General features: G+C 56.6%; 5 protein-coding genes across 6 annotated transcripts in view; 2 read left to right on the top strand and 3 right to left on the bottom strand.

Moving 5' to 3' along the window:
• The window catches only part of OAZ1 (ornithine decarboxylase antizyme 1), a 7702-nt gene extending 7504 nt beyond the window's left edge, over nt 1-198 (bottom strand). Inside the window, 1 exon segment of the mRNA XM_071577917.1 lies at nt 14-198. Coding sequence (XP_071434018.1) covers nt 14-129 — 116 coding nt within the window. The 5' untranslated portion in view covers nt 130-198.
• A 26499-nt stretch (nt 199-26697) lies between these two features.
• Nucleotides 26698-29720, top strand: JSRP1 (junctional sarcoplasmic reticulum protein 1). The gene is made up of 6 exons (XM_071577825.1): nt 26698-26794; nt 28344-28496; nt 28579-28644; nt 28791-28927; nt 29025-29186; nt 29310-29720. The coding sequence occupies exons 1-6, from the start codon at nt 26698-26700 to the stop codon at nt 29718-29720; spliced, it is 1026 nt and encodes a 341-aa protein (XP_071433926.1).
• Nucleotides 29721-33600: 3880 nt separating this feature from the next.
• On the bottom strand, nt 33601-38411 carry AMH (anti-Mullerian hormone). The gene is made up of 5 exons (XM_071578047.1): nt 37868-38411; nt 36162-36334; nt 34972-35092; nt 34652-34844; nt 33601-34531 (listed from the first exon to the last, which is right to left on the bottom strand). The coding sequence occupies exons 1-5, from the start codon at nt 38409-38411 to the stop codon at nt 33601-33603; spliced, it is 1962 nt and encodes a 653-aa protein (XP_071434148.1).
• Nucleotides 38412-40408: 1997 nt separating this feature from the next.
• SF3A2 (splicing factor 3a subunit 2) lies at nt 40409-56828 on the bottom strand. 2 transcript variants are annotated; one of them, XM_071578049.1, is made up of 9 exons: nt 56446-56828; nt 52778-52931; nt 51693-51764; nt 51345-51391; nt 48305-48414; nt 45290-45339; nt 44361-44501; nt 42025-42093; nt 40409-40872 (listed from the first exon to the last, which is right to left on the bottom strand). In XM_071578049.1, the coding sequence occupies exons 2-9, from the start codon at nt 52901-52903 to the stop codon at nt 40540-40542; spliced, it is 948 nt and encodes a 315-aa protein (XP_071434150.1). In that variant the 5' UTR covers nt 52904-52931; nt 56446-56828; the 3' UTR covers nt 40409-40539. The 2 variants fall into 2 exon arrangements, with proteins under 2 accessions (XP_071434150.1, XP_071434149.1); XM_071578048.1 differs by having other exon boundaries at nt 52778-52948; nt 56446-56826.
• Nucleotides 56521-66902, top strand: PLEKHJ1 (pleckstrin homology domain containing J1). The gene is made up of 6 exons (XM_071578051.1): nt 56521-57165; nt 58554-58621; nt 59655-59721; nt 62161-62251; nt 62426-62489; nt 63574-66902. The coding sequence occupies exons 1-6, from the start codon at nt 57072-57074 to the stop codon at nt 63637-63639; spliced, it is 450 nt and encodes a 149-aa protein (XP_071434152.1). The 5' UTR covers nt 56521-57071; the 3' UTR covers nt 63640-66902.
• The last annotated feature ends 956 nt before the right edge of the window (nt 66903-67858 follow it).

Below are 67858 nucleotides of genomic sequence, written 5' to 3'. Positions count from 1 at the left end.
CGCGGCCCCTCACCTGCTCTGTCCGGTAGTGAGGCTCAGCACAGCGGGCATGATGGTGCTTTTATTCCCCTCTTTCTCTCTAGCGAAGCAGTGGCTGTTGAGTATCCGTTGCAGGGAGGATTTCACCATCCGGCCGCTGTGGTCCGAACCCCGAAACCCTCCGCCGCCTCCGCCGCCGCTCCCCAGGCGCCGCTACACAAAATGGCACCCCGGACTCGGCGGGGCCTTATATACCCTCCCTCGCCACGCCCCCCCGCCTAGACCACGCCCCCTCATTGCCAACCACGCCCCCAACGAAAACCGGCTCGCATTGAGCGGTGTGAGTGTCAATCAGAGAAATACCGCTTTCTATTGGTTGATAGGAGAGAGGGGGCGGGACATTGAGCGGGTGCTGCAAGGGTTGGGAGCGAGGGCGGGGCAGCGGTGCGCTGTGATTGGCTGAGCGCGCGGCGGGTGGGCGGGGCCTCGCGGGGCTGGGGCGGTGGGAGCTTCGCAGCGCTCAGTGCGCTCCGAGCCGCCGGTTCGAGTCCCGGCCGCGCCCGCCCCGCTCAGGTAACAACGCGTGGACGGCGTGAGGGAGAGTGGAAAGACATGGAAAGACATGGAGGGATGCGGAGGGATGCGGTGGCTTCGTGTGGTGCGGCCCCGGGGCTGGAGGCAGCGAGGGAGCAGCAGCGGGACCCCTCTGAGGGGACATCACCTCCCTCCCTGCCTGGCACAGGGCTCGGTGCTGAGGGAAACTTTAATTGAAAAATAACGATGAAGTGGCCCAGCTGGTGGGAAAGGTGACGAAAATGACGGGTTGGGGTTGTTGGGGTCTGGGTTTTGGGGGGTGTTGGTGCTGTGGCCGTGCCCCGACCTCGCCTGAATCCCACCATGGGGATGGTGAGGTGGGTCATGGAGTTAGAGGGGAATAGGGATGGGGAATGGTTGGGTTGTGGATTTATAAAGGAATAGGGATAGGGAATGGTTGGGTTATGGATTTATAATGGAATAGGGATGGGGAATGGTTGGGTTATGGATCAATAGTGGAATAGGGATGGGGAATGGTTGGGTTGTGGATTTAAAATGGAATAGGGATGGGGAATGGTTGGGTTGTGGATTTATAAAGGAATAGGGATGGGGAATGGTTGGGTTGTGGATTTATAATGGAATAGGGATGAAGAATAGGTAGGTTATGGATTTATAGTGGAATAGGGATGGGGAATGGTTGGGTTATGGACTTATAATGGAATAGGAATGGGGAATGGTTGGGTTATGGATCAATAGTGGAATAGGGATGGGGAATGGTTGGGTTATGGATTTAGAATGGAATAGGAATGGGGAATGGTTGGGTTATGGATTAAGAATGGAGTAGGGATGGGGAATGGTTGGGTTATGGATTTAAAGGGGAATAAGGATGAGGAATAACTGGTTTATGAATTAATAGTGGAATAGGGATGGGGAATGGTTGATTTATGGATTTATAGTGGAATAGGGATGGAGAATGGTTGATTTATGGATTAATAGGGGAATAGGGATGGGCAATGGTTGGTTTATGGTTTTATGGGGGAATAGGGATGAGGAATATGTGGTTTATGGATTAATAGTGGAATTGGGATGGGGAATGGTTGGGTTATGGATTTATAAAGGAATAGGGATGGGGAATGGTTGGGTTATGGATTTATAGGGGAATAAGGATGAGAAATAACTGGTTTATGAATTAATAGTGGAATAAGGATGAGGAATAGTTAGTTTATGGATTAATAGTAGAACAGGGATGGGGAATGGTTGGGTTATGGAGTTATAGTGGAACAAGGATGAGGTTTATGGATTAATAGTGGAATAGGGATGTGGAATAGCTGGTTTCTGGATTTACAGAGGAACAGAGATGGGAAATGGTTGGTAGTGATGATCTTTTAAGCCAAAAAGGCTTTTTTTGCTGTGCCTTCATGAGGAAGGGGTAAATCCTGGTTATTTACACAGCAGAAATTGGGCTCTCCCCCTGCCCTCTGCTCCCCATCTCCTGCCAGGAGCTTGGAAATCCAAGGGCTGGGAATGTGGTTGGGTCTTTCTGCAGCCCCAGGGTAAGAACAGTCCCAGGAAAAAAATGGGCAGTGGGAAATGGGAAATTTTGGGGAATTCTGTGGATGGGATTGATGGAAATGCAGCTTTCCCCCTTTGGGGTGAGGCTCAGACTCCAATCCTCACCTTGGAGCAGCAAATGGTAAATGGGTGATAATTCCCATGGCTTTGGGAATCAGCTCTTTGACTGAGCAGTTTCTGAGCATTTCAGCCTGAAATGCAAGTCAGAAGCACAGCAGGGGGCACATCCCAAGCAGTGGATTTATCCTGTGTGGAAAAAGGAAGCTCAAAATAGTGGTTTAAGTGATGCTGAGTGGAGTCTGCAGGCAGGTGTGGCTTGTAAATTTAGTGGGGAAAGATGTTTGTGGGTCTAAATACAACATTGTAATGATTATCACAATTGTGGTTTTCTATTAAAATTGTAGATGGTTTGTATTTCTTTTTTTTTCTTCATTCAGGTCAAGCTACAACACACCTGATTTATTGACTCCAGCTGCCATAGCTGCATTTTTAGGGGATTTTTTACTATCTTAATTATTTTTATTTGCTTTAAATTATTCCCACCCAGGAGCTTTAAGCACATGGATAATCCATTGGTTGGTTCCACTAAATCCCCACTCACATTTTGTGTCCCTAAAAGGCTTTGATTGCCCAGGATGGAACAAAGTGTGTTGAAAAAAATAACTGTGTGTTCTCCTGCAGCTTTGAGAAGTCTGGGAATGGTCTGGGAGTCGTGGAAAGGGAGAGGTACAGGAGGAAAGTCCTTTTCCTGCTGCAGGAATCATCCTTTGGCTGCCAGAACACAACACAAGTGAGGTGGCAGAGCTTTGAGATTTGGGTGTTGATTTAGGGGGGGGAAACTCTTCTGTTTAATGCATTACCCAGAGACCAGATTGAAACAATGGGATTGCTGCAATTCCAGAATTTCCAAACCAAACAAAGGACATGGAAGCAGATTTAGAAACTCATGTTTTTGTGTTGTATTAGGAGTGTTTTCCTGGTGGGGGTGGATGTGTTGGAGGGAGGAAGGGCTGCATTAGCCCGTGGTGATGGACTCCATTCTGCCAGTAATTCCATTTATTATTCATGTGCTGATCCCACTGAGATTCCTCAGAACTGCTCCGTGTTAGAGGAACCATCCTGGCAGCTGTTTGTCCCTCTCCCTCCCTGTGCCACTGGGAGCAGCTTTGCCCTTGGAATGCCAATCCCCTCCATGGACCAGCACTCCAGGTCACAGCTGAGTGTCTGGATAAGGCTGCAAAAACCCAACCAGCCTGTGCTGGGTTTGTGTTCACTGTCCCAAGGGATTGGTCCCAGTTGTGCTGAGGTGGCCCTGCCTTCCCATTCAGCAGTGACAGTGACAGGGACCTGGACAGACATGAGAGATGGGCTGATCCCAATGGGATGAAGTTCAGCAAGGCCAAGTGCAGGTCCTGCCCTTTGGCCACCCCAAGCCCTGCAGTGCTCCAGGCTGGGCACAGAGTGGCTGGAGAGCAGCCAGGCAGAGGGACCTGGGGGGACTGAGGGACAGGAAGCTCAACAGGAGCCACCAGTGTGCCCAGGTGGCCAAGAAGGCCAAGGGGATCCTGGCCTGGATCCAAACTAGCGTGGCCAGCAGGCCCAGGGCAGTGACCCTTCCCCTGGACTCTGCCTTGGGGAGGCCACACCTTGAGTGTTGTGTTCAGTTCTGGGCCCCTCAGTTGAGGCAAGAGATTGAGGGGCTGGAGCGGGGCCAGAGAAGAGCAACGAGGCTGGAGAAGGGACTGGAGGTGGCACTGAGTGTCCTCTGAAACACCTCCAGGGACAGAGAATCCACCAGGTCTTGATCCAACCCCACTGGGATCAGCAGCCCAGGGCACGGAGTGCCAGAGTGATCCCAGTGGGGTTGGATCAAGGCTTGGACTTGATGAGCTCAGAGGTCTCTTCCAAGCCAAGTGAGAAGAGAAGAGCAACGAGGCTGGAGAAGGGACTGGAGCACAAGTGCTGTGGGGAGAGGCTGAGGGAGCTGGGGGTGTTCAGCCTGGAGAAGAGGAGGCTCAGAGGTGACCTCAGCACTGTCTGGAACTGCCTGAAGGGAAGTTCTGGCCAGCTGGGGGTTGGTCTCTTCTCCCAGGCACTCAGCAATAGGACAAGGGGGGCTCAAGCTCTGCCAGCGGAAATTGAAGTTGGAGATCAGGTAGAAATTCTTTGCAGAGAGAGTGCTCAGGGATTGGAATGGGCTGCCCAGAGAGGGGGTGGATTCCCCATCCCTGGAGGTTTTTCAGCTGAGCTCGGCCGTGGCACTGAGTGCCATGATCTGGTAAAGGGACTGGAGTTGGACCAAGGGTTGGACTTGATGATCTGGACTTGGTGATCCCAGTGGGGTTGGATCAAGACCTGGTGGATTCTCTGTCCCTGGAGGTGTTTCAGAGGACACTCAGTGCCACCTCCAGTCCCTTCTCCAGCCTCGTTGCTCTTCTCTGGCCCCGCTCCAGCCCCTCAATCTCTTGCCTCAACTGAGGGGCCCAGAACTGAACATTCTTCATTTATTACATGACAATCACACATTGCAAATAGAGACTCTTGTCCACCGAAGTCCTGAGGCTCAAGTTCACCCCAAATCCAACACAGGTGTCCCCAAACACACCATCAAAGTCCCCTCCCAGCTCCCACAGCCTTCCCGCCTCCAAGAACTGCATTCCCAGCAGGGTCCCTGAAGCAGGAGGTGGGGACAGCAGCTCCTGGGGAGCAGCAGCAGGTCCCACTTGCTCTGAGCTCTTCCACAACCAGGTCACAGCAACTGGGCTGAGAGAAACCACCTGGGAAAGTGTCCTGTGCAGTCTGAGTTACTCAATAACCAGAGCAGCTGGTGCAGAAAGCACAGAAGGAGCAACACAAGTGAACTCCATGTCCGGGATCTCAGCTGGAATTGCCTCAGCTTGAGGAAAACAAGGAGTTTATTACCCTGGAGTTCTCCTCTTTCCCTTGTTCCCTCATGGTTTTCATCCTCTTTTCACAAAAGAAGTCTCAAAACATTAGTCAAAATCACCAGTTAATGATTCTTGGTCAAGATTTTAAGGGGTTTAGTTTCTCAAACAGATTGGAAGAAGAGTTTGTGGCAGCACAGGAAGAGGTTGAAGTCGAGTTGAAAACTGGTAGTTGGTGTAAACATATTAAAGAAAGAAATAAGTGTGAGATAAGTTACTGTCTTTCCTCTTGGGCCCCTCAAGAAAATGGGTTTTATTCCTTCTCCATAAAATCATAATGGCCTTTACTAATTATTAATCAGACCTATACTTTGTATTTTATATTAATTTTTTATTTCAGCTTGTACCTTCATCTGTCAGTTCTCTTAACCAGGCAGAGCTTTAGACAAGGAGGAATTTAACCCTGTAAGAAGAACTGTAAGAAATAAACCAAAAACCTTGTTCAGATTAGAGGCTGAGCTGTGAGAAATAAATCAGAAAACCTGTCCAGGTTGAGGCTTGAGGCTGTAACATGTTGAGTTCCAAGGAAATACAGGACTGCAGAGATAAGAGCAGAAAAGTCACCCAAAATATCCTGCTTGACTTTGGGGAGGAGCTCTCAGTTGTGACTGAGCATATAAACCTGGAAACACAAAATAAAAGGAAGGATTTTGTTCTATTCCATTGGATTGGATTGTTTCTTAATTCAACCTTGGTTGTCTTTTCAGGTTTGCAAGTTCAGGGGACAGAGATTGGTGTTTAGAAAGATGCTCAGGAGTTGAAACACTCCCAAAGGACCTGTTGGTTCTGAAATGCTGCTCTTTGAAAGCCCACTTGGATCTCACCTCTTATTTCCAGAAGGGAAGAGAAACCCTTCTGGTTTTTTTTCAGGTGGTTAAAGCAGAATTAAACAACCCAGCTGCAAATATTGATTTCCTGGTCAACAAGAGAAAAACAGGAGCTCTCTTTTAAATCATCTGCAGTCCAGGAATGGCATTGGACATTCAGAACTCACCCCCAAAAATGGTAATAAAAAATAGAAATTAATTTCTTTGAAATCAAATAATTCTGATTGCCTTTCCTATTCCCTCTGCAGGAAGACTCTGCTTGTTCTCACAGGTTTAAGAGGTGTCTAGAGCTGCCTCCAAGCACTAAAACAGGACCCAGATGTCCATCAGGACATGATTCCACAGAAATCATTGTCTGTGGTGAGTTCACCCTACAATTTAACTGATTTTAGTCATGGAATAATTGAAATATTCACCTTGGACAGCTCTGTGTGGAGATGAAGGACCAGCAGGATCTTGTGAGGCTTTATCAAAACACCAGATTATTTCTAAACTTGTTCTCACAGGTTTAAGAGGTATCTAGAGGTGCCTCCAAGCACTAAAACAGGACAGAGATGTCCATCAGGACATGATTCCACAGAAATCATTGTCTGTGGTGAGTTCACCCTACAATTTAACTGATTTTAGCCATGGAATAATTGGAATATTCACCTTGGACAGCTCTGTGTGGAGATGAAGGACCAGCAGGATCTTGTGAGGCTTTATCAAAACACCAGATTGTTATTTCTAAACTTGTTCTCACAGTTTTAGGAGGTATCTAGAGGTGCCTCCAAGCACTAAAAGAGGACCCAGATGTCCATCAGGACATGATTCCACAGAAATCATTGTCTGTGGTGAGTTCACCCTACAATTTAACTGATTTTAGTCATGGAATAATTGAAATATTCACCTTGGACAGCTCTGTGTGGAGATGAAGGACCAGCAGAAGTTTGTGAGGGTTGTTATTGTTATTTCTAAACTTCATAAGACCCACATTTTATAAATCTGGGGGGGAAAAAAAAGGCTTTAGATCAACCCATCTCCTGGTTCTTCTCCTTCCAGGTAACAGTTAACCACCAGTTATCTAATTTTAAATACTCCCCCACTAAGTCACTATTTAGTGTGTCAGAATCTATTCTGATCTTAGTGGGACAAGTAATTAGAACATCTTTTCTCACTGCAAAACTCTCCTCATTGTCTTTGCCATCCGTGGGAGAGTGATTTGCTTTGAAGGTCAGACCCACTTGAGCTGGAGGGAGACTCAGCCACTGCCAAAAAAAACCCCCAGAATTTTAGGAAAAATTTCTTGCCCAAGATCTTGGTCAATTAGCAGAAAACACTCATTACTTCAGGCCAACAAAATCTGTGTTTCTTTCCCCCCCAAAAAAAACCTCTTTGGATCTCTGTTTTTCCACTTAAAACCAGCTGGGTGTGAAGAGGAATTGAGTGTAGATGAGGGAACAGGTGTTTAAAATGCTTTAAAAATCTGATTTAGGGGTGGAATTCAAGGTCACTTGGGAGGGGCTGAGTTGTTTTCTTGGAGTTTGCAGGACCTGCAGTTCATATAAAAAATCATGTGAAGGTGAGAGGGGAAAGGTTGAAGTGAGCCCAGGAAATGGATTCAGCTGGAAAAGGGCTGGCCAAGAGCAGGAGACACTCCAGGAATGGCACCTCAGGAGTTCTGGGAAGGAAATGTCCATGGGCACTTTGTTGTTCTGGCTCTGTAATTTAAGATTAATGATTCCACCAGCTTGATCTGTGTATTGATTTTCCTCTGGCTGTTGCTGCCAGTCAGGAACGAGTGGCCGGTGAGGAACCTCAGAGGTGGTTACAAAACAACCAAGTGAAAGACGCTGCAACACCTTCCCTTCCCCACCCCGTTCTCTGTTTCCTCTCCATCCCCCCGCTGGAATTCGGCAGGGATGGAGCTCTGGGAATGTTCTCAGAACAAACAGATGCCAGCAGGGGCTGTGCAGACTCAGGACCCGGCTCAGAGCAGCTTTGCCTGCTCGAACATTTGCCCAGCAGCTCATTAAAATGCAGATGTTCAAAGACTTCCCCCCATCAGATCGTTCCTGTGATAAGACCATTAATCAGCTGATTTTCCCATTAATGACACCAAGGAGCCTGGAGGGCAAGGAAGGTCATTTTGCCTGGAATAGGTTCTATCCCACAGGCCATTTTCCCTGGAACAGGTTCTATCCCAGAGGTTATTTTCCCTGGAACAGGTTCTATCCCAGAGGTTATTTTCCCTGGAATAGGTTCCATCCCTGGAATAGGTTCCATCCCTGGAATAGGTTCTATCCCACAGGTTATCTTGTCTGGAATAGGTTGTATCCCACAGGCCTTTTTCCCTGGAATAGGTTGTATCCCACAGGTCTTTTTCCCTGGAACAGGTTCTATCCCAGAGGTTATTTTCCCTGCAATAGGTTCCATCCCTGGAATAGGTTCTATCCCACAGTCCCTTTTCCCTGGAATAGGTTCTATCCCACAGGTTATTTTCCCTGGAATAGGTTATATCCCTGGAATAAGTTATACCCCACAGGTTATTTTCCCTGGAATAGGTTCTATCCCACAGGCCTTTTTCCCTGGAATAGGTTCTATCCCACAGGTCATTTTTCCTGGAGCTGGTTCTATCCCACAGGTTATTTTCCCTGGAATAGGTTCTATCCCACATACCTTTTTCCCTGGAATAGGTTCTATCCCACAGGTTATAGCCCTGCAATAAGTTCTATCCCACAGTCCCTTTTCCCTGGAATGAGTTCTATCCGACTGTCCGTTTTCCCTGGAATAGGTTCCATCCCTGGAACAGGTTCTATCCCACAGGTGATTTTTCCTGGAGTTGGTTCTATCCCACAGGTAATTTTCCATGGAACAGGTTCTATCCCAGAGGTTATTTTCCCTGGAACAGGTTCCATCCCACAGGCCCTTTTCCATGGAATAGGTTCTATCCCACAGGTTATTTTCCCTGGAATAGGTTCTATCCCACAGTCCCTTTTCCCTGGAATGAGTTCTATCCCACAGTCCCTTTTCCCTGGAATGAGTTCTATCCCACAGTCCCTTTTCCCTGGAATAGGTTCTATCCCACAGGTTATCTTGTCTGGAATACATTCTATCCCACAGTCCCTTTTCCCTGGAATAGGTTCTATCCCACAGGTTGTTTTCCCTGGAATAGGTTCTATCCCACAGGTCATTTTTCCTGGAGTTGGTTCTATCCCACAGGTTGTTTTCCCTGGAATAGGTTCCATCCCTGGAATAGGTTCTATCCCACAGTCCCTTTTCCCTGGAATAGGTTCTATCCCACAGTCCCTTTTCCCTGAAATGAGTTCTATCCCACAGTCCCTTTTCCCTGGAATAGGTTCTATCCCACAGGCCCTTTTCCCTGGAATAGGTTCCATCCCTGGAATAGGTTCTATCCCAGAGGTTATTTTCCCTGGAATAGGTTCTATCCCACAGGTCATATCCCTGCAATAAGTTCTATCCCACAGGTTGTTTTCCCTGGAATAGGTTCTATCCCACAGTCCCTTTTCCCTGGAATAGGTTCTATCCCACAGGCCCTTTTCCCTGGAATAGGTTCTATCCCACAGTCCCTTTTCCCTGGAATAGGTTCTATCCCACAGTCCCTTTTCCCTGGAATAGGTTCTATCCCACAGTCCCTTTTCCCTGGAACAGGTTCTATCCCACAGTCCCTTTTCCCTGGAACAGGTTCTATCCCACAGTCCCTTTTCCCTGGAATAGGTTCTATCCCACAGGCCATTTTCCCTGGAATAGGTTCTATCCCACAATCCCCTTTCCCTGGAATAGGTTCTATCCCACAGTCCCTTTTCCCTGGAATAGGTTCTATCCCACAATCCCCTTTCCCTGGAATAGGGTCTATCCCACAGGCCCTTTTCCCTGGAACAGGTTCTATCCCACAGTCCCTTTTCCCTGGAATGAGTTCTATCCCACAGTCCCTTTTCTCTGGAATAGGTTCTATCCCACAGTCCCTTTTCCCTGGAATAGGTTCTATCCCACAATCCCCTTTCCCTGAAATGAGTTCTGTCCCACAGTCCCCTTTCCCTGGAATAGGTTCTATCCCACAGTCCCTTTTCCCTGGAATAGGTTCTATCCCACAGTCCCTTTTCCCTGGAATAGGTTCTATCCCACAGGCCCTTTTCCCTGGAATAGGTTCTATCCCACGTTCCCCTTAGGGGGCTGTGCCCAAGGCCCCAGTTCAGCCCTGGCTGTGGCTGAGAATGAACCAGAGGCCAGCCCTGACCAGGAGGGGTTTCTCCCATCCCTTGGTGCCCCACACTGCTTTATTCTGGGCACAATCCCGGTGTGCCCAAGGGCAGGGCAGCCCTGGGGGTGCTGCAGGAGGGGCAGAGTTTGCTCCAGCCCTGGCAGAGCTGCTGTGCCAGGCTGTTGGTTGCAGCAGCCTCGTGCCCCGTGCCCACGAGCCACCCGTGTCTGAACCAATATTTGCTCTGTGCTCTGTGCTAGTCAGCAATCCCTGCAGTGAGGGCAGAGCTGCAAACAGCCACCAGGGCAGGTTGGCAGCTTGGCTTGTTTATTTTTATTCTTTTTTTTTAATATTCTTGAATTTCAGGCTGGGGAAAGGTGGCAGCTTGGCAGCTCCTCTGAGCCTTTACCCACACACAGGGTACCAGCTTTCCCTGCAACAACCTGCCCAGAAAATCCCTCTGGGCAGCAAAACCCCAACCTGTGCAGGCCTTGGCATCTCCCAGAGGGGCAAACCTGCTGTGACAACCCCCAGGCCAAGGAACAGGTGCCATCAGGATGTCCCCAAGGGAGTGACAGCAAAGTGCCACCAAAGGAGGCACCGAGCTGCCAACCCAGTGAGGAGGGGAGGGTTCAACCAGGAGGCAGGTCTGTGTCAGCACTAGAATTTTCCAGTTTTCCTGAAGGTTTTTATTTATGAAGCTGTTCCAGCTTACAAATTAACTCACCTGCCTCCTGTTGGTTGTTGGCTGTGAGACTGGAAGGGTTCATTGCCTGTGGAAAGGTGGGAGCTGGTGTTTTACCCTGGGGTTTCCAAAGAAACCAGACTTTGGGGAGCTGTTTATTCCCATTGTCCTGCTGTGTGCAAGCCCAAAATCCCACACAGATATCCTGACTCCAGGGGCAGGGGCAGGACAGGCCAAGCTTTGGGGAGGGCAGAATCACAGAATAATAGAATGGATTGGGTTGGAAAAGCCCTCTGAGATCATCAAGTCCAACCCTTGGTCCAACTCCAGTCCCTTTACCAGATCATGGCACTCAGTGCCACGGCCAAGCTCAGCTGAAAAACCTCCAGGGATGGGGAATCCACCCCCTCTCTGGGCAGCCCATTCCAAGCCCTGAGCACTCTCTCTGCAAAGGATTTTTTCTGCTCTACAACTTCAATTTCCCCTGGCAGAGCTTGAGCCCCCCTTGTCCTATTGCTGAGTGCCTGGGAGAAGAGACCAACCCCCAGCTGGCCAGAACTTCCCTTCAGGCAGTTCCAGACAGTGCTGAGGTCACCTCTGAGCCTCCTCTTCTCCAGGCTCAACACCCCCAGCTCCCTCAGCCTCTCCCCACAGCACTTGTGCTCCAGTCCCTTCTCCAGCCTCGTTGCTCTTCTCTTCTCACTTGGCTTGGAAGAGACCTCTGAGCTCATCAAGTCCAACCCTTGATCCAACCCCACTGGGATCACTCTGGCACTCCGTGCCCTGGGCTGCTGATCCCAGTGGGGTTGGATCAAGACCTGGTGGATTCTCTGTCCCTGGAGGTGTTTCAGAGGACACTCAGTGCCACCTCCAGTCCCTTCTCCAGCCTCGTTGCTCTTCTCTGGCCCCGCTCCAGCCCCTCAATCTCTTGCCTCAACTGAGGGGCCCAGAACTGAACACAACACTCAAGGTGTGGCCTCCCCAAGGCAGAGTCCAGGGGAAGGGTCACTGCCCTGGGCCTGCTGGCCACGCTAGTTTGGATCCAGGCCAGGATCCCCTTGGCCTTCTTGGCCACCTGGGCACACTGGTGGCTCCTGTTGAGCTTCCTGTCCCTCAGTCCCCCCAGGTCCCTCTGCCTGGCTGCTCTCCAGCCACTCTGTGCCCAGCCTGGAGCGCTGCAGGGCTTGGGGTGGCCAAAGGGCAGGACCTGCACTTGGCCTTGCTGAACTTCAGCCCATTGGGATCAGCCCAACCCTCAAGTCTATCCAGGTCCCTCTGCAGAGCCCTCCTGCCCTCCAGCCTGTCCAGATCCTTCTCCAGATCCCTCCAGCCTGTCCAGGTCCTTCTCCAGATCCCTCCAGCCTGTCCAGGTCCTTCTCCAGATCCCTCCAGCCTGTCCAGGTCCTTCTCCAGATCCCTCCAGCCTGTCCAGGTCCTTCTCCAGATCCCTCCAGCCTGTCCAGGTCCTTCTCCAGATCCCTCCAGCCTGTCCAGGTCCTTCTCCAGTTCCCTCCAGCCTGTCCAGGTCCTTCTCCAGATCCCTCCAGCCTGTCCAGGTCCTTCTCCAGTTCCCTCCAGCCTGTCCAGGTCCTTCTCCAGTTCCTTCCAGCCTGTACAGATCCTTCTCCAGATCCCTCCAGCTTGTCCAGATCCTTCTCCAGATTCCTCCAGACTATCCAGAACCCTCAGCAGAGCCCTCCTGCCCTCCAGCCTGTCCAGGTCCTTCTCCAGATCCCTCCAGCCTGTCCAGATCCTTTTCCAGATCCCTCCAGCCTGTCCAGGTCCTTCTCCAGATCCCTCTCCAGGTCCCTCCATCCTTCCAGCAGGCCGACACTCCCTCCCAACTTGGTGCCATCAGCCAGTTTGTTGCTGATGAACTCAATTCCCTCATCTAAATCATCACTAAAGATGTTAAACAGGACTGGCCCCAACACTGACCCACAGAAGCTCAGCATGCAGAGCTGAGCATGTGCTCAGAGCTCTTAATGAGACCAACAGATGTCCTGAGGTGCTGGAGGGCACACAAGTGGCACAGGGAAGGCAAAAATCCTTGAAATTGCTGCTCAGGTTTGCAGCCATGACCTAGTTAGTTTGATTTCCTGCTCACAGTGACTTTTACCAAGTAGTTCAGGTGATGAGCTGAAAATCTGCCTCTGAGATGTACAAAAATGCAGGGAGTGGCTGAAAATAAACTGGGCAGGAGTCAGGAATTAGTTCTGAATTCTGTTTTCTGGGCTATTTCAGCTGCTGAAGGGATTACTCTTTTCCTCTGGACATCTGTCTGATCCCCAGATAAATGTTTGTCCATCCTTGGGTCAGTCCTTTCCCATTGCAATGATGCTCTGCCCTCCTGGTGCTCCCCTGGACTTTTGTCCTGCAGCACAATCACATCCCAGCTCACAATTCCTTATTCCCAGTGACCTTTCCATGTTTGTTTGGCTTCCACATCCCGGATCTCTGACTGTGGCAGCAGCAGGAGCCCTGCAGGGATCATGGACATTCCAAGTGGGAAGTCTCAGCCCATCTTCAGGCTCTTTGGGGTCGTTAGGGAGGGCAGTGTCACCAACTGTCCTTCAGGGAGCAGGGTGGGATGGGCAGCAGAGAGCCAGGACAGTGGGCACAGCCCTGGAGTTCTGCCAAGCCGAGTCTCAGGCTCAGTGGCCACCTTAAACCCCTGGTGGTGGATCCCACACCATCCCTGGGACTGTGTTTATTCCTCAGACAGGGAAAACAGGAGCTGTGGGTCGTGTGAAGGACCCCTCAGTCCTTCCAAACCCTTTGGAGCTGGAAGTCCCTGCCCTGGTCCCTGTGGATTGGGAAGCTGGGCTGGAAGAAGGGGCTGCCCAGAGGAAGGTGGGAGCTGATCTCGCTCCTCTGCTCCCTTCAGGTGCCTCCTCTGCTCTGGAATCCTGTGGAAAATGCACTGGAGGGGGGGTTAGGTCACTCCTAAAAGCTCCTCAACATCCTTGGAAATAAGCAGAGTGTTCTCCTGGACCTGAATTCTCTGTCCTTATCCCACCTCCACTGATTTTTTTTTAATCTCTCTGTTTCCTTTAAAGATATTTATGGGAGATTATTCTTTGGCAGTGCTAATCATGCTAAAATCTCTTTTCTATTATCCCAGGCTTTTCTTTCCATGGTTTCCTGGTGTCTTGCTGCTTGGCATTGTTGTGTCTCTGCATTGTGCTTTCAGACTTTAACTCTGTGCAGGGACATTCCTGCTGGTGGTAACTGGATGATTTTCCCTTTGAATCACAGAAGTGGCTGCAAAATATCAAGGTATAAAAACTGTATTTCTTGTATTTTATCCTTCTCAGGGTGATGTTGATGGACGTGACCCACCCCCTGGGGCTCTGCAGGCTCTGACCACCCTCCCTGCCACTCCTGTCATTGTCACCCACCACCAGCACTGAAATTCTGCTTATTTGTATCACTCAGACTCTTTTCTTTCATCCAAAATGCTTCTTGCAGGGAGAGCTTTTATTCCATGATCTTTTTCCCCTCCAGGTACAACAGCATTTCTTTGGAAGAAACTGTGGGATTGGGGAAAACAACCTGTCCTTCATTTTCCCTGTTGTTGCAGCTCTCCCAGATCCATGAGAACACTTGGAAAACTTCCTGTTCTCAAGGTATGAGAAATCCAAGGGAAATCAGCTCCAGGATCTTTTCATCTGGGAAGGTTTCAGGAGCTCTTGGTGCAGCTTTTTGGGGACATTGAGCTCTGGGACTGCAGGTTGAGCTTCCCAGTTTGAGACCAACATGTGGGATGTCGTTCCTGGTGGAGTGACAGAGCTGGGAGGGACCTTCTGACCCCAATCCAGACCTGCTGTCCATGTGTGGTCCAAGGATCCTGCTCAGAAAGGCACAGAGGTCCCCCCTCAGCCTCCAGTGTGGCCCCTCCACAAGCTGAGCCCTCTAAAAGTTACAAAGCTCCTTTTTCATTTAAATTACATTTCCTTGTAGCCAATTTTCCCCCAATTTCCATGCCAACATTGTCCTCATGCCCCAAGAGGCATCTCAGCTCTCTCTGGGGTGTTTTCATGTGTAACAATCCCACCCTTTGTTTGGGCAGGCAAAGCCAACTGAGATTGTCTTTGAAAATCTTCCTTTCTCCTTTTCCTGCTTCTTGTCAAGGAAGGTTCTCAACCACCCCAAATCATTCCCACACAGGTTCTACCTGGAAAGCAGCTCCCTGTGGCCACCCAAGTGCCTTCACCTCTAAAGATTTCTAAATTCCTTTGCTGGATGTTGGAAAAGGAGCTAAAAGGGAAGGAGCTAAAAAAGAAGGAGCTAAAAAAGAAGGAGCTAAAAAAGAAGGAGCTGAAAAAAGCACAAACTTTGGAGGAGAAGGAGGGAAAATTTTGGCACAACTACCTGGGATGAATGAGGATCATGGAATTATGGAATGGTTTGGGTTGGAAAGGACCTTCAAGTTCATCTCATCCCACTCCCTGCCATGGGCAGGGACACCTCCCACCAGCCCAGGTTGCTCCTTTGATCCAACCTGGCCTTGGACACTCCAAGGGATGGAGCAGCCACAGCTGCTCTGCCCAACCTGTGCCAGGGCCTGCCAGGAATTTCTCCCCAATATCCAAACATTGAGCTCCACCAAAGGGCTGTTGGAGCCTCAGTGCTGGATCCTGTGATTCATTTGGGTCTCTCTTTGATGTTCTGTTGGGATCTGCCCTCAGTGCTCTGGCAGAGGGATCCGAGCTGTGGCTGCCCCCCTGGAGGATGGAGGTGGGAAGGAATTTGGCACAACCTTCCTCTCTGCACCTCAAAAATGTGGCTTAGAGATCTCCCAGTGGGGCCTGGGCCTGAGTCTGTTCAGCTCCTCTGATAAGGAACCAAGGGAAGAAGGTTTGGTGGGAAATCTGGTTGCTTTTCATCTTCCTCCACACCCAGAGCCAAAGCTCCTCCTGATGTGGTTCCCATGAGACCGGTGGTGTTGCTCCCAGGATGGTGGGCTTGGTGGGCTTGGTGGGCACTGCCCAGGCAAGAGGTGCCAAAAGGCCTCCAAAGTGCTGCTGTGACTTGATGTGCAAGAGCAGAGAAGCTGCTGGACAAAAACTTGCCCCCCCTGTTGTCCTGCAGGTCCCAGAGATGGACATTTAGAAGGTCTTTTAGTTGTAAAAGCCTGGAGCTCTTCTTTGGGGGTCAGTTGTGTTTTTCCCAGGGCTGGGCAGGTTTGGCAGCTGGGCAGGGATGTCTGAGGGCTCAGACCCCACTCCCTCTTCCTCCTGAGTGGGCTGTGGGTGATCTTTGGAGCCAGGGAATTGAGGCTGACTGGGATGACTCTCAACTCCCTGTTTCAATTGCTTGGGCAAAGCCTGCCCTCCCTCACCACTCTGCATTGCAGGGGGGCATTTCTGGCTGTGGGGTGGGGTGGGGTGGGGTGGGGTGGGCTGTGGGATCAAGGATCATTCCTGGATGTGGGATATGGTGGACAGGGGATTGAGGATCATTCCTGACTGTGGGATCTGATGAGCAGGGGATTGAGGAGCATTCCTGGATGTGGGATTTGATGAGCAGGAGGGGATTGAGGATCATTCCTGGATGTGGGATTTGATGAGCAGGGGATTGAGGATCATTCCTGGTTATGGGATTTGATGAGCAGGGGACTGAGGATCGTTCCTGGATGTGGGATACGGTGAGCAGGGGATTGAGGATCGTTCCTGGATGTGGGATTTGGTGGGCAGAGGATTGAGGATCATTCCTGGATGTGGGATTTGATGAGCAGGGGATTGAGGATCATTCCTGACTGTGGGATATGGTGGGCAGGGGATTGAGGATCATTCCTGGATGTGGGATATGGTGAGCAGGAGACTGAGGATCATTCCTGACTGTGGGATTTGGTGAGCAGGGGATTGAGGATCATTCCTGGATGTGGGATATGGTGGGCAGGGGATTGAGGATCATTCCTGGTTGTGGGATATGGTGAGCAGGAGGGGATCGAGGATCATTCCTGGATGTGGGATATGGTGGGCAGAGGACTGAGGATCATTCCTGGATGTGGGATATGGTGAGCAGGGGATTGAGGATCATTCCTGAATGTGGGATTTGATGAGCAGGGGACTGAGGATCATTCCTGGATGGGGGATTTGATGAGCAGGGGACTGAGGATCATTCCTGGATGTGGGATATGGTGGGCAGGGGATTGAGGATCATTCCTGGATGTGGGATTTGATGAGCAGGGGATTGAGGAGCATTTCTGTCTGTGGGATTTGATGAACAGGAGGGGACTGAGGATGATTTTGGGTTGTGGGATCTGATTAGCAGAGGACTGAGGATCATTCCTGACTGTGGGATACAGTGAGCAGGAGATTGAGGATCATTCCTGGATGTGGGATATGGTGAGCAGGAGGGGATCGAGGATCATTCCTGGATGTGGGATTTGGTGAGCAGGGGACTGAGGATCATTCCTGGATGTGGGATTTGATGAGCAGGGGATTGAGGATCATTCCTGGATGTGGGATTTGATGAACAGAGGACTGAGGATCATTCCTGGATGTGGGATATGGTGGGCAGAGGACTGAGGATCATTCCTGGATGTGGGATATGGTGAGCAGGAGGGCATGAGGATCATTCCTGGATGTGGGATCTGATGAGCAGGGGATTGAGGATCATTCCTGGATGTGGGATTTGATGAACAGAGGACTGAGGATCATTCCTGACTGTGGGATATGGTGGGCAGGGGATTGAGGATCATTCCTGGATGTGGGATATGGTGGGCAGGAGACTGAGGATCATTCCTGGTTGTGGGATTTGGTGAGCAGGGGATTGAGGATCATTCCTGAATGTGGGATATGGTGGGCAGGGGATTGAGGATCATTCCTGGATGTGGGATATGGTGGGCAGAGGACTGAGGATCATTCCTGGATGGGGGATATGGTGGGCAGAGGACTGAGGATCATTCCTGGATGTGGGATATGGTGGGCAGAGGACTGAGGATCATTCCTGGATGTGGGATATGTTGGACAGAGGACTGAGGATCATTCCTGGATGTGGGATACGGTGAGCAGGAGGGGATGAGGATCATTCCTGGATGGGGGATTTGATGAGCAGGGTCTTGAGGATCATTCCTGGATGTGGGATTTGATGAGCAGGGGATTGAGGAGCATTCCTGGATGTGGGATTTGATGAGCAGAGGACTGAGGATCATTCCTGGATGTGGGATATGGTGGACAGGGGATTGAGGATCATTCCTGGATGTGGGATCTGATGAGCAGGAGGGGATTGAGGATCATTCCTGGTTGTGGGATATGGTGAGCAGGAGATCAAGGATCATTCCTGGTTGTGGGATATGGTGGGCAGGAGACTGAGGATCATTACTGGATGTGGGATTTGGTGAGCAGGGGATTGAGGATCATTCCTGGTTATGGGATTTGATGAGCAGGAGGGGATTGAGGATCATTCCTGGATGTGGGATATGGTGGGCAGGGGATTGAGGATCATTCCTGGATGTGGGATTTGATGAGCAGAGGACTGAGGATCATTCCTGGATGTGGGATTTGGTGAGCAGGGGACTGAGGATCATTCCTGGTTATGGGATTTAATGAACAGGAGACTGAGGATCATTCCTGGTTGTGGGATATGGTGGGCAGGGGATTGAGGATCATTCCTGGATGTGGGATATGGTGGGCAGAGGACTGAGGATCATTCCTGGATGGGGGATACGGTGAGCAGGAGGGGATGAGGATCATTCCTGGATGTGGGATTTGATGAGCAGGGTCTTGAGGATCATTCCTGGATGTGGGATATGGTGAGCAGGAGACTGAGGATCATTCCTGGTTGTGGGATTTGGTGAGCAGGGGATTGAGGATCATTCCTGAATGTGGGATTTGGTGGGCAGGGGATTGAGGATCATTCCTGGATGTGGGATATGGTGAGCAGGAGGGGATTGAGGATCATTCCTGAATGTGGGATTTGGTGGGCAGGGGATTGAGGATCATTCCTGGTTATGGGATTTGATGAACAGGAGGGGATTGAGGATCATTCCTGGTTGTGGGATTTGATGAGCAGGAGACTGAGGATGATTCCTGGTTGTGGGATATGGTGAGCAGGGGATTGAGGATCATTCCTGGATGTGGGATTTGATGAAAAGAGGACTGAGGATCATTCCTGGATGTGGGATTTGATGAGCAGGGGACTGAGGATGATTCCTGGTTGTGGGATTTGATGAGCAGGAGACTGAGGATGATTCCTGGTTGTGGGATATGGTGAGCAGGGGATTGAGGATCATTCCTGGATGTGGGATTTGATGAAAAGAGGACTGAGGATCATTCCTGGATGTGGGATATGGTGAGCAGGGGACTGAGGATCATTTCTGTCTGCAGGATGTAGGATCTGGGATTGTGTCTCTGGTCAGGAAAAAAACCTTGTTGGGATGGTGGAAGGTGAAGTGACCAAAGCTGTGGAAGATCCTGCTGTGGAGCTGGGTGGATTTAGGGTTGAACCCTACAACAAAAATGCCAAGTGCTCCAGTAAACTCCTCTGGGACCTTCTTTCAGACCTGTTAGTCCCATGTGACAGACTCTTCATTCATCAGGAGTCTCACAGAATCCCAGACTGTTCTGAGCTGGAAAGGACCCACAAGGACCATCGAGTCCAACCCTTGAGTCAATGGCCCACACAGGGGATTGAACCCACGACCTTGGCATTGTTACAGCCAAGTTTTAACCAGCTGAGCTGATCTCAGGGTCTGCAACCCATCCCAGGGGATTTCTCTGCCCCTCAGTGCTGTGGGGTGCACAGCAAATGTTCTTCCCTCTGTGCCACTGTGGGGGGTGGCATTGCCCCTGCCAGAGCCCACTGCAGTCCAGAGATGGTGCCCAGCCCGAGGCTGTGCCCCAGCCCCTCCTGCTTGGCTTCCTCCAGCTGTGCCATCAGCCCCATCCTGCCTCTGGAATGCCAGGGGCTGCCCGGGCAGGCTGCTCCTCTCTCCTGGTGCTTATCCTCAAACACTCCCCTGGCATTGCTGCTCCTGGCACCTCCAATGCTTTTTGCACCCAAGAGGCTTGGCATGGGCTCTTTTGCCTGTGTTTTTGCCTTCTCAGTTTGTTTTCTTCTGCTTTGAACTCCCTCTTGTGCCTGTGGTGTCTCTGAAAGCCTCTTCCCAAGGGGGTGGAACGTGTTTTTGCCTTCTCAGTTTGTTTTCTTCTGCTTTGAACTCCCTCTTGTGCCTGTGGTATCTATGAAAGCCTCTTCCCAAGGGGGTGGAACATCCCAGCTCCTTAACTGGGGCTGCCTGTGGGGTGTGCCAGGAGCCACCAACCTGCCTTTGCAATTTCCTTCACTCTCCAGTGCTCAAGTTCAGGTTTGTAGCAAATCCTGACTCCTACAGCAAAGGAATGAAGAGCCACAGAATGTCCTGAGCTGGAAGGGACCCACAAGGCTCACTGAGGGGGTTGGAGGCATCTCCTTGGACACTCAGGGAGCTCCTGACATTCCTCTTTATTTGTTCTCTTTATTCCCCAAGACTTTGAGCTTTCAGCTCCCTCTGCACTGCCCAGACCTGCCCAGGACAGCAGGGAGTGACATTCCAAGTGTTTCATTTAAAGCTCTTCAAAGCAGTTGTGAAAGTGCCCCTGAAGTGCAGCAGCTCTGCAGGGACCTCCCCTCCCTCCCTCCCTGTCTTTGGATTCCTCACTTCCCTCCTTTCCATGGAAATGCCCTGTTTGAAACTGCTGAACTCCCCATCAAAGGTGCCTTCCTGTGGATCTTGAGGTCCCAATTCCCTGGTTTTCTCGGGAATGCTGGTGTGGGAATGCAGGGATGGAGGCAGGTGTGGCTCCCAAACTGGTCTCTGCTGCTCCCCACAAACCCAGCAGCCTCTCCCTTCCCAGGTTTGGAAATGATTCCACTCAGAAATCCAGAATCATGGAATTGAGCTCAGGAGCCCTGTGAGTTCCATGACTGAGGTGATCCCACAGTGTGGATAACACCGAGAATCCCTTTTGTTGGGCACACCTGGCACCCCACCATGGGCACAGTGGCACCCACAGGGCAGGGAAGGCAGAGCCTCAGGGAAACCTGAGAAAGGTGGGGTGGAACTCCAGCAAAGCTGGTAGAATTATGTGGGATTTGTAGCAGTTCCACCCCACTTCTCTCCAGTTTCTCTGAGGCTCTGCTGTCCCTGCCCTGTGGGTGCCTCTGGGTGTCACTGTGCCCACGGTGGGGTGCCAGGTGTGCCCCCAAAAAAGGGATTCTTGGTGTTATCCACAATGTGGGATCACCTCAGTCATGGAACTCACAGGGCCCCTGACCTCAATTTCATGATTCTGGATTTCTGAGTGGAATCATTTCCAAACCTGGGAAGGCAGAGGCCGCTGGGTTTGTGGGGAGCAGCAGAGACCAGTTTGGGAGCCACACCTGCCTCCATCCCTGCATTCCCACACCAGCATTCCCGAGAAAACCAGGGAATTGGGACCCCAAGAGCCACAGGAAGACACCTTTGATGGGGGAATGCAGGGATGGAGGCAGGTGTGGCTCCCAAACTGGTCTCTGCTGCTCCCCACAAACCCAGCGGCCTCTCCCTTCCCAGGTTTGGAAATGATTCCACTCAGAAATCCAGAATCATGGAATTGAGGTCACGAGCCCTGTGAGTTCCATGACTGAGGTGATCCCACGGTGTGGATAACACCGAGAATCCCTTTTGTTGGGCACACCTGGCACCCCACCATGGGCACAGTGATACCCAGAGGCACCCACAGTGCAGGGAAGGCAGAGCCTCAGGGAAACCTGAGAAAGGTGGGGTGGAACTGCTACAAATCCCACATAATTCTACCAGCTTTGCTGGAGTTACCCTGGCATCCCTCATCCCTCCACCCACAGCTGCCTCCCAGAGGGGCAAACCCCGCTCCAGGTGCCCTGGAGAGCCGCATCCCCCCGCAGCCCTGTGCCCCCCGTGCCCGGGGTGAGGGACAGAGCTGCCCTCGGGGCGCCGCAGCCATTGGGTGCTATTTTACTCCGGCCCTTTGGGCAGCTGTCGCTGCTCATTAACCCGGGACCGCCGGGGCCAGCCCGGGCTGCGGGCGAGGAGGAGGAGGAGGAGGAGGAGGAGGAGGAGGCAGCGCCGGGAGGTCCCAGGTACGGCTCTGCGGGGCTTTAAACCCTTCCAGCCGCCCGTGGGCACAGCCCGTGGGCACAGCCCGTGGGCACAGCCCCCCGTGGGCCGTGGGCAATCGGGGGCCGCGGGGCAGGTCCCGGCGCTGCCGCGGGTGAGCGCAGGGGCAGCGGGCACGGCCGGGCGCTATTTTGGGAAGTCTCTTTGATGTGAGTCAGCGGTGAGAGGCACCCGCAGGAGCCCGGGCAGGAACAGCCCCTGTGGCACCAGAGCAGAGCTGGGCGGTTGGTGAGTTGGCTGCGATTTTGGGCGGATCTGTGTGAGGAGAGTGGAGGGAGAGAGGGATGGAGGGTCGGGCAGGTGTGTGGGAGGGTCCCTGAGCCGAGGGCTGAGCTGGACTGGGGGCTGTGGGGGAGCAGCAGAATGTCCCTGGCATTGGTGGCAACCCCTGGCATAGGTGGCCATCGCTGGCATTGGTGGCCATCCCTGGCACTGGTGGCCATCTCTGGCATTGGTGGCCATCCCTGTACTGGTGGCCGTCCCTGGCATTGGTGGCTGTCCCTGGCATTGGTGGCCATCTCTGGCATTGCTTGACACACCTGGCATTAGTGGCCATCCCTGGCATTGGTGGCTGTCTCTGGCATTGGTGGCTGTCCCTGGCACTGGTGGCTGTCCCTGGCATTGGTGGCCATTTCTGGCATTGGTGGCCATCTCTGGCATTGGTGGCCATCCCTGTACTAGGGGCCGTCCCTGGCATTGGTGGCTGTCCCTGGCATTGGTGGCCACCTCTGGCATTGGTGACCATCCCTGGCATTGGTGGCTGTCCCTGGCATTGGTGGCCATCCCTGTCATTGGTGGCTGTCCCTGTCATTGGTGGCCATCCCTGGCATTGGTGGCTGTCCCTGCACTGGTGGCCATCCCTGTACTGGTGGCCGTCCCTGGCATTGGTGGCCATCCCTGTCATTGGTGGCTGTCCCTGTCATTGGTGGCCATCCCTGGCATTGGTGGCTGTCCCTGCACTGGTGGCCATCCCTGTACTGGTGGCCGTCCCTGGCATTGGTGGCCACCTCTGTCATTGGTGACCATCCCTGGCATTGGTGGCTGTCCCTGGCATTGGTGGCCATCCCTGTCATTGGTGGCTGTCCCTGTCATTGGTGGCCATCCCTGGCATTGGTGGCTGTCCCTGCACTGGTGGCCATCCCTGTACTGGTGGCCGTCCCTGGCACTGGTGGCCATCCCTGGCATTGGTGGCCATCCCTGGCATTGGTGGCCGTCCCTGGCACTGGTGGCCACCCCTGGCATTGGTGGCCATCCCTGGCACTGGTGGCTGTCCCTGGCATTGCTTGACACACCTGGCATTGGTGGTCATCCCTGTACTGGTGACCGTCCCTGGCATTGGTGGCCATCCCTGGCATTGGTGGCCATCCCTGCATTGGTGGCCACCCCAGCATTGGTGGCCATCTGTAGCATTGGTGGCCATCCCTGGCATTGGTGGCCATCCCTGTACTAGTGGCCATCCCTGGCATTGGTGGCCTTCTCTGGCATTGGTGGCTGTCCCTGGCATTGGTGGCCATCCCTGTACTAGTGGCCGTCCCTGGCATTCATGGCCACCTCTGGCATTGGTGGCCACCCCTGGCATTGTTGGCCACCCCTGGCACTGGTGGTCACCCCTGGCATTGTTGGCCATCCCTGTACTGGTGCCCATCCCTGGCATTCATGGCCACCTCTGGCATTGGTGGCCATCTCTGGCATTGGTGGCCGTCCCTGGCATTGGTGGCTACTCCTGGCATTAGTGGCCATCCCTGGCATTGGTGGCCATCCCTGGCATTGGTGGCCACCCCTGTCACTGGTGGTCACCCCTGGCATTGGTGGCCATCCCTGCCCTGTGCCACCCGGACTGTGACTGTGTGGTTGGATCATCAGCCCCAGGAAGGCTGTTCCTGCAGGTGGCACCACCCTTGGTTGGTGACCAGGATCCTGCAGGGGCTGTAGAGCCCCCAAAAGCACCCACCTCCTGCCAGGGCAAGGAGGGGACACACCCAGACATGGATCTGGTCAGTTGGGACCCAGTTAATGCCAATGGGGCACGTGGCACCAGGAGGAGCAGTGCCTGCCCCCAGCCCTGGAGGCTGTTTGGGCTCCTCCATCCAGAGGAAACCCAAGGATGGAGATGTGGGAACAGCCTGGCACCCTGTGACAGGGCACTGGGCTCAGACAAAGGCTGGGCAGCCCAGCAGGGATGTGGTGGGACGGGCACTGCCACCTGCCTGGCGTTTGATCCCTTTGGGGTTTGTGAGAGTCCCTCCATGTGTCATGGCAGCAGGTCCTGGGGTGGTGTTGGAGGAACATCTGGGATGCCCTGAGGGCACCAACGAGCTGTCTGGATGGGCAGGGAGTGCTCAGAGGCAGCCAAGGAAGGGCAGAAGTGGTGCCTTGTCCTCCCATGGCTGTGCCAGCACTGCTGCCAAGGGGTGTGAGGCTCTGCAGGAGAGGGCCCAGCCTGGCACAGATGGCTCTTTGTGGTGGTCTGAAACCACAGGGTGAACCTCGGGCATCAAGAGGTACCCGTGTGGCACCAGCTCCATGGGAACATCAGCCATGGCCAGGGAGAAGAGGAGCCAAAGCTCGTGCCCTCCTCAGTCTCCCTCTCACCCATCCATGGTCTAAACCAGTGGCAGTGGCTGTGGAGCTCAGAAATATGATGGCAAACACTCTTGGAGGAGAAGTTCTGCATCCTGGAGCTTTCCCTGGGGCTGGGAAGCTCCTGTAGCCACCAGGGGAGTGCTGAGGAAGCTCCTTCCCTCCCCAGCAGTGAGAAGACCAGACCCACCATCACTTAAACAAACCCAAAGACTTTTTATTTCCTTTTGGAAGGTCTTTCAGACCACAGACCCTTGGACAAGTTTCCTCTTATTTACCTGATTTGCTTCCAGTGTTGAGTCTCAGTTTCATCCTGAGAACTGGTACTTTTTCTCAGTGTTCCACAAGGGGAAAATCAACTAAATCCAGCCCAAAGGGGGCAAAAAATTCTTCCTTCTGGTGAGGGCTTGGCAGGATGTGGCACCAGATCCCAGCAGAGCGAAGGTTGGACCTGGAGATGCCAAGAAGGCTGAGGCCACGGGGTGATGGGACCTTGTTGGTGCCTCCTGTCCCCTCAGGGCAGAGAACCCCCCAAACCCTGAGGAGCCCAACTGGCTCCTGAGCCCTTCTGTGTGTCCAAGCCCTGGAGACCCTCCAGTTTTTTGTCCCACTCCACAGCTGGGAAAAGACCCACAAGTCATCCCTGAGCTCTTGGGTGGCTTGAGGTCTTCCTTAAGTTCTCTTTGCACAAGGGTGCTTGGAACTTCTCCTGGTCTCCACCCTCCAGACATGTTTTCAGCCTCTCCATGGGCTGCTCATCCCCCTGTGTGCCTTGGCAGGGGGGGCACTGCCCCCTTGGCTGCAGCTCCTCTGGGATACCCAGGATTTGGTGCTCACAGTGCCAGTCCCGACTGGTGCTGCAGTTGCACCCAAACCTCACCAGCTGCTGCCTCGATGGGTGGGAGGCCTTTTTGGGAGGCTTTTTCTTGAGTTGTGCCTCCTCTCTCTCTCCACAGGTCACCTGGCAGCACTAACAGGGCAAACATGGCCATGGTGTGCCCTCTCTGCTGGCCAGGGGGTGGCACCGAGGGCTCCACACCCCCCCCCCAGCCCCTGGGCATTCCCACCTCCCCCAATTTATTCCTTTGTGCTTGTCTTCACCAGGTGCCAACGCTCCGGAGAGCAGCGACAGCGAGAGCAGTGGAGCCCATGTGAGTGCTCAGCACCGGGGGTGAGGGTGCCAGGGGGCACCCCCGTGCCAGGGCAGGGCGGGAGGCCGGGCAGGGGCTGTCCCATGGCAGCATTCCAGCCGGGAATGCTCTGCGGGGTGTGCAGCACGTCCCTCCCGGGGGAGCCGAAGCTCCGTCAGCTGTTGCTGTCACTGATCTGTGCCGGGGGCAGCTCTGGGTACCCCTGGCACCACCCGGGACCCAGCGCGGCCACCAAACCAGCCCTTAATGTGGCTCCATCCCCTCCCAGACACCGACCCTGCCCATGCGTGTGCCCAGGATCCTGGATTCTGGATCCCGGATCCCACCCGGGGGATACCACAGCCCAAACTCAGCCCCGGGGGCCTCTCCGGGGTGGGGATCCCTCAGGCACAGCCCGGGGGGGCACAGGCAGGAGCCCACCCGTGTGTGCCAGGGCTCTGAATCCCCTCAGCAGACACAGCGCAACCCAGTTTGGGTGTCAGCGCTGCTGAGGGGGCACACACAGGGCCTGGTGACAGCGGGGTCGGTGCCACGCGGGGCTGGGGCACCATCAGCTCAGCCCCGGGGCACGGAGAGGGTTGGCAGGGTGGGCAGGGGGAGGGTGGGCAGGGTGGGCAGGGGGAGCACGGGAAAGGTGGGCAGAGGGAGCAGAGGAGGCAGGAGGAGGGGGGGCAGGGTGGGCAGGGGGAGGGGGGGCAGGAAGGGCAGGGGGGCACGGGGTCTCTCCACGGCTGCTCTGAGCCCCCCGACCCGCCCCGAGCCCCCCCAGCCCACCCGAGCCCCCGACCCGCAGGGACTAAGGAGGCGAGTCCGGTGTGGTGTGCGAGCAGGACCTGGACGAGCCGAGCTGAGCCGAGCAGAGCTGAGCCGAGCCGAGCCGAGCTGAGTCAAGCCAAGCCAAGCCGAGCCGAGCTGAACTAAGCCGAGCCGAGCCGAGCTGAGTTAAACCGAGCCGAGCCAAGCCGAGCTGAACTAAGGCGAGCCGAGCCCAGCCCAGCCCAGCCCAGCCCAGCCCAGCCCAGCCCAGCTGAGCTGAACTAAGCCGAGCCGAGCCGAGCCGAGCTGAGCTGAACTAAGCCGAGCCGAGCCGAGCCGAGCATGCCAGAGCCAGCGGCGCTCGGCGGGGACAGGAAAGCGGCGGAGAGGAAGCGCGTGGAGAAGGTGGGAGCCAAGGGCAGCACCGCTGGGCCTCCAGGTAGGTGTGGGGGGCGCCCCTCGTGCCCCAGGGTGGTCACAGGGGCACAACCCCGAGGCCCCAACCAGAGCTCAGTCCGGGAGGGCACAGAGAGGTGACAGGAGGAGCTCTGCTCTCCACAGTGCCCTGGGAGCTCAGTGATGGGGAGATGGGGCTTCTCAGCCACCCACCAAACCCTCCACTCCTCCTGCTCCTCCTGCTCCTCCTGCTCCTCTCCACCCTGCCCAGATTTGCTGCTGGAGGGGGAACCACAGACAGAGATTTTCCCAGCTTGACCCCCGCGATTTTCTAATGCCATCGTGGGCCAAACCCCTCGGACTCAACCCCTTGTGACACTTTTCCCAACTCCTGCAGTGCCAACACCTGGCAGTAACAGGGCAGGCAGCTCTTGTCCCTGTCCCTCTCTCTGTCCCTGTCCCTGCCCCTTCCCCTGTCCCTGCCCCTCTCCCTGTACCTCCCCCTGTCTCTGTCCCTGTCCCTACCCCTCTCCCTGTCCCTGTCCCTGCCCCTGCCCCTCTCCAGGATGGGCAGTGCAGGAGGATGTTTCAGAGCCCTTTCCCTCCCCCAGCTCGGAGCCCTTTGCCCCTTCCCAGCTGCCCCAGCGACCCTGTTTCCCTCGGGGGTCGCCAATGATCCTGTTTCCTTTGGGGGTCCCCAGTGACTGACTCTGTTTCTCTCGAGGGTTCCCAGTGACTGTTTCCCTCGGGGGTCCCCAATGATCCTGTTTCCTTTGGGGGTCCCCAGTGACTGACTCTGTTTCTCTCGAGGGTTCCCAGTGACTGTTTCCCTCGGGGGTCCCCAGTGATCCTGTTTCCTTTAGGGGTCCCCAGTGACCCTGTTTCCCTTGGGGGTCCCTTGGGAGTTCCCTCAGAGGTCCCCAGTGACTCTGATTCCCTTGGGGGTCCCTTGGGGGTTCCCTAGAGTGTCCCCAGTGACTGACTGTTTCCCTCGGGGGTCCCCAGTGACTGTTTCCCTTGGGGGTTCCCTCGGGGGTCCCCAGTGACCCTGTTTCCCTTGGGGGTCCCTCGGGGGTTCCCTCGGGGGTCCCCAGTGACTGACTTTGATTCCCTCGGGGGTCGCCAGTGACTGTTTCCCTTGGGAGTCCCTGGGGGTTCCCTCGGGGGTCCCCAGTGACTCTGATTCCCTTGGGGGTCCCTTGGGGGTTCCCTCGGGGGTCCCCAGTGACTGACTCTCTTTCCCTCGGGGGTCCCCAGTGACTGTTTCCCTTGGGGGTCCCTGGGGGTTTCCTCGGGGGTCCCCAGTGACTGACTGTTTCCCTCGGGGGTCCCCAGTGACCCTGTTTCCTTTGGGGGTCCCTTGGGGGTTCCCTCGGGGGTCCCCAGTGACTCTGTTTCTCTCAGGGGTCCCCAGTGACTGTTTCCCCTGGGAGTCCCTGGGGGTTCCCTCGGGGGTCCCCAGTGACTCTGTTTCTCTCAGGGGTCCCCAGTGACTGTTTCCCTCGGGGGTCCCTGGGGTTTCCCTCGGGGGTCCCTGGGGGTTCCCTCGGGGGTCCCCAGTGACTGACTCTCTTTCCCTCGGGGGTCCCCAGTGCCCCGGAGCCTCCCAGTGCAGAGCAAGGCCGACCCCCCCAGCCTGGACCCCTCGGAGGAGCCGCTGCTCTGGGAGGGGCTCACCCTCAACAAGTGCATCGTGGTGGCCTCGCTGGTGGCCCTGCTCAGTGTCACCTTCCAGGTGCTCCAAGGTGAGCTGGGAGCTGGGGGGAGGGGACAGGGTGGCCAGGCCCTGCTGCCACCCCCTCCCTGCTCTGCCCTCCTCTCTTCCAGCTCCGTGTTCCAAGGAGGGCATCGCCCGTGCCCGGCAGGACCCTCCACCTCCACCTCCCCTGCCCGGTGGGTTCAGAGCTCCGTGTTGTCCCAACCCCTGGACCCATCCTGAGATGGGACCACCCCCAGGGTGGGGTGGCCCTGGGGCCCCATGGTGGGACGTGCCACCCAAACAGCCTGTGCTGAGCGTGGCCTGTCCCTGTCCCCCCCAGAGGTGCTCAGCCCCAAGGAGCAGGAGGTCCCCGAGGTGGTGACTGCCCCTCCTGCCCCACCGGAGAGCAGCTCCTTGGGGGGTGATGAAGATGAGGATGATGAAGATGACGATGACAGCGAAGCTGACAACAACCTGGTACGGGCCCAGGGTGGCATCTCCCAGAGGGGGGAAGAATCTTGTCCCAGCCCCCTTGGCTGTGTCACCAGGCCCTGTCCCCTCTGTCCCCACACAGGCAGAGCCCTGGATCTTCAAGAAGTGGTTTGGCCGCGCAATGCCAGAGGATGAGGACAAGGATGAGGATGTGGACAAGGATGAAGAACCCACAGATGTCCCTGAGGTGCCACCAGCTGTGCCAGAGGTGAAGAAGAGCCAGGAGAAGAAGGTGGAAAAGAAGGTGGAGAAGGAGGAAGATGAGGAAAAGGAGGAGAAGGAGGAAGAGGAGGAAGATAAGGAGGAGGAGGAAGAAAAGGAGGAGGAGGAAGAAAAGGAGGAGGAGGAGGAAGAGGAAGAGGAGCAGGAGGAAGAGGAGGAGAAGGAGGAGAAGAAGGAGAAGAAGAAAAAGGAGAAGAAGGAGGAGAAGAAGGTCCGGGAAGGCCGTGCCACCCAAGCAGGGCGGAGCAGCCAGAGGGAGGCACGAGCCAAGGACAGGACACCTGGGGACAAGCCTGGCAGAGGCCCCAGGACTGCCAGGGACATAGAGCAGCAGCCCCAGAAGAAGCAGGAGAGGGAGAGGAGGGAGAGGAAGGAGAGGAAGGAGAGGAAGGAGAACCGGCGGGAGCAGGATGGGCCCAGGAAGGGCCGTCCCGGCAGGGCCGATGGTGGCCACGAGAGCCCCAGGAGGGACTGGAAGCAGCAGAAGGGCAGGAAACCCTGGGAAGCAGCTCCAGGCAGGGACAGCAGGTCCAGGGAGGGCAAGAGGCGTGACTGAGGCTGGGCAGGCCCAGGGGCTCTGTGATGCCAGATCCAGGGGCATCCAGGGGGGTCCAGGGGCATCCAGGGGGTCCAGGGGCATCCAACCCTGCCACTGCCCCCAGCAAGGGCACCCCCAGCTCCTGCCTGTTCTCCAGAGACATCCCTGGGCCAACAGCATGGGCAGCACCCCAGGATCCCTGAGCAGCAGCACAGCAGCCTGGCATGAGCCTCCCCACGGACTTTGGGCCCCCCTGGATCAAATGGCCAAAGGCGACCTGAAAGGACCCAGGGAAGGAGCTTCTCCTTGGGCTTCGTGTTACTCCTCCCTCCATCCTCACCCGAGTCTCCCTGCAGGGCATTCCCACCCCCTCGGGGCAGCACAGGGGCCTCCCACTGACCCCAGTGACCACACTCTGCCTCCACACTGTGCAGCTCTTCAGTTAATGGTTCTATTCAAAGCAAAGCAAGAGGGAAGAATGTTCTGGGTTACAGAACCAGAGGGACGTCGGGCACAGACCCCCCCGACCTCACTCAGTGCCATCGCTGAGGGTGGCACAAAACGTGCAGGTGACAGAACCAGGTTGGAGCCCCTCACTGGGGATCCCTTCAGGCCTCTTTCAGGAAGGAAACACAAGTGCAATGTCCCACAGCACTGGAGCCAGTGCAGGAGACATTCACAGCCCCGACCCACGGAGGGTTTCGGTGTTTGCAGAATCAATAGAGGTTGAAATAAACTATTTTCATTTTTAAAAAGGTGTTCGACTGGATGTTTGAAAACAAAAGAAAGAAAAAAAGAAAAAATAAGAGAAGCCCTTGGCCCTGGCTGTGTGTGTGTGTTTTCTGTGCCCCCAGAGCCTTTGTCCCTTGTTGTGTTTTCTGTGCCCCCAGAGCCCTCATCCCTGGTTGTGTTTGTTTTCTGTGCCCCCCAGAGCCTTTGTCCCTTGTTGTGTTTTCTGTGCCCCCCAGAACCCTCATCCCTGGTTGTGTGTGTTTTCTGTGCCCCCCAGAGCCCTCATCCCTTGTTGTGTGTGTTTTCTGTGCCCCCCAGAACCCTCATCCCTGGCTGTGTGTGTGTTGTCTGTGCCCCCCAGAGCCCTTGTCTTGGTTGTGTTTGTTTTCTGTGCCCCCCAGAGCCTTTGTCCCTTGTTGTGTGTGTTTTCTGTGCCCCCCAGAACCCTCATCCCTTGTTGTGTGTGTTTTCTGTGCCCCCCAGAGCCCTCATCCCTGGCTGTGTGTGTGTTTTCTGTGCCCCCCAGAGCCCTTCCCTTGTTGTGTGTGTTTTCTGTGCCCCCCAGAGCCCTTGTCCCTTGGTGTGTGTGTTTTCTGTGCCCCCCAGAGCCCTTGTCCCTTGGTGTGTGTGTTTTCTGTGCCCCCCAGAGCCCTTGTCCCTTGTTGTGTGTGTTTTCTGTGCCCCCCAGAGCCCTCATCCCTGGCTCTGTGTGTGTTTTCTGTGCCCCCCAGAGCCCTTGTCTTGGTTGTGTGTGTGTTTTCTGTGCCCCCCAGACCTGAGGGGCTCAGGGCTAACCCAGATCCCTGCGGGGCTGCCAGTGGGTACCAACCTCTGGCCGTGGCTCCACCAGCCCCGTGGGGACACTGCAAAGCCCAAGGGCTGTTCCCAGCCAGGACAAGCCCAGGAGCTGCTGCTTCCCCAGGGCTGGGCTCGGCTGGAAAGCTGATCCGGTGCCTGACGCAGGTGCTCTGGCAGCGTTTGCTGCCGCTCCCATTAATGGTGAGAGCAGCCCCGGGGGTGTAACGGGATCGCTCCTTGCCCTCCCTCGGGCGCGGGGTCAGGGCACGGTGACACGGGCGTGACCTGCCTGGCAGCTCCAAGCCGCGGCCAGCGGGTCCCCACACCCCACAGGGATGTCCCCAGAAGGGATATCCCCACAGCCCCGCAGGGATGTCCCCACAGGGATGTCCCCACAGCCCCGCAGGGATGTCCCCACAGCCCCACAGGGATGTCCCCACAGCCCCGCAGGGATGGCCCCACAGGGATGTCCCCACAGCCCCACGGGGATGTCCCCACAGGGATGTTCCCACAGACCCGCAGGGATGTTCCCGCAGGGATGTCCCCACAGCCCCGCAGGGATGTCCCCACAGCCCCACGGGGATGTCCCCACAGGGATGTCCCCACAGCCCCACGGGGATGTTCCCACAGCCCCGCAGGGATGTCCCCACAGGGATGTCCCCACAGCCCCACAGGGATGTCCCCGCAGGGATGTCCCCACAGGGATGTCCCCACAGTCCCACAGGGATGTCCCCGCAGCCCCACGGGGATGTCCCCACAGGGATGTCCCCACAGCCCCACGGGGATGTTCCCACAGCCCCGCAGGGATGTCCCCACAGGGATGTCCCCACAGCCCCACAGGGATGTCCCCGCAGGGATGTCCCCACAGGGATGTCCCCACAGTCCCACAGGGATGTCCCCACAGCCCCACAGGGATGTTCCCGCAGGGATGTCCCGACAGTCCCGCAGGGATGTTCCCACAGCCCCGCAGGGATGTCCCCACAGCTCCACGGGGATGTCCCCACAGGGATGTCCCCACAGCCCCGCAGGGATGTCCCCACAGCCCCACGGGGATGTTCCCACAGACCCGCAGGGACGTCCCCACAGGGATGTCCCCACAGCCCCGCAGGGATGTCCCCACAGCCCCACAGGGATGTCCCCACAGCCCCGCAGGGATGTCCCCACGGGGATGTCCCCACAGCCCCGCAGGGATGTCCCCACAGCCCCACGGGGATGTTTCCACAGCTCCACGGGGATGTCCCCACAGGGATGTCCCCACAGCCCCGCAGGGATGTCCCCACAGCCCCACGGGGATGTCCCCACAGCCCCGCAGGGATGTCCCCACAGCCCCACAGGGATGTCCCCACAGCCCCGCAGGGATGTCCCCACAGCCCCACGGGGATGTTCCCACAGACCCGCAGGGATGTCCCCACGGGGATGTCCCCACAGCCCCGCAGGGATGTTACCGCAGGGATGTTCCCGCAGGGATATCCCCGCAGGGATGTCCCCAGGGAAAGGTCTCCGCGAGGGGGTTTGGCCTCTTGCTCTGCTGTCACAGCTGGAGTCGCGTGGCCAGCAGGGGACTAATGTCGCTGCAGGCGACAATAACGGGTACTTCACACATCAGTGTGATGATCAAGAAGTCCGTTTATTATGTGCTCTTACATTGTTTATATACAGAGATATCTTTTTTGACGTGCCCCTTAATTATCGGTGACAAGCATCAAGCACCGCGCCTAAAGCTGCAACATGATTGGTTAAAACTCATTTAACGTCGTTCTCCTTATCAAGCTCTTCAACCTGTCTTAATGACCACCAGATTTTTAATCAGTTGTCCTTGATAACAACTATAATTAAAGTCCACATCCTTCCTTCCTTGAGCACAGCCTTGACCCCAGCTGTGTTCTCTCTGCTTCTGTCTACTTTGTACTTTAATAAGCCCATCTATGGCTACAGAGCTGTGTCTTGTCTACTTCTGTCTGCTTTGTACCTTGATAAGCTCGTCTATAGCAGCTTCCAGCCAAAATGCGTCTACAGACTAATGACGGGCAGGGAAACGGCCAGAGGATGCTGCGAGGCTCGGAGGAAGCTACACCTGCCCTTCCCAGCCGCTACAGGGGCAGAAAGTGAGGGATAAATAAGCACAGTCCTGGCTGGATCTGCCAAGCTTTGCCCTCCCACCACGGCCCCGCAGCCCAAACCCCTCCTCGGGCACCTCGGGCATTTCCAGAGTCAGGAGTGCGGAGCAGCCCCCAGGGACGGGCAGGGACCGAACCCAGAACCAGAGCGATGCAAACCGCGGGGAAAGGTCCCGCCTCGAGCAGAACCAGCTCCAGCTGCGAGGCCGAACCGGGAGCGGGGGCTGGACGGGGGCGAGCCGGGAGGACCCTCACCGGCACCCACACTCCTTTGCCACCATGTTGGGGAAATTGCGGATCTCCATCCCGTCGGCCGTGAGGCTGATGATGAGCTGGTCGGAGTAGCTGACGGGCACGCAGCAGGGAGGGCGCTGGAGGGGCGAGCCCCGCTCCTGCACGCCCAGCAGCATCACCGTGTGCGCGTAGTAGCTGGACACGCGGGTGGACAGCGGCAGCTTGCAGGGCCCCTCGCAGTTGTTGGCCGCGTACTCGGCGGGCATGACGATGAACTCGCGGTCGCGCAGGTCGATGGTGAGCTCCTGGAGGCGGCAGTAGGGCCGGGGCCGAGCGCTGCGGTGCTGCCGCTGCACCTTCCTGCGCTCCTGCCAGCGCGCCCGCACCGACTGCAGCGCCTTCAGCAGCAGCAGCGTGTGCAGCTTCCTGGAGCCCCCGGCGCCCTCCCCGGGCTCCCCCTCCCCGGCCTCGCCCTCCGCCTCGCCCCGCGGGTAGTAGCAGAAGCTCAGGAGCTGCTGGAAAAGCGCCGTGTTGGCTTGGAAATCCGGGATGTCCCGCAGCTCCTGGATGAGCCCCCGCAGCTTGGCCGTGAGCAGCTCCAGCACGGGGCCCTCCGGCTGCCAGTGGCCCAGGTGCTGCTCCAGCACGGCCCCGCTGTCCTGCCGGAACAGCAGCAGCGACGGCTCCTCCGACTGCACCAGCCGCTCCAGCGTTGCCTCCTCCGACAGGTTGAGCACCTGGTGAGGGAGGGTCTCCATGGCCCGGAAGTCCAGCCGGTGGTGGGAGCCGGGCTGGGGGGGCGGCTCGCTGGAGTTGCTCAGGACCTGCCGGATGAACCGGGTCAGGATTCCCAGGAAGTGGCTGCTGCTCCCGGGCGCTGGGGATGAAGTGTTGGCCTGGCCCGGGGCCGTGGGGGTCGGCAACTGCTCGGTCCCGGCCTGGGCTGGGCTGCAAGGAGAACACAGGGAGGGTCACAGCGGCCTCCCGACCCCCGTGTCGTGCCCCACATCCCCCTCGGCCCACCCTGTCTCCAAATCCCTGAGTTCTCCCATTCCTATGGCCACGGACCTGAGCGGCGGGTACGGAGCCGTGTCCACCATCCCAAGAGCAGAGAGGTAGGAGGAAGGAGCCAGAGCCTCCTCCTCCTCCTCCTCCTGCCATGCCTTGGCCAGCAGTAGCAGCACCGGGGTCATCCTGGTGAAACACTTGTCATCGGAGCCGAAAAGGAGCTTCTGGACCTCCGTGGAGGGCAGGGGGGCACCTGGTGGGAAGAAGAGTGGTGGGAACGGTGGTCTGGGATCTCCTGCATGTCCCCATTACCCCTCGTGGGCTTCAGAGGACCCCAAACGCCCAGGCGGGGACGCGAGGGCGGGTCCCCCCGGCCGTACCTCCCTCGCCGCCGCCGATGGTCAGCGATGCCGAGAACCGGAGCTGCTCCGGGCCGCGGGTGACGGAGCCCGCGGCGACTCCCAGGACCAGGTACTGGGTGTCCTCCGACAGGCAGAGCCTCTGCGAGGGGGCAGAAGACACAGCAGAGCCGGGGCGTGGGGGACACATCACGGGGACACGCTCGCATGAGCCCCCGCGCAGGGTCACCCAGCCCACGGCGGCCCGGGGAGTCGCGACACGGGACACGGGGACACCGGGAGTTTGTCCCCGAACCCAGAGCTGCTCCGGGAGGTGAGGGGTGTGCGGAGCCCGCGGGACCCCCGGGGCGGGCAAAGAGAACCGGGGCATGGGGGGACCGCGACCCCCAGACGGCGCTGAGCACCCCGGGCAGCCCCTCCGGCCCCGCGGGAGGTGGGAACGGGGTAAGAGCTTCATCTGCAGGCACGGCCCGGCTGGGGGGAGGGAGAGACCGGGCGGGAATGCTGGGAGGGGATGGTGAACGCACTGGGAAGGGACGGCGAAGGGACTGGGAGGGGACGGTGAACGCATTGAGGGGACGTGGCAAAGGGACTGGGAGGGGGATGGCAAAGGAACCGCGAGATGATGCCAAAGGTGCTGGGAGAGAACGGCAAAGGGACTGTGAGGAGCAAAGGAGCTGCAGAGGGTGGCAAAGAGGCTGGGAGGGGATCAGGAAGGGACTGGGAGAGGATGGCAAAAGAACTGTAAAGGAGTAAAGGAGCTGGAGGGGATGGCAAAGGAGCTGGAGGGGATGGCAAAGGAGCTGGAGGGGATGGTGAATGGCCTGGTAGAGGATCACGATGGGACTGGGAAGGGATGGTGAGTGGACTGGGAGAGGATGGCAAAGGGACTGGGAGAGGATGGCAAAGGGACTGGGAGGAGATGGCAACTGGACTGGGAGGAGTGGAAAAGGGACTGGGAGGAGCAAAGGAGCTGCAGGGGGTGGCAAAGGGGCTGTGAGGAGATGGTGAACGGATCGGAGGGGATGGTGAAGGGGTTGTTGAGAGGGTGTCAAAGGGACTGGGAGAGAATGTAAAAGATACTGGGAGAGAATGGCAAAGTGACTGGAAGGGGGTGGCAAAGGAACTGGAAGGGGGTGGCAAAGGTGCTGGGCAGCAGAGCCGGGACATTCCCTCCCCAATCCCACCCAGGCCCGCACCCCCAGACCCACCTGGTCCTGCACCAGCCCCGGACCGGTGACCAGCAGCTCCTGCGGGCGCCCGGAGCCCTCGGGCCGGCCCAGGTAGAAGAGCATCACGGCCACCTGCGGCTCGCCCAGCGCCCGGCCCAGCTCCGCCTGGAAAACCAGCTGGAACCGCAGCTCCACCTGCGCCTCCCACTGCACTGGAACGGGGGATATGCGGGGTCAGTCCCCCCAGCCCCGAGGGGCTCCCGGGCGGGTGGGGGGCGAGGAGGGGGCTTGGAGGCTGAGCCCCGTCCCCACGGGGGCCTGAGCACCCGGGACAGGAGCCCACAGGGAGGAGGGACACGCAAATCCCTGTCCCTGGACCCAGGGGGTGGCAGGGGGCAAACCCCTCATCAGGAGAGCAGGGGGCAAACCCCACACCGGGGCAAACCCGCACCGGGAGGGCAGGGGGCAAACCCCACACTGGGGCAAATCCCGCATCCGGGGGACAGAGGGCAAACCCGCACCCGGAGGGCAGGGGGCAAACCCCGCACGGGGGCAAACCCCACACCCGGAGGGGAGGGGGCAAACCCCACGCCGGGGCAAACCCCACACCCGGAGGGCAGGGGGCAAATCCCGCACCCGGAGGGCAGAAGGCAAATCCCACACCGGGGCAAACCCCACACCCGGAGGGCAGGGGGCAAACCCGCACCCGGAGGGCAGAGGCCAAACCCCACACCAGGGCAAACCCGCACCGGGAGGGCAGGGGGCAAACCCCACACTGGGGCAAACCCGCACCGGGAGGGCAGGGGGCAAACCCCACACTGGGGCAAATCTCGCACCCGGGGGACAGAGGGCAAACCCCACACTGGGGCAAATCTCGCACCCGGGGGACAGAGGGCAAACCCCACACCGGGGCAAACCCCGCACCCGGCGAGCAGGGGGCAAACCCCACACCCGGAGGGCAGGGGGCAAATCCCGCACTGGGAGGGCAGGGGGCAAACCCCACACCGGGGCAAACCCCACACCCGGCGAGCAGGGGCCGCCTCCCCCCAGAGCTGCTCTGCCACATCCTCGCGAGGATTTCCCCCGTGGAAATCTGGCCAGTGGCTCGGGGACATTGTGGCCACTGCCCTGGGAACAGCCACTCCCTCACGGACACACTGCGGGGTTCGGCTGAAAATCCAAAAGGCGGGAGGGCAGGAAGAGATTTCAGGCAGAGAGAAACACCCCCGGGTCTTGCTACGGGTTCAAACAGCAGGTTGTGCTCCTGTTCCAGGGCCGGGCCGGGCCCGGGGAATGCGCCGCTGGTTTTCCCGTCAGGCCGAGGCAGCAGGAGCAGCCCAGGAGCCCGGAGTTGGAGATCAGCACAGAGGCAACAGCCGGGTCCGACCCGCCCCTCTTCTCAGAGTTGGGTTGAGATCAAACCCACATCATTTTAAGGCAGAAAGTGAGAGCAGAGCAGAAACCACCGGGAATGTGACACCTGAGCTTTGCTCACAGGTGCCCTGTTGAGCACACCCACCATCCCTGCTGAAGCTCCTCAAAAATGTACCCAGAAAGATGAAGTGCCAATTTCTGAGCCATTTTTAAGAAGTTTTGGCAGTGACATGTTTGTGCTTTATTATAAAAAGAACCCAATCACCCAAATGAATTAATCTGCCTTTAAATCTCTGATTTAGGGCCACCAAACGGCATCCCCACGCCGAGCTCTGCGTCCTCCCCCTCTCCACTCGGGATGTCCCACCAACCTTCTTCCAGATGCAGGACGAGGAATCGCTGCGGGCCGGGCTCCAGCACGTGGCGGTGGATGCGCTGCAGGGGATGGGCAGCAGCGCCCGCCTCTCCGGCCGGGCACAGCCCGAAGGTGCGCAGGGAACGGCCGTGCCAGCCGCGGTGCCGCCGCAGCGCTTTGATGAAGCCGCTCTCGTAGTGGGTGAGCACACCCACCACCTCCAGCTGCCGCGGGCTCAGCCCGTCCTGCTCCATCCTCACCCTGTACACGGGCCCTTCCAGCCCGCCCAGTGGCCAGGGGTGAGGGCTGGAGAGGGCCCACCCATCCTCAGGCAGGCAGCGGGCCCCGGGCTCGGGCTCGGGGAGGAGGCGAGTCGCCCTCCTGGGTCTGCCCGTCCTCGCCGTTCCCTGTGAACTCGCGTTTTCCCTCCTCGTGCCCTCCGCTCCCGGCTCCTCGGGCAGGCTCAGGGAATGGCGCTGCCCCTTCCTCGGCAGCGCTGCCGAGCGGAGCAGCAGCAGCAGCAGCAGCACCAGGCACAGCACCCCCAGAACAGCTCTCATGGTGCCACCGCAGCTATCCCAGCCCCGGGAGCTGCTCTGCATCCCCAGCGCTCTGCAGGGAGGGAGGACTCGTCCTTTTAACCACGGGTGGCCTTGAGTGGCCGAGGCACAACACACCTCCCCTGAGCAGCCCTGGGGCTGTCGCGCTCCAGGGAGGATGCACAGGAGGTTTTTTTGTTCTATTTTTGGGTTTGCAGCTCGTTTTGGAAACGTGCAAAAATGAAAAGCTGTTTCTCCCGCTCGTGGGGATGCACGGCCTTGACTTGGGATGTTTTCTAAAGGAGGATGGATGTCTGGACTGGGATGGGATCCTCGTGGGGACTGGCACGTACTATCCCACCAGCACCAGGAGAGGGGAATGGGCCAGACTGGGAGGAGGGGGACAGAGACAGATAATGGACAGAAACTTAAGTAAATGCATGGAAAGCATTCCCTGTCCTGGCTGGAAAACCTCCCCCTCGGCTGGTACCTCACTCCCTGCAGCTCAAAGAGGCCAGGCTTCAGCCTGGGAAGGGGAATTAGGAGGGACAGCAGCAGCCTGAGGGCTTGGAACACTTAATAATTCCCTTAGAAAGTGTCACACACACATTATTTTCCCTCCATGAGATGCCAGTACTCACTGTGACAGTTGGAATTGCCAGAGCCACCTGCCCAATCCACCCTGCAAACCTGTCCCTCACCTAAGGAATCTTCTTGGGCAAGGGGGAATGTCCCCACAAAAAAGTTCCAGACCCTTCTCTGGGTTTCCAGCACTCAGTGTGGATTTCAGGATCCAGATCCAGCCCATCAGAAAGGGATGGTGCATCCAGACTGAGGGGCACAGACACCACGGAGCTGGAGGGCTGAGATCCCTCAGGAGCTCACTAAGGACATGGAGATGCTCCAGGGCTGGAGTCCCCTCTGCTCTGGGACAGGCTGGGAGAGCTGGGGGGGATCACCTGGAGGAGAGAAGGATCCAGGGAGACCTGAGAGCCCCTTCCAGGGCCTAAAGGGGCTCCAGGAGAGCTGGAGAGGGACTTGGGACAAGGGATGGAGGGACAGGACACAGGGAATGGCTTCAAATGGACAGAGAGGAGCTTCAGATGGAATATTAGGAAGAAATTCTTCCCTGGGAGGGTGGGCAGGCCCTGGCACAGGTGGCCAGAGAAGCTGTGGCTGCCCCATCCCTGGAAGTGTCCCAGGCCAGGTTGGACAGGGCTTGGAGCAACCTGGAGAGTGGGAGGTGTCCCTGCCCATGGCATGGGTGGGACTGGATGGGATTTAAGGTCCCTCTCAACCCAAACCAGTCTGGGATTCCATGACTGAGTGGGACCATCTCAGCCCAGCAGCAGATGAAGACACTGATTCCTCCCTCAAGGAGCTGCAGGGCCCTCATGGCCCCTCACATAACCCAGGCACTGGTCAGGACCCCCAGCCATGTCCTCACCCAGAGCACCCCAGTGACACCCCAGTAACCTCCCAGTGACAGCCCAGTTCAGTGACAGGAACCTGGGTAGGGCCAGAGCAATGTCAGAACTTCTGCTGCTTTTTAATGGGGACCAAATGATGGCTTGAAGGAAACATTTGGTATAAATAAACATCCAGAGAACTAAAACCTCATCCAAACAGGGCTGTCACTGGGAGGCCACACAATAAAATCCTGTGGCAGCAGGTGCTTCACTGTGGTACAGCCATTTAATGAATTATAATAATTAACTAAGATTTAGCATCAGTAATAGGAGCCTTTCTGTGTCCTCCCTCAATGAATGAACTCAGTGAAGGGTTTCTGCTGAATCCAAATTGATTAATGGGTCATTAATGGGACACTTATTGGGGTGATGCTGAGGTTAATGGAGATGTCCAGTCAGGAGGGGAGAAGTGCCTTGAGATTCCCTGTCTTTTGCCTCCTCTTTGGAGGATTTCCAAAATGCAACCACACTGGGAATGGTTTCTGTACCCAAGGGTTGAAGAACGTCAACCCATGGCAGTGTTTTTACCCAAAACACAGGGAAACAAAGGAAAATGGAAAACCCTTTAATGAACCTCCAGGATTCAATCAGATTCATACAAAACAGAGCCATTCCCTGAACTGGGGCTGATCTGAGGAGAAAAGGAGCCAAATCCAGCGGGGCCAAGTGCAGGAGGGGCTTCAGTTGGAGGGGGGCGGGGGGGGGATGGTGCCCGGCCCCTCGGTGGGCAGCGGGGGCCGCATCATGGGGGGCAGAGGGGCAGGGGGTGGCACCCCGGGGGCTGGTGGCAGCTGAGGGGGCACTGGCGGGGGTGGCACTGGCCCCGAGGGGGGCATGGGGGGCAGGGCCATGCCCCCGGGGGGAGGGGGGGGCATGGAGTCGGGCAGGGGGGGCCGGGGGGGCAGCCCATTGAGCAGGGGAGGGGGCGGCGGCCGCTTCACGGTGGGTGGCCCCGGGGGCAGGTTGGGAGGGGCTGGGGGCTTCTCCATCTTGAAGTGGAACTGGAGGAAGAACTGGGGAGGGCACAAAGCACAGAGAAGGGAATGATTAATCACAGAGCTGTAGAATATGCTGAGCTGGGAGGGACCCATGAGGATCATCCAGTCCAGCTCCTGGTCCTGCACAGACACCCCAACAATCCCACCCTGTCCCTGTCCCACTGTCCAAACCCTCCTGGATCTCTGGCAGCTCTGGGGCTGTGCCCACTGCCCTGGGGAGCTTGGTCAGTGCCCACCACCCTCTGGGGGAAGAGCCTTTCCCTGAGATCCATCTCAACCCTCCTGGAGCTCTGGCAGCCTTGGGGCCGTGCCCACTGCCCTGGGGAGCTTGGTCAGTGCCCACCACCCTCTGGGGGAAGAGCCTTTCCCTGAGATCCATCTCAAGCCTCCTGGAGCTCTGGCAGCCTTGGGGCCATGCCCACTGCCCCCCCATCCTCTGGGGGAAGAACCTTCTTTCCCTGAGATCCATCCCAACCCTTCTGGAGCTCTGGCAGCCTTGGGGCCATGCCCACTACCCTGGGGAGCCTGGTCAGTGCCCACCACCCTTGTGACAGCTCTGCCAGCACACAAGGCACCTGCTCTCCACCTGCAGAGCTCAGACCTCTCCTGCCTGTCACCCTCAGCCCTCCCTGCCCTGGCAGCACCCCTGGCTGGCACCAAGTCTTGCTCAGCTCTGACACCCACCACCACCACGCTCACCACTAACCCATGTCCCCAAGTGCCACATCCACATATTGTCTGAACACTCCCAGGGATGGTGACTCCACCTGACCAGCCTGTTCCAATGCCTGACCACCTTTCCATAATGAAATTTTTCCTAATATCCAATTTAAACCTCCCTTGGCAGAATTTGAGGCCATTTCCTCCTGTTCCCTGGGACAGAGCCTGACCCCCACCTGGCTGCCCTCTCCTGTCAGGGAGTTGCAGAGAGCAAGAAGGTCCCCTCTGAACCTCCTTCTCTCCCCAGACATTTCTCCTGTTGCTGCCAACAACCTCCCTGGGGAAATCCTTGCAGAGATCACACACAGATCTCTCTGTCACGGGCTCTCACTGCAGAATTGCAGTGAGGGAATGAAGTTCTAACATCAGACCAGCACAGGCAGCACTGATGTCACTGTCCCAGCTGCTCTGCCCTCCTTAACCCTTAAGACAGGCAGCCCCAGTTACCTGCTTGGTTTCCCTGTTCCAGTGAGTCCAAAACTTTCCTTCTGCTTTGTCGATTTCTCTGCTTGGCACCTGCACCAAAAGAGAACACAGAGCTATTCTTAGCAGCTCCAGATTAGCTCAAAGGCCCTTTTTAGCCCCAGAGCCTGCAAGATAAGCACAGAATGAGCTGCTGTTACTAGACAGGGGTGGGGGCAGGAAAGAATTAAGTTACTTCCCTATCGGTCAAGGACAACAAAGAACCCTCCCTTAACATCTGCACAGAGGCTGAGGAGCAAAGCCCAGGAGGCTCCTGCCTGTGCCAGACACTGGGAATTCACAGCTCCCCAGAGCTCAGCACAGTCTGGTTTTCAGGCCACAGTCCTCCAGTAACTCTACCAGGGATTAATGACTTCCAGCCGTGCCTTCCTGACCCCCTCCTGCTCCGTTAACCCCTGAAGGGAAGGACGGTGGGAATGAATCACACAATCAGTTGGGTTGGAAAAGCCCTCTGAGATCATCCAGTCCAACCTGTGCCCCGCCACCACCTGTCACCCAGACCATGACACTGAGTGCCACATCCAGTCTCTTCTGATACCCCTCCAGTGATGGTGACTCCACCACCTCCCTGGGCAGCCCATTCCAAGGTCTGATCACTCTCTCTGTGAAGAATTTCTTCCTGGTGTCCAATATAATCCTCCCTTGGCACAGCTCAGACTGTCCCCTTGATCTACTGCTGGTTCCCTGAGAGAAGAGCCTGACCCCCACCTGGCTCCCCTCTCATGTCAGGGAGTTGTGGAGAGTGAGAAGGTGCCCCCTGAGCCTCCTCCTCTCCAGGCTGAACACCCCCAGCTCCCTCAGCTGCTCCTCACAGAGCTTGTTCTCCAGACCCTTCCCCAGCCTCGTTGTCTTCCCTGGACACACTCCAGCCCCTCAATGTCCCTCCCAAACTGAGGAGCCCAGAACTGGGCACAGCACTCAAGGTGTGGCCTTACCAGTGCCCAGTCCAGGGGCAGAACCCCTTCCCTGCTCCTGATCCAGGCCTTGTTGCCCACGTGGGCATACCTGGCTCATGTCCAGCTGCTGCCCATCCTTTCTCTCCAGCCACTCTGTGCCCACCCTGAGCTGCTGCAGGGGGTTGTTGTGGCCAAAGGGCAGGACCTGGCACTTGGCCTTGGTGAACCTCATCCCGTTGGACCCTTCCCATTTCTCCAGCCCATCCAGCTCCCTCTGCAGAACCCTCCTGCCCTCCAGCACATCAACACTCCCCCACAACCCGGTGTCATCTGCAGATCTGCTTGGAAATGTCTTGGAAAGCCCAGGAAGGGAGATGTGCCAGGTATTTAATCATAGAATCAGTTGGGTTGGAAGAGACCTCTGAGCTCATCGAGTCCAACCCTTGATCCAACCCCACTGGGGTCACTCTGGCACTCCGTGCCCTGGGCTGGTGATCACAGTAGGGTTGGATCAAGACATGGTGGATTCTCACTCAGTGCCACATCCAGTCTCATCTTAAAACCTCCAGGGATGGAGAATCCACCCCCTCTCTGGGCAGCCCATTCCAATCCCTGAGCACTCTCTCTGCAAAGAATTTCTACCTGATCTCCAACTTCAATTTCCCCTGGCAGAGCTTGAGCCCCCCTTGTCCTATTGCTGAGTGCCTGGGAGAAGAGACCAACCCCCACCTGGCCAGAACTTCCCTTCAGGCAGTTCCAGACAGTGCTGAGGTCACCTCTGAGTCTCCTCTTCTCCAGGCTGAACACCCCCAGCTCCCTCAGCCTCTCCCCACAGCACTTGTGCTCCAGTCCCTTCTCCAGCCTCGTTGCTCTTCTCTTCTCACTTGACTTGGAAGAGACCTCTGAGCTCATCGAGTCCAACCCTTGATCCAACCCCACTGGGATCACTCTGGCACTCTGTGCCCTGGGCTGGTGATCACAGTGGGGTTGGATCAAGACCTGGTGGATTCTCTGTCCCTGGAGGTGTTTCAGAGGACACTCAGTGCCACCTCCAGTCCCTTCTCCAGCCTCGTTGCTCTTCTCTTCTCACTTGGGTTGGAAGAGACCTCTGAGCTCATCGAGTCCAACCCTTGATCCAACCCCACTGTGATCACCAGCCCAGGGCACTCCGTGCCCTGGGCTGGTGATCACAGTAGGGTTGGATCAAGACATGGTGGATTCTCACTCAGTGCCACATCCAGTCTCATCTTAAAACCTCCAGGGATGGGGAATCCACCCCCTCTCTGGGCAGCCCATTCCAATCCCTGACCACTCTCTCTGCAAAGAATTTCTTTCCGATATCCAACCCAAACCTCCCCTGGCAGAGCTTGAGCTTTGCTCTCCTGTCCTGCTGCAGTTCCTCACCTTGAAGGCGATGGTCTCGTAGGGCTCTGCTGCCATGAGCAGGTACTGCCAGCGCCGGTCGGGGGGCTCGATGCGCTGCTCGTAGGCCGACATGAACCGGTGACGCGGCATGATGGTCTCGGCGATCTCGGGGTAGTCGATCTGGGGAGAGGGCACTGTTAGAAACAACCCCCTGGCACTCCCTGGCATCAGACACTGCCCTCAGGGTGAAGCGTACGGAGAGCAGTGTCCAGTAGAAAGGTAAGGAAGACCAGAGGGAACAGCTTGGGATCCTGGAATGGTTGGGGTTGGAGGAATCTTAAAGACGTTGAACTGAAAGAGGGGAAATTTTGGTGGAATTTTTCCCTGGGAAGGTGGGCAGGCCCTGGCACAGGGTGCCCAGAGAAGCTGTGGCTGCCCCAACCCTGGGAGTGTCCAAGGCCAGGTTGGGCAGGGCTTGGAGCAACCTGGGACAGTGGCAGGTGTTCCTGTCCAAGGTCCCTTCCAACCCCTTTTTGAGGTCCCTTCCAACCCATTTTTGAGGTCCCTTCCAACCCCTTTTTGAGGTCCCTTCCAACCCATTTTTGAGGTCCCTTCCAACCCATTTTTGAGGTCCCTTCCAACCCCTTTTTGAGGTCCCTTCCAACCCATTTTTGAGGTCCCTTCCAACCCCTTTTTGAGGTCCCTTCCAACCCATTTTTGAGGTCCCTTCCAACCCATTTTTAAGGTCCCTTCCAACCCAAACCATTCCATGATTCTGTGATCATCCCATTCCAACCCCTGCCCCTTGACAACTGTGCTCAGGGATTTGCTCTACACAGTCAGCTGTAAAATCTAGGAAGGCAGGGCCCTTTTTGTATTATAATTTCTTTCATGGATCCAGCAAAGAGCTAATTTAGCAGCAGTTACTTGGATAACCCCAACAATGAGCATTTTAACCCTGCCCTCACCTGGAAGAGAAGGCTCTGCTGGCCCGTTTCTGGGTCTCTCTGTTTGGTCACTGTAAAGAAAACAAGCAGGCAGGGTTAGAGCAGCATTACTGCTACTCCAGGAAACACACAAAGCTTCCAACAACAAAGTATGGTAAGACTTTTCTCCCATTTATCAAACAAAATGTCACACTGTCTTTAACTGAAGCTCCTGACTGAGGGTGGGCAGGCCCTGGCACAGGTTGGGCAGAGCAGCTGTGGCTGCCCCATCCCTGGCAGTGTCCAAGGTCAGGTTGGAGCAACCTGGGACAGTGGAAGGTGTCCCTGCTCATGGAACCCAAACCATTCTGGGATTTTAGAATACTACTGTGTGCAGTTTTAGGCCCCTCAGGGCAAGAACATTGAGGGGCTGGAGCGTGTCCAGGGCAGGGAATGGAGCTGGGGAAGGGGCTGGAGCAGCAGGAGCAGCTGAGGGAGCTGGGGGGGCTCAGCCTGGAGAAAAGGAGGCTCAGGGGGGACCTTTTCACTCTGCAACTCCCTGACAGGAGGAGAGGCTTGGGCTCTGCTCCAGGGAACAGGGACAGGAGGAGAGGGAACAGCCTCAGGCTGGGCCAGGAGAAGTTCAGGTTGGATATTAAGGGAAATTTCTTCATGGAAAGGTGGTCAGGCATGGGAACAGGCTGCCCACGGCAGTGGTGGACTCACCATCCCTGAAGTGTTCAAAAAATGTGTGGCTGTGGCACTTGAGGACGTGGTTTAATCACAGAATCATAGAATGGATTGGGTTGGAAAAGCCCTCTGAGAACCTCAAGTCCAACCCTTGGTCCAACTCCAAGAATTTTTTCCTGATCTCCAACTTCAATTTCCCCTGGCAGAGCTTGAGTCCCCCTTGTCCTGTTGCTTTACTGTTGCCCTTGGCAGTGTTGGGTTTACTGTTGGACTCAATGATCTCAAAGGTCTTTTCCAGTCTAAATGATTCTGTGGTTTTATTAAGGATCTCTTCTGAAATTCAGCTGCTGTGGGGCAAAGCCACTGCACTGCAGAGCAAAGCTGGGAGATGAAGGAGCCAAGTTTGGATTGGAGGCCAAAACAAAGGGATTTCAGAGAAAAAAATGTGAGCTCTGCATGCAATGAGTGATTTACAGCATTAGTGAAAGGTGCAGCACAAAAAAAGGAGAGATGAAAAAAATTCTTTGCAGAGAGAGTGCTCAGGGATTGGAATGGGCTGCCCAGAGAGGGGGTGGATTCCCCATCCCTGGAGGTTTTTCAGCTGAGCTTGGCCGTGGCACTGAGTGCCATGATCTGGTAAAGGGACTGGAGCTGGACCAAGGGTTGGATTGATGATCTTGGAGGTCTTTTCCAACCCAATCCATTCTATGATTCTATGGATGTGGCACTGAGTGAGAATCCCCCATGTCTTGATCCAACCCTACTGTGAGAATCCACCAGGTCTTGATCCAACCCCACTGGGATCACCAGCCCAGGGCACGGAGTGCCAGAGTGATCCCAGTGGGGTTGGATCAAGGGTTGGACTTGATGAGCTCAGAGGTCTCTTCCAACCCAAGTGAGAAGAGCAACGAGGCTGGAGAAGGGACTGGAGCACAAGTGCTGTGGGGAGAGGCTGAGGGAGCTGGGGGTGTTGAGCCTGGAGAAGAGGAGGCTCAGAGGTGACCTCAGCACTGTCTGCAACTGCCTGAAGGGAAGTTCTGGCCAGCTGGCGGTTGGTCTCTTCTCCCAGGCACTCAGCAATAGGACAAGGGGGGCTCAAGCTCTGCCAGGGGAAATTGAAGTTGGAGAGCAGAAAGAAATTCTTTGCAGAGAGAGTGCTCAGGGATTGGAATGGGCTGCCCAGAGAGGGGGTGGATTCCCCATCCCTGGAGGTTTTTCAGCTGAGCTTGGCCGTGGCACTGAGTGCCATGATCTGGTAAAGGGCCTGGAGTTGGACCAAGGGTTGGACTTGATGATCTCAGAGGGCTTTTCCAACCCAATCCATTCTATGATTCTATGGATGTGGCACTGAGGGAGAATCCCCCATGTCTTGATCCAACCCTACTGTGAGAATCCACCAGGTCTTGATCCAACCCCACTGGGATCACCAGCCCAGGGCACGGAGTGCCAGAGTGATCCCAGTGGGGTTGGATCAAGGGTTGGACTTGATGAGCTCAGAGGTCTCTTCCAAGCCAAGTGAGAAGAGAAGAGCAACGAGGCTGGAGAAGGGACTGGAGCACAAGTGCTGTGGGGAGAGGCTGAGGGAGCTGGGGGTGTTGAGCCTGGAGAAGAGGAGGCTCAGAGGTGACCTCAGCACTGTCTGGAACTGCCTGAAGGGAAGTTCTGGCCAGCTGGGGGTTGGTCTCTTCTCCCAGGCACTCAGCAATAGGACAAGGGGGGCTCAAGCTCTGCCAGGGGAAATTGAAGTTGGAGATCAGGTAGAAATTCTTTGCAGAGAGAGTGCTCAGGGATTGGAATGGGCTGCCCAGAGAGGGGGTGGATTCCCCATCCCTGGAGGTTTTTCAGCTGAGCTTGGCCGTGGCACTGAGTGCCATGATCTGGTAAAGGGACTGGAGTTGGACCAAGGGTTGGACTTGATGATCTCAGAGGTCTCTTCCAACCCAATCCATTCTATGATTCTATGGATGTGGCACTGAGTGAGAATCCACCACGTCTTGATCCAACCCTACTGTGATCACCAGCCCAGGGCACGGAGTGCCCTGGGCTGGTGATCACAGTGGGGTTGGACCAAGGGTTGGACTTGCTGATCTTGGAGGGCTTTTCCAACCCAATCCATTCTATCATTCTATGAAATGCCATCATGTCCTGCACTAGTGCCAGTCAGGGCTCAAAGCCTGAGACTCCCCAGTCCTTTATTAAAGTGGTTCCCACTCTCCTGTCAGCGACAGAAAGATGGGCCATGGGCAATTTAAACAATAGAGGACACCAAGAGAGATCCCATATCTTATTCATGGGCAGAGCTGCTAAAAAGACTAATTAATAACAGACACCCATCCCTGCACTGCCCCCAGGCACCCCCTGCCCCACCTTTGTAGCCAGGGCGCCCAATTTTCACGAATTTCTTCACTTCCACCTTGACCTTCTCTGGGGCAGGTTGGGCAGGGGCTTCCTTGGCTTCCTTGGCAGCTCGGCGGGCCCTGGGGAGGAATTCCAAAATTGGAGGGTTATCTGTATTTGTTTGCAAAGGATACAGAGGAGCAGCTGGAATCCCTTACCCCACGGGATACTCAGTGTAGCAGGTTTGGCCTGGCTGTTGCCAACCCTGGACTGGCTCCCCCCTTTCCCCTCCCAGAACCTTCCCAGCAAAGGAAAGGGAAAAAAAACAACAGAAAAGACACGCACTCTAAAGAAACTGAACTGAATAAAAAGAATAAATTGTATTTACTAACATTTACAAACCACACAGTATACACAATACACAGGATCCCACCCCCCAGGGGAGAGGGGAAGGGAGAAAAGGGGATTGATTAGCCAGGAAATAGGGAAGACACCAACCCAACCTAAAGAAACCCAATGGATCAAAGCAAACACAATCAAAAACCTCAAGGAAAGGGAACAGGAGTGAAACTATCTCACTCAGGACAGGAGAACTACCAGGGATCAGAGGGACCAGACTTCAACCACCTCCCTCCAGCTCCTCAGCCAAGGAAGGGCAAACAGCAACCAAACCACTCCCCCCATGCCAGGTGGAAGACACGTGTGGAATCCTTGTAACTTCCTTAGATACAGTGGTTACTGAGGAAGCCATGGGTCAAACCATTACATTCCCCACCTTTTATTTTACACTGGTCTTTTCACACAATCTTTGTATTATTGCATTTGCTTATATCTTACACACACACACACAGATATATATATATAGTTTATATGCAGTTTTTCGAGGCAGATGTTTTGTCATCAAGGATTAACACCAGCATCAGTTCAGCTTTAGTTCTTTGCTTTTTGGTTAGTCACAGTTCTAAGTTTAGGCTTAGTTCACAGTTTAGGGCTGCCTTATCATTGGACATCATGGGATACCAGTACCAGCTTTGTTTGGGTTTTTCTCATCTCCTGTCTGGTTTCTTGCAAAACACAACTCAAAGCACATAATTAGTTCTTTCCCAAGGCTAGATTGCCTTGGGGCACACACAGGATTTTACTATCTTTCTTCATTACTCACTAGGTGTTTTTGGACCCTTGGGCAAAAACAATCCTATGAATGGGTTTGTCTTGGCCCCAGAGAGGGGTAATCCAGACAGATTTCCCCAACATGCCTCTCAAGTGAATTGCTGGAACTTTGTCTCTATCTACCATGTGGAGGGATTCTGCTTGGGCAGGACCACCTCAATTGACAGAGCCTTTGGTGTTAACCAACCAGGTGGCCTTGGCTAAATGCTTATCCCAGTTCTTGAAGGTTCTTCCACTTAGTGCTTTTAGAGTTGTTTTTAACAGTCTATTGCACCTTTTAACGTTTCCAGCAGCAGGTGTGTGATATGGAATGTGATATACCCATTCAATACCATGCTCCCGTGCCCAAGGGGCCACCAGATTGTTTTTGAAATGAGTTTCTGTAGTAGTTTTGGCTTTAGTCAGCACAGGTCCCCATTTAGGCCTCAGTTTTTAGCAGGCCTCAAAGGTTGTGACACAGATTAGAGGGGACAGGTATCATCTGACATAAGCAGCCATAGAGGTATTTCATATCATCTGACATCATCAGGAAGTGTCGGGGAGTGTAACAAGCAAGGGGGGAGGAGTTTCTGTCTCTTTCGGTCCGTGCTTCTGACCAGGAGGTTCCCGCTCCCTGACTGCTGATATCAGGCCCTGCTGCCGGATGTGAGCACATTCCTGTCAATTCCTCTTTCCCTCCTGCCTCTGTTCACCCGGGGATGTGAGCACATTCCTGTTAATTCCTCTTTCCCTCCTGCCTCTGTTCACCCTGGGATGTGAGCACATTCCTGTCAATTCCTCTTTCCCTCCTGCCTCTGTTTACCAGGGGACATGAGCACATTCCTGTCAATTCCTCTTTCCCTCTTGCTGGGAGGTTTCCTTTGGGGAGGGGGTTTGGTTGGTTTGGAGTTTCACCTGTTGTTGTTTCCTGTCACTCTGTGCTATTTCATACTCTGTGTTGAGCTCTCCTCTTCTCTGCATAAATACAAAAACCTCACTGTGTCTAAAGCCTCGTTTCTGCTGTTCTCCCTCACTCTCCTGCTCTGGGAGTGGACTTTGTGACTGGGTACCAGGCAGTTTTGCCAGCTCAAACTATAACAGTTTGATTATCTGACTTAATGCAATTTGGAGTGCTGTGCCCCTACAAGATCTGTTTCTCAAGGCTTAAGATAGCATTCCAGGCCATTGCATGTGGTACTGAATATGTCTCTAACCATCCAGTGGTGGCTTCAACCATGGTGAGCACACAGCACTTACCTTGGCTAGTCTGTGGCAATGTGATGTAGTTTCCCAGGAATCATGCCTGGAAAATGTTTCCCTTTCCCTCACTAAAGGCTGTCACTCCATCATCTGATCCACCCCTGAGATGATCTCGGTTGCCCGAGCCCACAAATGGATTTGAGAAGGCTTAATTTTTGAAATTAAAAACTAAAAAAACCACCACAGCTAAAGCAAAATAAACCAGATTCCTTAAAATAAAACTTACAAACTTCTCCCAAAGTGTATTGATAAATCCAGATCACAGAATCTTGGAATCTCCTGAGTTGGAAAGGACCCCCAAGGAGCATCCAGTCCAACTCCAGGCTGTGCACAGACACCCCAAAAATCCCACCCTGCCCCTGAGAGTGTTGTTGAAACACTCCTTGAGCTCTGGCAGGCAAAGTTCCTTCTAACCAGACTCAGATAATTTGCTTTTAAAACTCTTCCTCCCTTTTCCTTCCGAAATCCCACAACTTGGAGCCTGAGACTGAGATTTTCAGGACCATTTTTGGAGCAGCTCCAGGTTGCTCACCAGGAAACACAGAACATTCAGGCCCACTGGGGTGCTGTGTAATGGAGTTCAAGCTTTACAGATTCACACAATTATAATTTTAAAGTGCTTTGGTAATGGAGAATAAAATAATGGTGCAGAATGACTTACAAATTGGTCTGATGCTTCTTCCCCTGGGTATGTGCTAAGTAACTCCCCTAAAATAAAAACCAAGGGAGAAGAAAGTTAAAGGAAGACAGGACTGAAAGATTCTTGTCCCAGAGAGGCTGACAAAGGCATTTTCATCCTTAGCACAGAGGAATCTCACTGCAAAACTGCAGATTGCTCTCAACTGCTGAGCCCTCACACAGTGTGTGGTTTAACACACAAGGCCCTGCCCTGCCCACCCCTCACCTCTCAGCAGTCACAGCCCAGGTTCTGGCACCTGGAGCTGCCAAATTCCTGCCAAATTCCCAAATTCCTGCTGCTGGGAGCAGCCCAGGCAGGTGTTCCCCTCACCTCGTTGTTGTGCAGTGTCAGGCAGAGCTTGCACTCATAGGAGCCCAAGTGATTTTTCATAAAGTAGGGATCCTAGGAAGAGAAGATGGATAAATGAGCAAAATCCATGGAAAAGCACCAGAATAACCAAAATACCACAGAGTTCTCCTGCAATGGAAGAATTGATTATTCCCTCAGAGGGTGGTGGGCACTGACCAGGCTCCCCAGGGCAGTGGGCACGGCCCCAAGGCTGCCAGAGCTCCAGGAGGGTTTGGACAATGGGACAGGGACAGGGTGGGATTGTTGGGGTGTCTGTGCAAGGCCAGGGGTGGGACTGGATGGTCCCTGGGGGTCCCTTCCAGCTCAGGATATTTTATGGTTCTGTGATTCTACATCTGAGTTCAGAATTTAAATCAACAGAGCTTTAGGAGGATGGAAACAGAGAGATCCAACAGCAGCTCTGTGCAGCAGGGACAGAACTCCCAACTGCCCCAAGAAATGGCAAAATACAAACCAGTCCTGAGGACACTGGGAATGAATACAAAGTGCTGGCACCTCCCTGTCAGCCCTATCCCAAATGTTCCTCATGGAAACCCCACATTCCCAGAAACAGAAATATTTAAACACAATCCACAACTCAGCCTGGAGAAGAGAAGGCTCTGGGGAGACCTCAGAGCCCCTTCCAGTGCCTGAAGGGGCTCCAGGAGAGCTGGAGAGGGACTTGGGACAAGGGCCTGGAGGGATAGGACAAGGGGAATGGCTTCCCATTGCCAGAGGGCAGGGCTAGATGGGATATTGGGAAGGAATTGTTCCCTGTGAGGGTGGGGAGGCCTTGGAATAGATTTCCCAGAGAAGCTGTGGCTGCCCCATCCCTAGGAGTGTCCAAGGCCAGGCTGGACAGTGCTTGGAGCCACCTAATCTGGTGGGATGTTTCCCTACGCGTGGCAGGGAGTTTGACTGGATAATGTTTAAAGCCCCTCCCAACCCAAACCATTCCATGACTCTGACTCTTCCCTAACTCTCTCATCCCCCAGGCCCTTTCAGAGCTCCAAAGCTGCCCCTCCAAGTGCAGGTTTTACCCCAGAGATGCCCCCGTGAGTGCCCACCTTGTTGATGTCGATGGTCTCCAGGGCCAGCTGCCGCAGCCGCTCCCGCCGGTCCCGGTTGCTCTCCGAGGCCGAGGCGACGCCTCCGCTGCCCGTTTTGCCTCCAGGGCGGTGCTGGAAATCCATGGTGGGGAGTTCGGTGCTTCAGCCCCTTCTGGAGAAACAGGGAGGCTGGAGAAAGGGGGAGAAGCCACGGGAGTGGTAACTGAACCTGAGGTCAGACTGTTTGGCCCTGTCGGTGAGGACACGGGATGAGCATCCCTGAGTACAATCCCTGTGAAGGGATTCCACATGGAGCAGGTTTGGTACTACCCACTCAGCAAAGAGAAATGAAATGATCCATAAAAACAACTCCCAGAGCCTTTCCCATCTCCTCAGACACTTCTACACACAGAGATATCCCCCCAAACCAGCTGGGACCCAGCAAGGCTGAGGAACTCCCCCCAAAAAGAGCCTCCCACCCTCACCTGGTGGCACAAACAGCCTCAGAACCTCCCTCAGTCTTCATCAAGGGTTGGTGCTCCCCCAACACCCCCAAAAGCTCCAGAGCCACCTCCACTGACCCCCCCCAAACCCCCTAGGAGGGTCAGAGCACCCCCAGCAGGGACAGGGACTCTGTGCAGTGTCCCTAACCCCCAAGTGAGGTCTCAGAGTCCACCCTGCCCTCAGCAAGGCCAGAGCCCTCCATATACCTCCCCACACACAAGTGGGGCCCCAGAGACCCCCAGCCCCTCAACAGGACCTAAAGTCACCCCCAAATGCCCCCCAGCAAGGGGAAACCCCTCTCAAACAAAAGTCAAAGACCCCCTAAAACACTCTTCAGCAGGAGCCAAAGCACTGCCCCCCAAACACCCCTCAGCCCTTAAGGAATGATCAGTCTCCCCTCAAACATCTCCTGTCCCTCAGAAATGGTCAAAGCTCCCCCTCAAGCACCCCCAACACCTTAATGAGGGTCAAACCCCCCCAAATACCCTCCTGTCCCTCAGCAAGGGTCAAAGCTCCCCCTCAAGCACCCCCCAACACCTCAGTGAGGGTCTAAACCCCCCCAAATACCCTCCTATCCCTCAGCAATGGTCAAAGCTCCCCCTCAAGCACCCCCAACACCTCAATGAGGGTCAAACCCCCCCAAATACCCTTCTGTCCCTCAGCAATGGTCAAAGCTCCCCCTCAAGCACCCCCCAACACCTCAGTGAGGGTCTAAACCCCCCAAATACCCTCCAGATCCTCAGCAAGTGTCAAAGCTCCCCATCAAGCACCCTCAACACCTCAGTGAGGGTCAAATCCCCCCAGATACCCTCCAGGCCCTCAGCAAGGGTCAAAGCTTCCCCTCAAGCACCCCCAACACCTCAATGAGGGTCAAACCCCCCCAAATACCCTTCTGTCCCTCAGCAATGGTCAAAGCTCCCCCTCAAGCACCCCCCAACACCTCAGTGAGGGTCTAAACCCCCCAAATACCCTCCAGATCCTCAGCAAGTGTCAAAGCTCCCCATCAAGCACCCTCAACACCTCAGTGAGGGTCAAATCCCCCCAGATACCCTCCAGGCCCTCAGCAAGGGTCAAAGCTTCCCCTCAAGCACCCCCAACACCTCAGTGAGGGTTAACCCCCCCCCAGATACCCTCCAGGCCCTCAGCAAGGGTCAAAGCTCCCCATCAAGCACCCCCCAACACCTCAGTGAGGGTCAACCCCCCCCAAATACCCTCCAGGCCCTCAGCAAGGGTCAAAGCTCCCCCTCAAGCACCCCCCAACACCTCAATGAGGGTCAAACCCCCCCAAATACCCTTCTGTCCCTCAGCAAGGGTCAAAGCTCCCCCTCAAGCACCCCCCAACACCTCAGTGAGGGTCAAACCCCCCCAAATACCCTCCAGATCTTCAGCAAGTGTCAAAGCTCCCCATCAAGCACCCTCAACACCTCAGTGAGGGTCAAATCCCCCCAGATACCCTCCAGGCCCTCAGCAAGGGTCAAAGCTCCCCCTCAAGCACCCCCAACACCTCAATGAGGGTCAAACCCCCCCAAATACCCTCCTGTCCCTCAGCAAGGGTCAAAGCTCCCCATCAAGCACCCCCCAACACCTCAGTGAGGGTTAACCCCCCCCAGATACCCTCCAGGCCCTCAGCAAGGGTCAGAGCCTCCTCCCTAAACACTCCCAGCCCCTCAGGGAGGATCGAGGCCTTCCAAACACCCCCAGCCAAGGGAGAACCCCATAAAACTGCCCCACCAAGTCCTCAGCAAATGTCAAATGCCTCCTGAAATACCTCCAAGCCCTCAATGAGGATTAACACCCCCCTCCTTAAACACCCTCCGGCCCCTCAGTGAGGATCAGCCCCCCAAACACTCCCCAGAGACCTCAACACATACACCCCCAACCCCTCACTGAGATTCAACCAGCCCCCAAACACCCCCAAGTACCCCCAAACACTCCCCAAGTGCCCCCCAAACACTCCCCATGTGCTCCCAAACACCCCCCAAGCAAGTGCCCTCCAAACACTCCCCAAAGTACCCCCAAACACTCCCCAAGTGCCCCCAAACACTCCCCAAGTGCCCCCAAACACCCCTCACGTGCCCTCCAAACACTCCCCAAGTGCCCCCAAACACTCCCCAAGTGCCCCCCAAATACATCCCACATCCCCTCAGGAACCCCAGATCCCTTCAGGACTCCCCAGTTTCCCTCATGACCCCCCAGGCCCCCTCAAGAACCCCCTAAATCTCCTCAGCATCCCCCAAATCCCTTCAAGACCCACCTAAATCCCCTCAGAAGCCCCCAAATCTCTCCAGGACACCCCAGATCCCCTCAGGACCTCTTGGAACACCCCACATACCCTCAGGATCCTAAAAATCCTCTCATGACCCTCCAGATCCTCCCCGGATCCCTCAGATCCCGTCAGACACCTCCAAATCCCCTCAGAATCCCTCAAATCCCCTCATGACCCCTCGAAACACCCCAAGTCCCCTCAGGATCCCTCAAATCCCCTCAGGATCCCCCAAATCCCTTCATGACCCTCTAGATTCCATCCGGACCCCTCAGATCCCGTCAGACACCACCTAAATCCTCTCAGAATCCCCCAAATCTCCCCAGAATACCCCAGAATACCCCAGATCCCATTATGACTTCCCTCAGAACCCTCCCGGAACACCCCAAATCCCCTCAGGATCCTACACATCCCCTCAGAACCCCCCCCAGATCCCCTCAGTACCCCCTGGAGCACCCCAAAACCCCCTCAGAATCCTACAAATCCTCTCATGACCCCCCAGACCCCACCAGATCCCCTTATGGCCCCCCAGATCCCCTCATGACCCTCCAGAGCCACCCCGGACCCCTCAGATCCCGTCAGACACCTCCAAATCCCCTCAGAATCCCCCCAAACCCCTCAGAATCCCCCAAATCCCCTCAGGATCCTACGAATCCCCTCAGACCCCACTAGATCCCTCCAGGAGACCCCAGATTCCCTCATGACCCTCCAGATCCCCCCCCGGACCCCTCAGATCCCGTCAGATACCTCCAAATCCCCTCAGGATCCCTCAGGATCCCCCAAATTCCCTCATGACCCCCCAGATCCCCTCATGACTCTCTAGATCCTCCCCGGACCCTTCAGATCCAGTCAGACACCCCCTAAGTCCCCTCAGAATCCCCCAAATCCCCCCAGGACCCCGCACACCCCCGGCCCGTACCTGCTCCCGCTCCCGCTCCAGCCCCTCGTGCGCCTGCGCGGGCCGCGAGCCCTTCCGGGAGCGCGCGGGCGTTTCCGCGGGCACGGCCCGGACCTTCCGGGAGCGGGAACGGGAACGGATCGGGAGCGGGAGCGGGATCGGGATACGGACACGGACACGGACAGGAACCTTCCGGGAGCGGGAACGGAGCGGGATCGGGATCCGGAAGGGACAGGGACAGGGATCCAGGCAGGGATAGGGACTGAGACCGGGATCGGGATCCGGACAGGAACAAGGACAGGGGGCGGGTCGGGATCGGGTTCCGGACAGGGACAAGAGTCGGGATCCCGGGATCGGGGCTAGGACAGACATTGGGATCGGGACACGGACAGAGACAGGGATAGAGATCGGGATAGGGATTGGGATCGGAGTCGGGACAGGGGCCGGGATCGGACAGGGACAGGGACAGGGACCAGGACCAGGACAGAGATCGGGATCCGGACCTGGACTGGACAGGGACTGGGACAGGGACAGGGACAGGGACAGGACAGGGACAGGGACAGGACAGGGACAGGGACAGGGACAGGGACAGGGACAGGGACAGGACAGGGACAGGACAGGGACAGGGCCGGTGCCGGTTCCGGGCCATGCGCTATAACGAGCGCGAGCTGCTGTCCCTGGCGCGGCAACCGGCGGAGAAAGCGGCGGAGATTCGAATGAGCGTGCCCAGGAAAGGCAGCGGTGAGCGGGGACACGGGGGGGACAGAGAGGGGACACGGGGGGGACAGAGAGGGGACACAGGGGGGGACAGAGAGGGGACACGGGGGGGACGGAGAGGGGACACAGGGGGGGACAGAGAGGGGACACGGCCGGGACAGAGAGGGGACACGGGGGGTGACACAGGGGGGGACAGAGAGGGGACACGGGGGGGACAGAGAGGGGACACGGCAGGGACAGAGGGGGACATTGTGGGGGCAGAGAGGGGACAATGTGGGGGACAGCGAGGGGACAATGTGGGGACAGAGAGGAGACAATGTGGGGGACAGAGGGGGAACAATGAGGGGGACAGAGAGGGGGCAATGTGGGGACAGAGCGGGGACAATGTGGGGGACAGAGAGGGGACACGGCAGGGACAGAGAGGGGACACGGGGGGGGACAGAGAAGGGACAATGTAGGGGACAGAGAGGAGACAATGTGGGGGACAGAGAGGGGACAATGTGGGGTCTGGAGAGGGACTGGGAGGACTGGAAAGGGACTGGGAGGGCTGAAAAGGGACTGGGAGAACTGGAGAGGGACTGGAAAGGCTGGAGAGGAACTGGGAAGGCTGGAAAGGGACTGGGAGGGCTGGAGAGGAATTGGAAGGACTGGAGAGGTACTGGGAGGACTGGAGAGGGACTGGGAGGGCTGGAGAGGGACTGGGAGGGCTGGAGAGGGACTGGGAGGACTGGAAGGGGACTGGGAGGGCTGGAGAGGGACTGGGAGGGCTGGAGAGGGACTGGGAGGGCTGGAGAGGGCCTGGGAGGGCTGGAGAGGGTCTGGGAGGGCTGGAGAGGGACTGGGAGGACTGGAGAGGGACTGGGAGGACTGGAAGGGGACTGGGAGGGCTGGAGAGGGACTGGGAGGACTGGAGAGGGGCTGGGAGGGCTGGAGAGGGACTGGGAGGGCTGGAGAGGGACTGGGAGGACTGGAGAGGGTCTGGGAGGGCTGGAGAGGGACTGGGAGGACTGGAAACGGACTGGGAGGACTGGAAGGGGACTGGGAGGGCTGGAGAGGGACTGGGAGGGCTGGAGAGGGACTGGGAGGACTGGAAGGGGACTGGGAGGACTGGAGTGGGACTGGGAGGACTGGAGTGGGACTGGGAGGACTGGAGAGGGGCTGGGAGGGCTGGAGAGGGACTGGGAGGGCTGGAGAGGGACTGGGAGGACTGGAGAGGGTCTGGGAGGGCTGGAGAGGTACTGGGAGGACTGGAGAGGGACTGGAGAGGGGCTGGAGAGGTACTGGGAGGCTGCCCTTGGTCAGGTGGGATCAGTGCCATGCTGGGCACTGGCAGGGCTGGAAGGGGCTTCCCTGTGCCCCCCAAATCGCAGCTGCCCCAGCCTGGCACCCCCTGAGCCCTCCTGTCCTTGCAGTGCTGAAGAAGCGCCTGGTGAAGCTCGTGGTGAACTTTCTCTTCTACTTCAGGACAGACGAGGCCGAGGTATGGGATGGGCTCGGGGGGTTCCTCTCCTCCCTCTTCCTTCTGTTTCCTGTGGATTGGTTGTATGGGCTGGGAAAATGAGGCTGGGACAGGGTCCACCTTCCCTCTTCCACCAGCTCAGCGAGGGTCCAAAAGAGCTGGAGAGGGGCCTGGGACAAGGGATGGGGGACAGGACAAGGGGAATGGGTTCCCACTGCCAGAGGGCAGGGACAGGACAAGGGGAATGGCTTCCCACTGCCAGAGGGCAGGGACAGATGGGATATTGGGAAGGAATCCTTCCCTGGGAGGCTGGGGAGGGGCTGGGATGGAATTCCCAGAGCAGCTGTGGCTGCCCAATCCCTGGAAGTGTCCAAGGCCAGGCTGGATGGGGCTTGCAGCAACCTGGGCTGGTGGGAGGTGTCCCTGCCCATGGCAAGGGTGACACTGGGTGATCTTTAAGGGCTCTCCCAACCCAAAGTGCTCTGTGGAATAAACAGTAAATCAGGTTGTCAGTCCCTTCCCTGCTGCCTGATTGGCCTCTCACAGGTTGTGCTCCTGTTCCAGGCCAGTGTCACCCACTGTTCCCACAGCCTTGCTCAGCCTGCACTGGGCATAAAACACCTCCTGGGGCTTTGTGTTCATCCTGAGCTGCTCCTCACTCTGTTTAACCTCCTGCAGGGCCCCAGGACAGCCCTGAGACAGCACAGTGGGGGTTGTTGTGTGTGTGTGTCACAGGAGAAACCTCATCTTTGTTTCATTTACTGAGCAAGGAAGTAAAAGTTCTTTGCTGCCTTCACATCACAGTGAAGTCCAGGCTGAATCTGAACGAGCAGAGGGGTTTAACACCTAATTAACACATGCAAAGTGCTACAGGTAAGGCTGGCACTTGGGGCACATCAGCAGGCACCAAAAGGTGATTAAAGGAATGTGCAATTCAGTGAATTACTCCAAGGTAGCACCAGCTCATCAAACTTGCCTAAAGGGCTCCAAGGGCAGTGCTGTGGGTCGTGCTGGGGGCACTGGGGGCTGAACCCCCTCTCCTTGTGTCTTCCAGCCCATTGGAGCTCTGCTGCTGGAGCACTGCAAGGTCACCAAAGAGGAGGAGAACGTCTTCTCCATCAGTGAGTGCTGCCCTTCCCTGGGGGGTGTTTATGGCCAGATCTGCTGGTTTGGACCCCCAGACCCCCTTGGGGGGTGTTTATGACCAGATCTGCTGGTTTGTACCCCCAAATCCTCCCTTGGGGGGTGTTTATGGCCAGATCTGCTGGTTTGTACCCCCAGATCCTCCCTTGGGGGGTGTTTATGGCCAGATCTGCTGGTTTGTACCCCCAGTCCCCCCTGGGGGGTGTTTATGGCCAGATCTGCTGGTTTGTACCCCCAGATCCTCCCTTGGGGGGTGTTTATGGCCAGATCTGCTGGTTTTACCCCCAGATCCTCCCTTGGGGGGTGTTTATGGCCAGATCTTCTGGTTTGTACCCCCAGATCCCCCCTTGGGGGGTGTTTATGGCCAGATCTTCTGGTTTGTACCCCCAGACCCCTTTGGGGGGTGTTTATGGCCAGATCTGCTGGTTTGGACCCCCAAATCCCCCCTTGGGGGGTGTTTATAGACACATCTCTGCTGTGCTCCTGGTTTATACCCCCAAATCCTCCCTTGGGGGGTGTTTATGGCCAGATCTTCTGGTTTGTACCCCCAAATCCTCCCTTGGGGGGTGTTTATAGACACATCTCTGCTGTGCTCCTGGTTTGTACCCCCAAATCCTCCCTTGGGGGGTGTTTATGGCCAGATCTGCTGGTTTGTACCCCCAAATCCTCCCTTGGGGGGTGTTTATGGCCAGATCTGCTGGTTTGGACCCCCCAGCCCCCCCCTGGGGCTCAGCTCCAGGCCTGGGGCTGCCCCTGCCCTCCCTCCCTGTGTCCTTGGGGCCACTCAGCAGCTCCAGCTGGAGAGTGGCCCTGGGGAGCAGCTTCCAGCCCACAGGTGGGGAGGGGAGAGCAACAGGATGTTCCTCCAAGGCCATCCCTGTATCTCTTGGCCTGCCTTGCAGGGCACAGCTGTGTCTCCTCCCCTGGGCTCTCCCTGCCTCCAAACAGCCCAGAGTTTGGATTTCAGAGTTTATTTGGGCTCTCTGTGGTGAGGATTCCCGAGGGGATGTGACATCCCACTGGGGCACAGCTGGTGGCACCACCCAAGGGCTGCACAGAGCAGAGTTCTGGGGTGGGAATTAATGGGATTCCTCCTCCTGCCTCAGTGGGGAACCAAAGTTGGACAGGGATTTCTTTGCTCTCCACTCTGCACAGCTCCCAAAAGCCTCCAGCAAAGGCAGCCTTGTCCCAAACTCCTCAGCTGGCTGCTCTGTGCTTGTATCCCAGTCCCTCAGGGCCATTTTCCATTTGGATTTAATTCCCTGGAGACTTCACAAGTTGCCTCAGGGAGTTCCAGTCCCAGGTCTGGCCCTGTTGGTCCAGTTCAGTTCTGAGCTGTCACTCTCACTTTGGGAAGTTGCTGTTCCAAGATCTGGGGCTGCTGAAAGCTGCTCAATGCCTTGGGCTCAACAGGAGCCACCAGTGTGCCCAGGTGGCCAAGAAGGCCAAGGGGATCCTGGCCTGGATCCAAACTAGCGTGGCCAGCAGGCCCAGGGCAGTGACCCTTCCCCTGGACTCTGCCTTGGGGAGGCCACACCTTGAGTGTTGTGTTCAGTTCTGGGCCCCTCAGTTGAGGCAAGAGATTGAGGGGCTGGAGCGGGGCCAGAGAAGAGCAACGAGGCTGGAGAAGGGACTGGAGGTGGCACTGAGTGTCCTCTGAAACACCTCCAGGGACAGAGAATCCACCAGGACTTGATCCAACCCCACTGGGATCAGCAGCCCAGGGCACGGAGTGCCAGAGTGATCCCAGTGGGGTTGGATCAAGGGTTGGACTTGATGAGCTCAGAGGTCTCTTCCAAGCCAAGTGAGAAGAGCAACGAGGCTGGAGAAGGGAGTGGAGCACAAGTGCTGTGGGGAGAGGCTGAGGGAGCTGGGGGTGTTGAGCCTGGAGAAGAGGAGGCTCAGAGGTGACCTCAGCACTGTCTGGAACTGCCTGAAGGGAAGTTCTGGCCAGCTGGGGGTTGGTCTCTTCTCCCAGGCACTCAGCAATAGGACAAGGGGGGCTCAAGCTCTGCCAGGGGAAATTGAAGTTGGAGATCAGGTAGAAATTCTTTGCAGAGAGAGTGCTCAGGGATTGGAATGGGCTGCCCAGAGAGGGGGTGGATTCCCCATCCCTGGAGGTTTTTCAGCTGAGCTTGGCCGTGGCACTGAGTGCCATGATCTGGTAAAGGGACTGGAGTTGGACCAAGGGTTGGACTTGATGATCTCAGAGGTCTTTTCCAACCCAATCCATTCTATGACTCCAGGCCCTCCAGAGCCTGGCAGGGAGGTCAGAGGGGCCAGGGCAGGGGGTACCACTTTGTTCCCAGCTCATCTTAATTAACAGAGGTGCTAATTGTGGCCTGGCAGAGTCCTGGGGAGGGAGCACAGGCAGCTGTGCCAGGACCTGCCTCGAGCCTCTTCCTTGTCCCTGACAGGTTTCATCGAGGAGCCAGAGAGGAAATACTGCTTTGAGTGTGCCAGCGAGGAGCAGTGCCAGGAGTGGGTCGAGGCCCTCAGACGAGCCAGGTGGGCAGAGCTGTGGGAGCCAGGGCTGTGCTGGAGCTCTGCTGTGCCCTGGGAGCTGCCCCTGGGGAGGACAGGGCTTGTCTCCTCCCAGACACGCTTCCCTGCAGCCCTGAAGAGCAGCTGAACGTTGCCCACATCCTGCTCTGCTCAGCAGGGTCTGTGCTTGTCTTGCAGCTACGAGTTCCTGAGGAGGAGCCTGATTTTCTACAGGAATGAGATCCAGAAGATGACAGGGAAGGTGAGTGAGGCCCTCAGGGTCTGGGGGTGACTGAGCAGGGGTTGGGCACTGTGGGTGCTGCTGCCAGTCCTGCTCAGGCTGTTGGATCTGCAAGGAGCTCCCATATCCCATGGGATCTCTACAGGCCTGAGCACCTTCCTGTGCTCACTCCCACCCTTGGACACCCAATTCCAGTGCTAGAGTGGGCAAGGATGGAGCTGGACAGGCCTGGCAGGACTCCTGGCACTCTCTGGAGGGTTCACCCCCAACCCTGGCAGGACTCCTGGCACTCCCTGGAGGGGTTCACCCCCAGCCCTGGCATTCTCTCAATGGATTCACCCCCAGCCCTGGCACTCTCTCAATGGATTCACCCCCAGCCCTGGCACTCTCTCAATGGGTTCATCCCCCAGCCCTGGCACTCTTTGGAGGGCTCACCCCCAACCTTGGCACTCTCTGGGAGGGTTCACCCCCAGCCCTGGCACTCTCTGGAATGACTCACCCCCAGCCCTGGCACTCTCTGGAATGACTCACCCCCAGCCCTGGCACTCTCTGGAGGGCTCACCCCCAGCCATGACACTCTCTCGATGGGTTCACCCCCAGCCCTAGCACTCTCTGGAATGACTCACCCCCAGCCCTGGCAGGACTCCTGGCACTATCTGGAGGGTTCACCCCCATTCCTGCACTCCCTGAGAGGGTTCACCCCCAGCCATGGCACTCTCTCAATGGGTTCACCCCCAGCCCTGGCACTCTCTGGAGGGCTCACCCCCAGCCCTGGCACTCTCTCGATGGGTTCATCCCCCAGCCCTGGCACTCTCTGGAGGGCTCACCCCCAGCCCTGTCAGGACTCCTGGCACTATCTGGAGGGCTCACCCCCAGCCCTGGCACTCTCTGGAGGGCTCACCCCCAGCCCTGGCCACATCCCAGTGTCCGTGGGTGGAGATGCTGCTCCCACCCTGCCAGGCCCCTCAGAGCATCCCTGCTCTGATGGCACAGGTGGCTGTGACTCCTGTGCCAGCCCATGGGCACCTGCTGTGCCCTGTGCCCTCCCCAGGGGGTGCTGGGCCTCCTGCACCCCTTGATGTGCCTCTCCCTGTGCCCTCCACAGGACCCCCTGGAGCAGTACGGAATCTCGGAGGAAGCTCGTTTCCAGCTGGGCACACAGCCCCAGTGATGCCCCCAGCTGCCCCAGTGATGCCCCCAGCTGCCCCAGTGATGCCCCCAGCTGCCCCAGGGCCACTCCAACCTGCCTGGGAGGGACAGCAGAGCCCCACAGTGACCAAGGGACTTTTTATTTATTACCCAAATCGGTTTGATATGATTGTTTTTAAGGGAATTCCTTGCACATTCCCACCTTTCCAGGCTGTGGAGGCTGAAGTGCTCCCTGCACCCATCCTGGTGGTGGCAGCACAACCCTCTGCCCTGGGCAGAGCAGGGGCAGGGACTGGCAGAGCTCCTGATGTCCTGCAGAGCTGCTGGGGCCACCCTGAGCCAACTCCAGCCCTTCTGCTCCTCCCTCCCCTCTCCTGAGGGAGCTGCTCAGGTTCCTGCCTCAGGATCTGCCCTCAGTCTCCAGGGAGCCCCTGGGGCTGTTGGGGGCTGTCAGAGGATGCTCTGATGCTCTTCAGGGTTAATCCCCTCCTGTCCTGCCCCCTCCTGCCCATGCCAAGCCTTTCTGGGGGCTGAGCTGGTGAGCAGGGAGGAGTGGGAATGCTCCCAGTGACACTGGGAATGCTCAGCCACAGCTCCAGCTGCCAGGCAGGAGCCACCTGCTCCCCTGTGCCAAGGCAGCAGCTCTGTGCAGCCACTGGCACTTGGCTTTGGGGTCTTCTTTCCCCTTCCCTGGGCAGGAGTTGTGATTCCTGGGGCTGGATGAAGCCCAGGCTGCAGCCCCTCCAAGTAACAACGGGCAGAGCTGGGCACAGCACCAGGGAACAGACACAGGGAGGGATCCCTGAGGGATCCTGTCTCCCTGCAGAGCTCTGGGCTGAGCTCTGCCCCTGTGCCCAGGGAGGAAAGGCACATGGAGAGGTTGGCAAAGGCAGGAGCTGCCCCCTCTGACTGGAGGTTTGGGCTGCAGGAGCTCAGCTGGGCATTAACCCTCCATTCCTGAGCCACTGCTGCTGCTTTTCTCCCCTTTGGGAGCATCCAAACAGACCAAACAACTGTGCCAAGGTCACAGCCAGCTGCCAGGGCTGCCAGGGAGCCAGGACTGCCTCCCTGGGGCTCCTGTGAGGAAGAGATAAGGGTTAAGGAATGACATGCCCACCCCACCAGCGTGGCTGTGGCTGCACAAGGAAAAGCACCCAGGGGTGGGGGATGGAGGACACTCCCCACCCACAGCCCAGGAAGGGTCCCAAGTGCCACTCTCAGAGGGTTGGGGGCAGGAGGAGCAGGGTGGGGGCTTGGCCTGGGCTTTGGGGCTGCAGCTCTGGGCATTGTTCCCTCCAGGGCCAGCAGGGTGGGCAGGGGCAGCCTCTGAGCTGGGCCTGAAGGCAAGTTCTGGGCTGGGAATAAATGCCCAACAAAGAGCCCACACTGCTTTAGTGGCCTGGCCCTCCCTCTTTACCTCCTGCTGCTGAGTGCCAGGGCAGTGCCAGCTGTCACTGAGGCTTCAGTTGTAATCTCAAAGCCAAGATTTTTCCCTTCTCCTCCCCAAATCCTCTTTGCCTTGAATCACTCCAAGTGCTGCCCCAGAAATGCCCACGAGGAGCTGAGGGCAGGAGGAGGCAGGGAGGGAGCAGAGCCCAGGGGGAATGGGCAGGCAGATGGCACCTCCAGGGGCACCAGCACGAGGGACTGAAAGCAGGAGCTCACAGGAATTGTGCCAGAGGGAATTGGTGTCCTGGGGTGGCTTTGAAATCCTTTTTAATCCTTTCCCTCAGTGCAGGGAGGGCAGAGCAGCTTTCACTGGGAAAAGAGACACTGGGGAGGGGATGGATGGGAGGATTCCCAGTTGGAAGGACTGGAACTGGGATGAGGAGACACTGGGGAGGGGATGGATGGGAGGATTCCCAGTTAGGAGAAGTGGAACTGGGATGAGGAGACACTGGGGAGGGGATGGATGGGAGGATTCCCAGTTGGGAGAACTGGAACTGGGATGAGGAGACACTGGGGAGGGGATGGATGGGAGGATTCCCAGTTAGGAGAAGTGGAACTGGGATGGGGAGACACCGGGAAGGGGATGGATGGGAGGATTCCCAGTTGGCAGTGGCAGAACTGGAGCTGGGATGAGGAGACACTGGGGAGGGGATGGATGGGAGGATTCCCAGTTGGGATAATGAGCTGGGATGAGGAGACACTGGGAAGGGGATGGATGGGAGGATTCCCAGTTGGCAGTGGCAGAACTGGAGCTGGGCTAAAGAAACACTGGGGAGGGGTTGAGTGGGAGGATTCCCAGTTGGGATAACGAGCTGGGATGAGGAGACACTGGGGAGGGGATGGATGGGAGGATTCCCAGTTGGGATAACGAGCTGGGATGAGGAGACACTGGGGAGGGGATGGGTGGGAGGATTCCCAGTTGGGATAATGAGCTGGGATGAGGAGACACTGAGGAGGGGATGGGTGGGAGGATCCCCAGTTGGGAGGACTCCCAGTTGGGAGACCTGGAGCTGGGATGAGGAGACACTGGGGAGGGGATGGGTGGAAGGATTCCCAGTTGGGATAATGAGCTGGGATGAGGAGACACTGAGGAGGGGATGGGTGGGAGGATCCCCAGTTGGGAGGACTCCCAGTTGGGAGACCTGGAGCTGGGATGAGGAGACACTGGGGAGGGGATGGGTGGAAGGATTCCCAGTTGGCACTGGGATAGCTGGAGCTGGGCTGGGCAGCCCTGGGCCATCTCAGCTCCATCCTGCCTGGAGCCCTCCAGCCCCAGCAGAGCCCCCTCCAGCCCCAGCCCTGCACTGCTGGATCCTCCCATGGGCAGTTTAACCCACATGAAACCCAAACCTCAGGAATTCTGCCAGCCTGGGAGCATTTGCAGCACACACTGTGGTGCCACAGCAGGTCCTGGCAGCCACCTCAATGCCACCTGTGTGTGCCTTGCAGGACTGCCCAGGCTGGGCACACCTCCCACCGCTGGCACTGGGCACAAAATGGGCATTTTCTTTGCAAACCCAACACTTGTTCAAGAGGCACCAATGACATTTCTTGAGTGAATGTAAAACTAATGCTGTGAAGAGCTACAGGGGCCAGGGCAGGCCCAGGAGCTCAGGTCTACCCTGGGACATGGGCTGGGGTTTGGCTTTAAGGGACTTGCAGACACTGAAATCTGCATCAACTGCTGTGATTGGTGGACAGTTGTTCATTTCTCACACTCTGATCACTCCGAGTTTTGTGTTTCAGCAGGAGTTGGGTCCAGGCTCCCCCAGAGCCAAGTGAAGCCATTTCTCTGTTGTACAGTGAACGTTGCCAATAAATCTTGTTTTGATCTTTGTGGTGCTCAGAGCTCTTCTCAGACACCAAGGGCTGGTTGGAGCCAGCTCAGGGGGCACCAGGTGTCTCACCTGGCCACCAACAGCTCCAGGTGGTGTCCAGGTGGTCTCCTCCCCCAGGGAGGAGCAGCAGCTGCACTGGAGAGAAGGCACCATCAACCCTTGAGCAGGGACTGGGGGAAGGTGGTGGGATCTGGAGAGGATTCCTCATGGGATGGGGTGGAAGGGGCCTCTAAAGGTCATCTAATTCCACTAAAGTGCTTGGTGGTGTCACCAGGCAGGAGCTCTGGTGACAGACAGGACTGGGATGGGTTGGGTCAAACTGGGGGTGTCTTAAGAACCCTCCAGTGAATCAGCTCAGGAAGTTTTAGGGCTCCAACCTTTCCATCCATAGCCTGGCTGGTTGTGGGCTTGTCCTGCTGGGGACACTGCTGAATAAACAGGAATGTCACCTGGGAATCACAGGGGCCTGTAGGATGGAGAAGACCCCCTAAGATTGAGTCCCACCATCCCCCAGCACTGCCAAGGCCACCACTGACCATGTCCCCAGGTGCCACATCCACATGTTGTGGGGACTCCACCACCCCTTCCAGTGCCTGAGCACCTTTCCAGGAAGGAATGTCCCCAATATCCAAACTAAGGATGAGGCCTGAGGCTGTTCCCTCTCCTCCTGTCCTGGGCTGGGATCTTGCTGGAAGGGGAATAAAGGTGGAATTGTGGAATTGGGAAGGGTGGAAAGGCTGTTGGTGTCATCGCGTCCGGGGCCACCACCATGTCCCCAAGTGCCACGTTCCTTGGACACCTCCAGGGTGGGGACTCCAAACCTCCCTGGGCAGTTCCAAGGCCTGACCACCCTTCCCATGAGGAAATTCCTTCTGATGTTCAACCTGAGCCTCCCCTGGTGTCACTTGATGTTCCGTCTCCTCCTGTCCCTGTTCCTGGAGCAGAGCCCGACCC

The sequence above is a fragment of the Pithys albifrons genome, chromosome 27 (genome assembly GCF_047495875.1).
Source record: "Pithys albifrons albifrons isolate INPA30051 chromosome 27, PitAlb_v1, whole genome shotgun sequence".
NCBI classification, from domain to species: Eukaryota; Metazoa; Chordata; class Aves; order Passeriformes; family Thamnophilidae; genus Pithys; species Pithys albifrons.
This window is presented reverse-complemented; position numbering and strand designations above follow the sequence as displayed.

Excerpts from the sequence above, each read along its gene's own strand:
- JSRP1 (XM_071577825.1), top strand. The coding sequence starts at position 26,698 with ATGCCAGAGCCAGCGGCGCTCGGCGGGGACAGGAAAGCGGCGGAGAGG. Across the intron at positions 28,928-29,024 it reads GCGAAGCTGACAACAACCTG|GCAGAGCCCTGGATCTTCAA; the intron begins GTACGGGCCCAG and ends GTCCCCACACAG. Across the intron at positions 29,187-29,309 it reads AGAAGAAGGTGGAAAAGAAG|GAGGAAGAGGAGGAGAAGGA; the intron begins GTGGAGAAGGAG and ends GAAGAGGAGCAG.
- AMH (XM_071578047.1), bottom strand. The coding sequence starts at position 38,411 with ATGAGAGCTGTTCTGGGGGTGCTGTGCCTGGTGCTGCTGCTGCTGCTG. Across the intron at positions 35,093-36,161 it reads CGGGGCTGGTGCAGGACCAG|AGGCTCTGCCTGTCGGAGGA; the intron begins GTGGGTCTGGGG and ends GCCCCCTCGCAG. Across the intron at positions 34,532-34,651 it reads GCTCCGTACCCGCCGCTCAG|CCCAGCCCAGGCCGGGACCG; the intron begins GTCCGTGGCCAT and ends TTCTCCTTGCAG.
- SF3A2 (XM_071578049.1), bottom strand. The coding sequence starts at position 52,903 with ATGGATTTCCAGCACCGCCCTGGAGGCAAAACGGGCAGCGGAGGCGTC. Across the intron at positions 42,094-44,360 it reads ACGAGACCATCGCCTTCAAG|GTGCCAAGCAGAGAAATCGA; the intron begins GTGAGGAACTGC and ends CTTTTGGTGCAG. Across the intron at positions 40,873-42,024 it reads GGAACAGGGAAACCAAGCAG|TTCTTCCTCCAGTTCCACTT; the intron begins GTAACTGGGGCT and ends TGCCCTCCCCAG.
- PLEKHJ1 (XM_071578051.1), top strand. The coding sequence starts at position 57,072 with ATGCGCTATAACGAGCGCGAGCTGCTGTCCCTGGCGCGGCAACCGGCG. Across the intron at positions 59,722-62,160 it reads GGAGAACGTCTTCTCCATCA|GTTTCATCGAGGAGCCAGAG; the intron begins GTGAGTGCTGCC and ends TGTCCCTGACAG. Across the intron at positions 62,252-62,425 it reads GAGGCCCTCAGACGAGCCAG|CTACGAGTTCCTGAGGAGGA; the intron begins GTGGGCAGAGCT and ends CTTGTCTTGCAG.